Raw genomic sequence first — 72,089 nt, forward strand, 5'->3', positions numbered from 1 at the left:
CTCACAAAACTTTGTTAGCACAGCGGAAATAAATAAAAAGAGAACTGATGCAAGGAAGGAAATCAACCACCACTAACAAAACGATGTACGAGGTTCGGGGATAACTTGCCCCTACTCCTCGGCGTGTCCGTAAGGTGGACGATCCCTTGATCTTTCTGTAGATCACACCCCGGACAAAATCCGGCTAAGTATTTCTCCTTCTTGGTGGAGTAACCTCTCCACAAAAGTCACAGAATAGATTTGAAAATAAAGCACAATGACTTACAGAGTTCAGTGGCTAAAGGATTGAGCAAATGAACTTACAGCCACGAAGCAAAATGCAAAGACAGAAGGAAGCCAAGAGCTCAACAGCACAGCCTCTTGCTTGATCGACAGAGAGTTTTTCCCAAAACCTTAGCAAACCTGTCTTCTTCCTTCTTCTTATTCTGCTTTCTCATTGTCCCGAATCACTGTCACCTGTGTCGAATCACTGCAACCAACTCAGGCGTCGCCAATCACTCTTCCTTCTCATCTGGTTCTCTGAACTCACACCAATACCATCCATGGTCTTCACTGGTGTCTCTGAGCTCGAACCAATGAGCAAGAGTCCAACTGATGCCAACTGATCGTAGCTTGCACTACTTGCGGTGAAACACAGCATAAAGGGCACTTGTTCTTATTCTTGATGGAGCTTAATTTAAAATTAAGCACTGGCACAATACTTGCAACATAACTCAAAATCTCACGGTGAAGATTTGATCGATGAATCGATCGCGAGAAATAGTAGAAGACAAACGACATCGTTGTGGATCGGTCATCGACCGATCCATAGCTCTGGACCGATCGGGACTCATCACGATCGATGCGGAGACTCGATCGATGCGTGGACGATCAACTGTCGTGGATCGGTCCACGGCCGATCCCCTGATTCGAGTCTTCATCGCTATTCTTGATCGGTCACGGGCCGATCGGATATACGAAGTCTTCTATGTGGTAGCGGTCGGTCCGCAGTTGATCGGATAACCCGAAAGCTTCAGTATGGGTTCGATCGGTCCACGACCGATCGAACTATAGCGAGACCCATATCGACAGCTTCGGTACACACTGTTCCCTTGGATCGGTCAGCGGACCGATCCATACCTGTGTAGTTTTAGAGCCTCTCATCCCTAAACCCTAACGTCTTCCCGGTCCGGAGGATGAGCTACCAAGCCCTCTCGCCTAGTCCGGAGAGCGAGCCGAGCCCTCTCGACTTCGTCCGATCCGGAGAGCGAGCTCACAGGCCCTCTCGACCTAGTCAGGAGAATGAGCTGAGCCCTCTCCGACTTCGTGCGGTCCAGAGAGCCCTCTCGGACCTGGCCGGAGAACGAGGTGCCGAGCCCTCTCCGACTTCGTCCAGGGAGAAGGAGCTACCGAGCCCTCTCTAACCTAGTCAGGAGGCAGTGCAGCCCTCTCCGACTTCATCCGGTCCGGAGCGAGCTCAGGGCCCTCTCGGCCTGGTCAGAGAACGAGTTGCAGGCCTCTCCGACTTAAATGCGGTCCGGAGAGCGAGAGCCCTCTCTGACCTAGTCCAAAGAACGAGCTGTCGAGCTCTCTCTGACTTTGCGTGCCAAGTATCCGTACTTGGACTTTTCCTCTCCACATGATCAACCTTGATCATTAATCAGTTTGAGTTTAGTTAATATCTGATACAAACTTAAATCAGTGTCAACATCAAAACAACAGCCAGGTCAGACTGTATCAACAATCTCCCCCTTTTTGTTGTTTGACAACACGATTTAAGTTTAGATCAGAAATGTTCTTATTTCCCTAATTTTAGAGGAATCAAGATCCTCCCCCAAGAGCCAAACTTTCATTTATCTCTAAACTTAGTTATTCTCTCCCCCTTTGTCAAACACCGAAAAGGTACGAATTAGGTAAGAAAATGTTAAAGGACTCCCCCTTAACCCATACTGTCTTTTTCTTAATCCTCCTAGAATGCCCTCTAAGTGTATTATAAGACAGTAATAAAGGAATAAGAGACATACAGGACATGGCATATGAACAGCATGTTAATAACAAATAAGAAGTGAAACATAGAGAAAAATAAGAAAATGAGCAGCAAAAATATATGAAGTCGGCAAGTATCCAGGTCAGACATAAATATCCAACAAACAACATCAAAAACATAGACAGTCAAAATGACATCAAAGAACAATATGTATCAATCAGCCTCCTCATCATGAGGAGCATCAGTATCATCAATGGGAGGAATGGGTCCCTGAGGTGGCATGCCGCTGCTCGAGGATGGATAGCCAGGGAAATCCTGCGGAGGTGGGTATCTGGTCATCCAATCCATAATCGCCTGATGTGTTGCCAGCTGCTGACTGCGTAAATCATCATAGCGCTGGTCAATCTGGACGCGCAGCCCGTGAAGCTCAGCAACTAGCAGCTCATCGTGTCGATCAAAGCGACTCTCCAGCTCAGCGATCTGCCAGCGCAGATCAGGAGGAGCAGCAACAGGAGCAGCTGCAACCTGTCGTGGAGGTCCCCGTGGTAACTCACCTAGAGCTCTCCCATCCTTCCACCGAACATCCCCATTTTGTCCTATGATGTCAGACTTGGAAAATGCCCGTTTCCCAAGTCTGCAATCCTGCCTGACCATCTTGACTATTCTACCCTTGGAGACATCAATCTGAAGGGTCTCGAGCCAATCTGTAATTATATGCCCGTAAGGCATATAAACAGTGAAGCTGTTTGGCTCGCTATAGGAGATTATCGAAGAGTAGATGCTGGACATAATGTCAAAGTCGAGACGCCGACGCAATCCATAAAGCATCAGGCAATGATACGGTCGGATCTCAGACAATGGTTTAGATGTGATAGGCAGAAGGCAGTTCGTGATAATTTTAAAAAGAATGTAATCTTGAGCAGACAATCTCAAGGCTGCAAAAGTAGGAAAATCAACGTCTAACTCATCAAGGCCACCTGGTCTAAGATGTCTGAAGAAATACTCATAAATAGAGTCAGGTGTGACATCAAAAGGTGAAGGCAAGGGATCTGGTAAATCAGGATATATTGAAAAGACATTTCCGGAACATCTCCGACAACCTAGATAGTCAAAGAAAGCTGAAAAACTGAAATCAAGAGTCTGCTTAGCAACTTTTGTTTTATAACTTACATCAGTAGTTTGATGAAGATTATTATAAAACTCAGATACTAAGTCATAGTTGATATCTCGTTCCAAATAAACAAGTGAATCAAGTTTGTAGTAGGCGATGATTTCTGACACGGTTGGACAAAATTCGTCCATAAATTTACGATCCACAGACCTACAAGGGAGTAATTTAAAGGTTCTTTGTTTAAAGGCTTCCTCAAAATGATGGTTTGGAAATCTCCCGGAGACAGATGGTTGAGATCGGGAGGGAGCCTTAGACTTAGACTTCTCAGGTGTCTTAGAGGTCCCCCCACCTACTTGTTTCTTCCTAAGGTGTAACAATGGGATATAATGGGGCAAGTAAGTGAGCACCGAAGCCACCAACACCCGAAATAATAAGCACAGATATGGTGAGAAAAGAAACTGAAATGTCAAGTTCTAGAGAAGAAGGGAGTTACCTTGGTGCCATTGAACTTTTGGCTAGAGCTTCGGATGGCTAGAGCTTCGGCTAGGGTTCCGGCGTGCAAAGAGAAGAGAAGAGGTGAGGTGTAGGGAAGAGTCGGCTAGGGCTTTAGCGTGAAAGGGGAAAAGAAAGGATCGGGAAGATTTAAGGGAGATGGGTGTACAGGTGAGGAATCTCCTGATCGGTCCCTGGACCGATCCAGGGACACCCTGATCGGTCTATAGACCGATCAGGAGACGATCAGCAGTCGCTGATCGGTCCCTGGATCGATCAGGGAACCTTCTGATCGGTCTGTAGACCGATCAGAAGGCACTCAGTAGCCCTCTGCGTACCAAATTGACCTGATCGGTCCCCAGACCGATCAGGGAACTACCTGATCGGTCTGTAGACCGATCAGAAACTGATCAGTAGCGGGCTCTCCGTGCCAGGCTGACTTGATCGGTCCCCGGACCGATCAGATTACCCAGAAGGGTGGAGAGATCGGTCCGTAGACCGATCAGTGTCTGATACTTAATTTTTTTTTCAGTAATTTCAGTAACTGAAATTCGTAGAGATGTACGATAATTCGTAGAAGTGTTTCCAGAAGAACTTCCAAGTTCAGTACCTAGAACCTGGAGAATCTACAAGCATAACTATTTCCTAAAAATTATGGCCTGAAATTTTTTATAGCTCGAAAATTTCAGACATTTAGAAAACAGGCAAGTTAAGGCCTGATAACTGAAATTTTCGACTTGTTATGTTCAGTTTCAAGTTTGTCAAAATATAACCAACTTGCTATCATTCTTTCAAGGACTTGTCCTAGTTTCAATCAAAATCATGAAAAGCATCGTTCAAATGTATCAAATAGTCCATCAACCAAAGTTACATAATTTCTAGGTTAAGGTCCAACCAAGTTTCCTTGGTTGGAATATATGAGTAAGATCTAGGAACCAAATACACATGAATTATGTAATGGTCTTCCCCATACTCAATTTATGTCTCTTCAACCTAATTATTCAAGGGATGCATGATACATTTTGAATAATTCGGCTGATCCTAGCATCTCACCCCATTTCTAGCAAACAAAAATAATTTGTTAAACCTTATAGTTTGTGTAAGATGTTCCCAAGTTACCCAAATTAATTTCCCAATTTCTCTTGTTGTTTTCATTGTCCTTATTGATCATGATGAGGTCCTAATGGCCTATTGAGCCAAACACATTCCCAATTCTCTTCTCAAATGACTAAATTCATTTTCCGGAAGAGGTTTGGTGAAAATATCGGCTAGGTTTGACTTTGACTCAACATATGTGAGTGCAATGTCTCCTCTAGCTACGTGATCTCTAATGAAGTGATGACGCACTTCAATATGTTTGGTCCTTGAATGATGGACTGGATTTTTTGTTAGGTTTATTGTGCTGATGTTGTCACACAACACTTGTACCCCCTTATACGAAAGTCCATAATCTTCTAGAGTGTGGATCATCCACAACAATTGTGACACACTCTCTCCCATGGCAATGTATTCAGCCTCGGTTATGGAGAGAGCAATGCAATGTTGCTTCCGACTTGACCAACTAACCAATGATGAACCTAGAAATTGGCAACCCCCACTAGTGCTTTTCCTATCCAATTTGCACCCAGCATAATCGGAGTCGGTATAGCCTATCAAGTCAAAAGACTCTGTACGAGGGTACCATAGACCTACTCGAATTGTGCCCTTAAAGATATCTCAGAATCCTTTTAACTGCAATTAAATGAGATTCCTTGGCACATACTTGATATCTAGCGCACATGCCCACAGCAAAAAGTATGTCCGGTCGACTAGCTGTGAGATATAGAAGACTACCAATCATGCTTCTATATTGCGTCAGATCAACTGGTTTTCCATTCTCATCATTGTCAAGGCGAGTGTTAGTCGCCATTGGAGTGGATACTTCTTTAGAGTCACTCATTTTGAATTTCTTGAGCATCTCTTGAGTGTATTTTGTTTGATGGACATAAATGCCATCTCGAGTTTGTTTGATTTCAAGTCCAAGGAAGAATGTCAATTCTCCCACTAGACTCATCTCAAACTCACTTTCCATGTGAGTGATAAATTCATTCAAATAGCCCTTGTTATTTGAGCCACAAATTATGTCATCGACATACATCTGGGCTACAAATATGTTTTCACCATCTCTACGCAGAAATAGTGTTGGGTCTATTTGACCTCTTACAAAACCCTTTTCTAGTAAGTAAGTTGATAACCTTTCGTACCATGCTCGAGGTGCTTGTTTAAGCCCATAAAGAGCTTTCTTGAGCTTGTACACGTGGTTTGGAGCTTCGGTATTCACAAACCCCGGTGGTTGTTCAACATACACCTCTTCTTTAATGAAACCATTTAAGAAGGCCGATTTAACGTCCATTTGATAGAGCTTGAAGCCTCTATGTGCAGCAAAAGCTAGCATTAACCGAATGGACTCTAATCGAGCCACGGGAGCATAAGTCTCATTATAATCGAGGCCTTCGACTTGACTATAGCCCTTGGCTACAAGTCTTGCCTTGTTTCTTACTACTTCTCCCTTTTGGTTTAACTTATTTTTGAAGACCCATTTGGTTCCAATAATGGTGGTCTTCTTAGGTCTAGGAACTAAGTCCCACACTTGGCTCCTTTCAAATTGACCTAACTCATCTTGCATAGCTATGATCCAATCAGGATCGTGCAATGCCTCATCAACTAATTTTGGTTCGATTTCTGAGATTAAGGTGACCTCATTAGACTCATTTCTAAAGAATGACCTAGTCCTAACCCCTTGTTGAATGTCTCCCACAATCTGGTCTTGGGGATGACTAGATGCTATCCTAGATTGCCTTGGTGTTGGCGGTGCTTCATGAGTGATCTCACTAGACACAGGCAAGGACTCAGTATCAGGTAAAGGATCAGACTGAACCCTCTCTTGCCTTTGCTCATCGTTATCAGAGTCAACTTCGATTCTTTCTATGTTTTGATCATTTAAACTTAGATTTCTAAGTTCAAATTGAATTTCTCCTATATCCCTTGATTGATCATTTGATTTAGGGATTTCTTCAAATGCTACATCCGAGGACTCTTCAATCAATTTAGTCCTATTGTTGTAGACTCGATAGGCTTTGCTGGTGAGAGAGTACCCGACTAGTATCCCTTCGTCAGCCTTAGCCGTGAACTTTCCAAGATGATCCTTGGTGTTCAAGATAAATACCTTACAACCAAACACCCTAAGATGTTTAATTGTAGGGGGTTTCCCAAACCAGAGTTCATGGGGAGTCTTTCCTAAAAACCAATGTATCAAGACTCGGTTTTGCACATAGCTAGCGGTATTTACCGCTTCAGCCCATAAGTAGCTCGGTAGTGAGTACTCATTGAGCATGCTTGGTGCAGCCTCTTGCAAGACTCGGTTCTTTCTCTCCACAACCCCATTTTGTTGTGAGGTCCTTGGAGTAGAGAACTCATGCCTATATCCTTTTTCTTGACAAAATTCTAAAAATCTATGGTTTTGAAATTCTCCACCATGATCACTTCTAATTGTTTTAATTGTTGTTGATTTTTCATTTTCAGTTCTTCTACAAAAAGAAACAAAAACATCTATGGTTTGATCCTTATTTTTTAAAAAGAAAGTCCATGTATATCTAGTAAAATCATCAATGATCACTAAACAGTATCTACTCCTATTCAATGAAATAACATTACTGCAATCAAACAAATCCATATGCAATAAGTCTAAAGCAGTAGATGTACTTACAGCGCTTTTACCTTTATGAGTCGCTTTTGTTTGCTTACTCTTTTGACATGCATCATATAATTTTGTCTTTTGGTACTTGATGCTTGGTAAGTCTCGCACTAATCCTTTGTTGGCCAGCTTTCGAATATTCTTCATGTTTACGTGGGCCAACCTTCTATGCCACAGCCATGATTCTTCTTCTTTTAACATGAGACACTTAGCAAAGGCATTAGTAGCACTTTTAAAAGATACTTGATAAATGTTGTCTACCCTTGTGCCTACTAGTACCGTGTCAAGTGTGTCAATGTGTTTGACAAAACATTGACTTGAATGAAACTCAATTGTGTAATCCGTATCACACAATTGGCTGACACTTAGGAGATTAAAAGTCATCCCCTTGACTAGAAGGACATTTTTGATTTGAAGACATTCGGATATTTGAATATCTCCAACTCCTATAACCTTAAGGCTACCATTATTACCAAAGGACACATTACCTCTATTTTTATTTTGAAGGGTAGTGAAGAGTGACTTGTCCCCGGTCATGTGCTTGGAGCATCCACTATCAACAAACCAAGTTGATAGATGCTCCCCCCTTGACAAATGCCTACACGACACGAAAGATAGATGTTTTAGGTACCCATATCTTGGGACCTAATGCATCTACAATGAAAGACCTAGGAACCCATGCCTTGGTCACACCCTTCCTAGTCTCATGAACCCTAGAAGCATGTGATCTATGAAATTGGGTTCTAGACACTAAGGAAATGAAACTAGACTCCTTAGGTTGATATCCTAATCCAGCCTTGTTGTAGACCGCCCTTTGGGCATTTAGAATCATATCTAAGGTCTTAGAGCTAGTTGAGAATTTCTCAAGCATTTTCTTGAGTTTCTCAACTTCACTCTTTAAGGCTTTGTTTTCATCCTCAAGAAGCTCTTGATGAAGGTCATCAATCTCATCTTCCCTAAGAGTCTTCAAGTGTTCTACTTCTTCTTTTAATAATTTGATTTCAGTTTTTGATTTCTTAAGCAAGGTTGATAAATGTGCAATAGTTTTATAGCATTTTTCTAAATGTGGAGAAGTTACCTCTTCATCATTCGAAGATGATAAAGCCGCGACTGATGTATCACTTCCGGAATCTGATTCCTCCCTTGCCATGAGCGCTAATTGACGAGTGCTTTTCTCCTTCTCTTCCTCCGATGAGCTTGAGGAGGATTCATCCCAAGAAGCTTTGAGAGCTTTCTTCTTCTTGGCCCTTTCTTCCTTCTTCTTGAGTTTTGGACACTCGCTCCGATAGTGTCCTTTCTTGCTACACTCATAACATGTAACATTAGTCTTATCAACATTTTGATCAATAGACTTACCTTTCCCTTTGTATCTCCGGCTCCTTCTCATGATTCTTCTCACGAAATTGGCCATCTCGCTTGATGATGATTCACCTTCATCATCGGACTCGGAGGAGGATGAGGATGTAGGAATTTCTTTTTCCTTCTTCTTTTCTTTCTTCCTTCTTGTAGTTGGTTTAGGAACAAGTCTCTCTTGGCGATCCGAGAGTCTCGAGTTCCTTCTTGTAGCTCAATGAGTTTGTTCCACAAATCCTTTGCACTCACAAATGGACCTACCTTGACAAGTTGATCTTTGGCTATTCCACATTGTAGTGTGACCACCGTCTTGGCATCGGCTTGTCCTTTGCGAGTTTGCTCGGCGGACCATCTTGACGACTCTAGTTCCTTACCTTCTTCATCCTTCGGAGGTGTGAAACCTTCCTTGACCGAGAACCACATGGAGATGTCGGTCTTGAGATAATACTCCATACGGCTCTTCTAATATTGGAAGTCCGCTCCATCGAAGTAGGGTGGGCGATTGGTACTAAAACCTTCCTTCATAGCCATCTTCTTGCTCTTTAGGGTGTTAATCCGGATGAAGAGCGCCTCGCTCTGATACCACTTGTTAGGACCTTCGGATGGCTAGAGAGGGGGGTGTGAATAGCCTCCTCTAAAACTCAATCAATTTTCTCACAAAACTTTGTTAGCACAGCGGAAATAAATAAAAAGAGAACTGATGCAAGGAAGGAAATCAACCACCACTAACAAAACGATGTACGAGGTTCGGGGATAACTTGCCCCTACTCGTCGGCGTGTCCGTAAGGTGGACGATCCCTTGATCTTTTGGTAGATCATACCCCGGACAAAATCCGACTAAGTATTTCTCCTTCTTGGTGGAGTAACCTCTCCACAAAAGTCACAGAATAGATTTGAAAATAAAGCACAATGACTTACAGAGTTCAGTGGCTAAAGGATTGAGCAAATGAACTTACAGCCACGAAGCAAAATGCAAAGACAGAAGGAAGCCAAGAGCTCAACAGCACAGCCTCTTGCTTGATCGACAGAGAGTTTTTCCCAAAACCTTAGCAAACCTGTCTTCTTCCTTCTTCTTATTCTGCTTTCTCACTGTCCCGAATCACTGTCACCTGTGTCGAATCACTGCAACCAACTCAGGCGTCGCCAATCACTCTTCCTTCTCATCTGGTTCTCTGAACTCACACCAATACCATCCATGGTCTTCACTGGTGTCTCTGAGCTCGAACCAATTATTGGAACCCCAAGGTTGTTTTGGTGTGATCAACAAGTTAAGTTAGGTCCTGCGTTGTTTCTAACCTTGTGTCTAAGTGTGCAGGAGCTTAGGAGCACAGGTACTCGAGCGGAAGACGCAGCTAGCGAGAAGGACGGCACGTTGTGCGTCCGAGGGACGAGATGCTGCGGAAGAGTACACCGGCGGACGAGAAGGAAGTGCGCGCGGTGGTTCCGAGGTACGAAAGCCGGAGCGGAAGATTGCTCGGGGAGCAAGAGACGCAGCTAGCGCGAAGGTCGGCACGGGGTGCGACCGAGGGACGAAGTCTGCGGATGAGTACGCTGGTGGACGAGAAGGGACACGCGGTAATTCCGAGGGACGAGAAGCCGGAGGGAAGCACGCTCGAGAAGACCGGAAGATGGGTTCGGGTGAGCCCTATTCCGGATGTCAGAGATCACCCAAGCAAGCAGAGCCGGAGCAGAAAGACCCGGACCAGAGGCGAGCTGAACCAGAGAAGAGAGCACGGACCAAAAGTCAACTGGGTTGACTTTTGGCTCCGGGGCGCCCGGAGCTGTCCGGGGCGCCCGGAACCATCCGGGGCGCCCGGAAGGGACTTTTTCACAGGATCGAGCTTTGACTCGATCCAACCGTTGGGGGATAAATTTTATCCCCCCAGGGCGCCCGGAACCCATCCAGGCGCCCCGACCAAGGCTATAAATATAGCCTTGGTCCAGAAGCTTTTCAACAATCACGATCATTCTATTTCCAAACACTTGTATGCTTTAGTTGTAGTTAAGCTTCTGTTTTCTGTGCCTAAACGCTGTAAGAGGCTTCTCCGCCTGAAGGAGTTTTTGAGCTTAATCTTCCTTGGATTAACAACCACATCGGTTGTAACCAAGTAAACATCTGGTTCCTCGTTTTCTTCTTTTATGCTTTTATTTATCTGCTTAATTCATTTTACAAGTGTTAGCTTAATCGTTCGAGGAAGGGTTGTTTGTTTTTAATTGACAGGTTATTTACCAACCCCTCTAGCCGGCCCAACGGTCCTACAAGTGGTATCAGAGCCAAGTTCGCATCAGAAGGACTAACCGCCGTCTGACGCAACAAAAACGATGGTCGGAGCTAGCGACTACCCACCTGCACTCGAGGGGGAGTTTTCCATCTGGAAACAAAAAATGGAGGTATACCTTAACTCAGATTCTGGTATTTCTTTAATAATGAAATTGGTTATGAAGAACCAAAGAACACGAACGGAGAAAGACTCGATCTACGCCTCTGGAACGAAAGCAACGTGAGGAGTCTATGGCAAATGGGCGGGCAAAATATTATCTTCTGAATGTAATACCAAAGGAAGATTTCAAAAAGGTCGCAGATTATGAAAGCGCAAAAGAACTTTGGGAAAAGTTCTTGCAACTCTACGAAGAACCTTCAGAAGCTGACACCTCAATAGACACCGAGCCACCGACAGAATAGTCCGAAATCGAGGTAAGTACTACAACAGCCGAAGTACATCCCGAGATCGATGAAGGGGGAGAATCTTCGGAAGAAAGCAACTCGATAGGGGGAGAATCAATTACTGACAAGGTAAGTCAGGTATGGACTCGAACCTCTGATCAATTAAATGATTCAATCGAAAAATTGCCTGAAGAGTCTTTCGAATCAGAAATTGAATCATCGAAAGAATTTTTCGAATTAGAAAATCAATTGTCAAACTTGCCTTGCAAATTATTATTAAAAGAATTTTGCAAGTTAGAAATTTTGTCGAAAAACTTTTGTAAATTGCAAAATATTTTTTCAAAAGAATTATGCAAATTAGAAATGATATCAAAAACTTTCTTCGAATATTTTTTCGAATTACAAATTACTTTCTCCAAAGAGTTTTGCAATTCAGAAAATGAGTCATCGAAAAAGTGTTTCGGATTAAGAAATCTATTATTAATAAATTCCTGCAAATTAGAATTTTTATTAAAAAATTCTTGCAAATTATAAAATATTCTTTCAAACAAATTTTGCACATTGTCGAAAGAATCTTTTATAGCGTCGGAAAATTTTATCAAGTTAGAATCTATGCTATCGAAATATTTTTGTGAACTTGAAATTCAAAAAATAATAGAAATTAACATGATACAAATTGTTGCATGTTTAATATTTTTTGCTTTAAATCTGAAAAAGTATGACATAAGAATTTCTGATAAATTAAAATGGAAATTTAAACCTTCTGATTAAAGCATAAAATATATAAATAAATAAATGCATAGAAAATTTCTCTTTGTGTTATTAATTCTCTGAAATTTTCTTGCATAAAGCTTTCTGTTTAAAAACTTCTTAATCTTGATGTCGAATGACTTAGAAATTTGTCTTGACTTAGAAATATTTCCCTGAAAATTATTGAAATATAGTTTCAAAATTTTTTTTTAGTGTCAACCCTTAGATTTCGTTTGTACCCCATTTTTATTGTGATCAAAGGGGGAGAAGGGAAAGTATAAGTCTAGGGGGAGGTAGACAAAATTGAAAATTAAAATGTTTGAAATTTAATTTTTTCTATCATGTTGCATGTTATTGTAATAAACTGTTTAATTTCATATCTATTGTTGACCCTAGCTTAACTTGGGTTGATCACACCAAAAAGGGGGAGATTGTTGGAACCCCAAGGTTGTTTTGGTGTGATCAACAAGTTAAGTTAGGTCGTGCGTTATTTCTAACCTTGTGTCTAAGTGTGCAGGAGCTTAGGAGCACAGGTACTCGAGCGGAAGACGCAGCTAGCGAGAAGGACGGCACGTTGTGCGTTCGAGGGACGAGGCGTTGTGGACCGGCCGACGAGAAGGAAGTGCGCGGTGGTTCCGAGGGACAGCCGAGCGGAAGATTGCTCGGGAGCAAGAGACGCAGCTAGGAAGGCACGGGGTGCGACCGAGGGAAAGTGCGGATGAGTCTGTTGGTGGACGAGAAGGACACGCAGTAATTAGGGACGAGGCGGGAGGAAGCACGCTCGAGAAGACCGGAAGATGGGTTGGGTGAGCCCTATTCCGGATGTCGAGATCACCCAAGCAAGCGGGCCGGAGCGGAAGACCCGGACCAGAGGCGAGTGAACCGGAGAAGAGAGCACGGACCAAAAGTCAACTGGTTGACTTTTGGCTCGGCGCCCGGAACTATCCGGGGCACCCGGAGCTGTCCGGGCGCCTGGAACCATCCGGGACTTTCACAGGATCGAGCTTTGACTCGATCCAACCGTTGGGGGATAAATTTTATCCCCCCAGGGCGCCCGGAACCCATCCAGGCGCCCCGACCAAGGCTATAAATATAGCCTTGGTCCAGAAGCTTTTCAATAATCACGATCATTCTATTTCCAAACACTTGTATGCTTTAGTTGTAGTTAAGCTTCTGTTTTCTGTGCCTAAACGCTGTAAGAGGCTTCTCCGCCTGAAGGAGTTTTTGAGCTTAATCTTCCTTGGATTAACAACCACATCGGTTGTAACCAAGTAAACATCTGATGCCTCGTTTTCTTCTTTTATGCTTTTATTTATCTGCTTAATTCATTTTACAAGTGTTAGCTTAATCGTTCGAGGAAGGGTTGTTTGTTTTTAATTGACAGGTTATTTACCAACCCCTCTAGCTGGCCCAACGGTCCTACACCAATGAGCAAGAGTCCAACTGATCGCAGCCAGTGATCGTTGAAGCTCGAATTGCACTACTTGCAGTGAAACACAGCATAAAGGGCACTTGTTCTTATTCTTTTGATGGAGCTTAATTTGAAATTAAGCACTGGCACAATACCTGCAACCTGTAACTCAAAAATCTCACAGCAGAAGATTTGATCAGTGAATCAGAAATAGCAGAGAAATAACAGAAGACAAACGACATCGTTGTGGATCGGTCATCAGACCGATCCATAGCTCTCTGGACCGATCAGGACTCATCCTGATCGGTCTGTGAAGACTCTGATCGGTCTGTGGACCGATCAGCCTGTGCGTGGATCGGTCCACAGACCGATCCCCCTACGGTTCTGAGTCTTCGTCGCTTGTTACTGATCGGTCACCAGACTGATCAAATAGCCCACAGAAGTCTTCTATGTGGTAACTGATCGGTCCACAGATCGATCAGATAACCCACAGAAAGCTTCTGTGTGGTTTCTGATCGGTCCACAGATCGATCAAATGCCTAAGGTATCACTGGATCGGTCTGTCGACCGATCCAGTCAACCAAAGTATCACTGGATCGGTCAACAGACCGATCCAATGTCCCTGTGTTAGTTTTAGAGCCTCCCAGCCCTAAACCCTAACGTCTTCCTGGTCCAGAGGACGAGCTACCAAGCCCTCTCTCACCTAGTCCGGAGAACGAGCTATCGAGCCCTCTCCGACTTCGTCCGGTCTAGAGAACGAGCTACCGAGCCCTCTCTAACCTAGTCCGGAGAACGAGCTACCGAGCCCTCTCCGACTTCGTCTGGTCCAGAGAACGAGCTACCGAGCCCTCTCTGACCTAGTCCGGAGAATGAGCTGCTGAGCCCTCTCCGACTTCGTCTGGTCCAGAGAACGAGCTACCGAGCCCTCTCTGACATAGTCCGGAGAACGAGCTGCTGAGCCCTCTCCGACTTCATCCGGTCCAGAGAACGAGCTACCGATCCCTCTCTGACCTAGTCTGAAGAACGAGCTGTCAAGCCCTCTCCGACTTCGTCTGGTCCAGAGAACGAGCTACCGAGCCCTCTCTGACCTAGTCCGAAGAACGAGCTGTCGAGCTCTCTCTGACTTTGCGTGCCAAGTATCCGTACTTGGACTTTTCCTCTCCACATGATCAACCTTGATCATTAATCAGTCTGAGTTTAGTTAATATCTGATACAAACTTAAATCAGTGTCAACATCAAAACAACAGCCAGGTCAGACTGTATCAACACCTGCAAAGAGCTCTCTGCAACAACGTCTTTGTCTTCCCAGTTCCAGTTCTCGCGGCTCGCCTCCTTCCTATTCGGTAATCTATTGAATTGAGTTTACTAGTTTATTTTTCAATTTAAAGCTAGTTTCTAAAGCTAGATTACTAGTTTACTTAGTACCTCAGATCTCTCTCTAATTTCAATGCCTTGCAAAAGTAATAGTTCTAGCAAAGCATATGCAATGGATCACATTTATACTGAACACTTGCCTTTTGAACTGTATAAGAATCCAACGGAAACAAATGAAGTAATTCATTTGCAACTAGAGTAATAGTTCTATAATTTATCCAGTAAGGTTGTTGGATAAATCAAATTTATCCAGTAAGGTTGTTGGATAAATCAAATTTATCCAGCAAGTGAAATGATGGTGACCTAAGTACACCAAATAGCAATAGTTCTGTAATTGTTATTTGCAACTAGAGTGGTTAAAGAAATATGAACAAACAAAAATATCAAAATCAATATAATTATATTAAATATTATTTTCTTTGGTCTATCCCTCATACTTTAAACTACCATAAATTCTACTCAAATGAACTTGTTTGCTTATAGAATCTATTGATCACCATTAAATCTATCCAATTTTCTATTTTAAAAAAATACAATTTCATTAGGAATGCTGCATACAGGAAATGTAGCTTGCTTAAACACATACAGCTTAGTCAATCTATGATCTTTTCATTTGAGGAAAAGTATTATATTTATCTTCATGTGGCATCAAACAGAATTGACTTGAAATGACTACACAAAACATATTACATTGTGTCACTATTGCAAAATTTGATTGTTAGAAACTGTTAAACTCTGCACACACCACCACTGCTTAAAATATTGTATTCATGGTATGGTTTTTGAATACATTGAATCATATGTGTAGTACCTCAATTATATTAATTACATGCTTACTAAGTAATCAATCTTATGTTTATTAGGATACAATGTACTTGAACAAAGATTGGATGTACAATAGATTAGAAAATGGATTTATCCGAGATGAATATTTTGCTGGAGTTGAAGAGTTTGTGAATTTTGCGAAGAGTCATCCAGAATGTATGGATGGTGTCATGTTACGTTGTCTGTGTAATCATTCCAAATGTAAAAATAAAGCTTTCCATGATGAGGATACTGTCAAAGTACATCTATGTAAAAAAGGATTTGTTCCAAATTACTACAACTGGTACTGTCATGGAGAGCCTTATTTGTCTCACTATATTGGAACTTCGATTGCTTCATCATCAGACACAACTCCTTTAGGGGATCATCATATAATGAGAATGCAATGCAATCAATGGTTTATGACGTTATGAATGCTGTTGATCATTCAAATATAGATGATGTACCAACACATGAAGTTCAGCAAATGTATGACATGTTAAAGGCTAGTGAAAGAGATGTGTGGGAAGGGATTCCGTCTGGTCATTCTCAATTATCGGCTACTGTAATATTATTGAACATAAAGGCAAAACATCATTTTTCAGAAAGATATTACGATGACATCTGTCAATTGATGTCTAAGTTACTTCCTGCTGATAACATAATGCATGATAACTTCTACAATACAAAAAAATTAGTGAGAGGTTTAGGCTTGCCCATAAAGAAGATTGATTGTTGCATTAATAACTGCATGATATTTTGGAAAGAAGACAGTGAACTAATTGAATGCAGAATCTGTACTCACCCTCGTTATAAGCATAGTAGTCGAATACCAGGGAAGAAAATAAAAAGATTTCATGGAAAGTTATGTATTACTTCCCGTTAACTGCTAGACTTCAACGCTTGTACGCATCTACTGCGACAGTAAACTACATGAGGTGGCATCATGAGCATGTGCACGAAGAAGGTATAATGTGTCATCCTTGTGACTCGTCTGCATGGAAACATCTTGATACAACATTTTCTTCATTTGTAATGGAACCACGTAATGCGAGACTCGGACTTTCTGCAGATGGATTTCAACCATTTGGTCAGTCTGGACAGCAATATTTATCTTGGCCAGTTATAATAACACCTTACAACTTACCACCATAGATGTGTATGAAAGATGAATTTATGTTTCTTACTGTACTTATTCCAGGACCGACTAATCCAAAAGAGAATATTGATATTTTTTGTAACATCTAATTGCTGAGTTGAATGAATTATGGAATGTAGGGTCAGTGACTTATGATGTTGCAAGAAAAACCAATTTCAGATTGCATGCTGCATTATTATGGATGATCAGTGATTTTCCAGCATACTCAATATTGTCAGGATGGAGCATGGCTGGTAAATTAGCATGCCCACACTGCATGATAGAGTCTGATGCATTTTCATTACCCTATAGTGGGAAGGTATCTTGGTTTGATAATCATCATAAATTTTTACCAGTTGATCACCCTTTCAGGCGAAATAAGAAATTTTTTATTAGGAATGTTGTAGTCAAAAAACTTCCTCCAACAATCAAGTAAGGTGAAGAAATCCTTGACCAAATAGACAGCTATGATTTTCTACCAGTAGCAAAGACTAATTCTGATGAGATAAATAAATACATTGTTAGGCAGTGCAAGTGAGGTTGGAAGAAAAGGAGTATTTTTTGGGAGCTACCATATTGGAAGTATCTACTTATTCGACATAATTTAGATGTAATGCACGTTGAGAAAAATTTCTTTGATAATATTTTTAACATTGTGATGAATGTGCATGAAAACACTAAAGACACTGCAAAATCATGTGAGGAATTAAAAGAACTAGTTAGCATACCAGAGTTACATCAGGATGAAACAACTAATAAATTCCCAAAGGTTTGTTATACATTGGACAAAGACGCTAAACAAGTTTTATATAATTGGTTGAAAGAAATCAAATTCCCAGATGGGTATGCCTCGAATATGGCTCGATGCATGGATATGAATAGGTTAAAAATGTTTGGAATGAAGAGTCATGACTGTCATGTATTCATGCAAAGACTTATTCCAGTAGCTTTTCATGACTTATTTCCTCAAAATATTTGACAAGCACTCACAGAATTGAGTCTATATTTTAGAGATTTGACTGCGATGTGTATTATGATGGATGATATGCTTCGACTAGAAACAAACATTCCTCTCATACTATGTAAGCTTGAACGTATTTTTTCACCCAGTTTTTTTGATTCAATGGAACATCTACTAGTACATTTAGTGTACGAGGTACGAATAGCTGGTCCTGTCCAGTACAGATGGATGTATCCATTCGAACGGTTTTTAAGGAAATTAAAAAATAATGTTCGTAACAAAGCTAGAGTTGAGGGGTCAATTTGTAATGCTTATCTGGTTGAAGAAGCATCCTCATTCTGTTCCTATTATTTTGCTATAATGTAAAAACCAGACATCACAAGTGTCCTAGAAATTCAGATGATGCATAGCCTATAGACCCATCTATGCTTTCTATTTTCAAGTTTCTTGGCAAGCCAATGGGAGCATCTATTTCTAGATGGTTAACTCCACATGAATATCATGCTGCGAGGACATACATGCTCTTAAACTGTGATGAAGTCAAACCCTACATAAAGTAAGTTGACTTCTTGAATCAAACATTTCTCAAAAAATAAGTTGTTTCCCGATAGTGTAATTTTCTTAAAATTAACTTATTTTTCATCTTGTATGAACAACAACTACAAGTACAAAATCTATCAATTCGTGCAAGTGAGATAGCTGAAAAGTTAGAGACGAAATTTACATTATGGTTTCAAATCTATGTATGTTAGAGGATAATTTTAATTTCGTATATCCATATTAAATTATCAGAGGCTTATTTTATATTCTACTATTGTTATAGGTGTCCGATCGAAGAATATCTAATGTGTAAGATTCCAGGATAATCAATCTTGCATCTGGACCTCTCCGTAAGATAACAATGTACTCTAGCTACTATATATGTTAATGGTTTTAAATTTCACGTGACACAACGGGATTCACGTAGACTAACTTTCAATTCAGGTGTTTGTGTGAAAGGATCTATCAACAACAGTAATTCTGAGTTGGATTATTATAGGAGACTTGAAGAAATAATAGAAGTTGAATATCCTGCTTTACCCATCAAAAGATGTGTGTTATTTAAATGTTCTTGGTATGATCTGACTCCAAGAACAGGTACCAAAATACACCCAAACTACAATTTAGTTGAGGTAAATGCAAACAAAAGCTTCAACAAGTATGAACATTTCATTTTTGAGGTACAAGCGGGGCAGGTTTTCTATCTTGAATATCCCACGAAGAGGAGAAAAGCTAGTGAATGGTTAGCAGTTTGCCAAACAAAGCCACGCTCTACCATAGAAATGCCCAACTCTATCATGAATCAAAACCATGATGCATTTCAAAATGATACAATGGAGATATATTCAGTAGATTCTCAGCTTCAATCAACGTCTCAATTACTTGTAGATGTTAATGTACCTTATGAGGAGATAGATGATGGAGAAATATCCAGCAGTGAGGAGCTTATTGAACTAACAGAGTCTAGTGAGGAGGATCTACAAAATGTTAATGATTAAAATTGTTATATCTTCAGATTAAGCATTGTTAAGCTAAATTTTAGATCTAAATATTCATGGTTATATCACTTGTCTTACTCGATTATTCATTATTATTTTTTTGATAAAAACTAGTGTGTATGCGTATGTGTTATAATGTAATTCTACAGATATAGACATGTTTGACGCTGGTGGCCAGATTATTCTACGGATTATCGAGGGTTGATAAGTATTGGTGTTAATAGTGTATTTTTTTTTAACATATTTGTTTAATTTCATTTGTTAAATGCAGTTTTACCCCAAATGGTTTTAGAGTAGCTGTATACATCACCTCGAAATTTAAAGAGCGATTTAGCCCCGCTGGTACTACATGGAAGTGGGTAGACCCGGATATGAAGTAATTTTATTACGATGAGTTTTTGGTAAGCCATTTTAATTATCATGATTTTATTATGTTTTTTATAATAATTTGTGAACATATTATTGCAGAAAAGATATACTTGGGAGACAGGGCACGAGGCAGAATTTTATGCTACCTGGAACGCAGCTTGTGCCAAACTATACAAAGACATGTTATACAAAGCAAGACAAAAGGGAATAAAACCATCCTATGTACCTGAGAACATTTGGGATGCATGGCGAGCCATCTGGGCTGCAGATAGATGGCAGGAAAATGCAATGATAGCTTGAGCCAATAGAAAGAGTGAGTTGGCTGGCCTAGTACCGGAGCGACAAAACATACCGCTGGATCTCGATCGATCGTCGAGCATGCCTTAGACTTGGTGAGTTATCAATTTTAAAATTCTATAAGAGTTTTGTACCTATAACATACAGCTAGAAATATTTACATTCTTTAATATTCAGGAACATGATCTACAACGACTTCTTACTTGTTGAGAGATATTTACCAAGACACACAAGTCAAAAGATGGCAACTTTATAGATCATCGATCGTAGGCATTAGACATAAGAATCTACACTTGAATATATTTAACTATTAATAATGATTATCTATCAGTTTAGTAAATATCTAATAATACTTTTTTTTTTAATGTAAATAGGGAAAAATTGTTGTTAGGGTTGCACAGGCGTCTCAGCTTAGTTTAGAGGGAGGTGAGGGGCAGACTTTATCCACTGACCAGATAAATAAAATTTATTATGATGTGGTTGTTGGAAGGAAAAAGACCTCCACCCTCTATGGTCTTGGAGCCCAGGCAAGAGTTGTATATGATCAGGCGATGGCTCCTAGGGCCAGGGGTCGTCCCAGCACATCATCAAGTGCATTCGAATCATCTGCTAGAGTAGACGCCTTAGAGCAAGAAAACGCAGATTTGAAGACTCGACTATCGAGATTGGAGGCAGATTTTTTAGTAGAGCGACAATCCCGATTGGATCTTGAGAAAATTGGGCGGGATATGTAGGCCTTCTTGGATCAAATGAGTGCAACGCCGCATCATTTTGCCTTCAGGAGACTCAAGACCCTAATAATCCCCTTGATCCGTAGATTGTCATAGGTATCTTGATGTTTAACTTTTTAATTTTTTTTTGTTCAACATTGCCATAGTTATCAATTTTAAACTATTTCTAACATTGTATTATATCTTTTCAGGAACGTTGATATCTATACAACACTATCATCATATATCCAAACTAGCACTTAGGTATGTCAAATAAATTCATAATATTATATTTAATATGTTACTCATAATTGTGTATTAGTTTATTCTTTGTTTTATTAGCAATCTTTCATATTAACATTTTTGCAGGATTGATTACTACTCATTAGCTTAGGATTGGATTTTCTTTGCTAGAAGGTGTTGTATTGTGCTTTTAAATTTCAGATATTATAGTACTATACAATCAGTGTTTATGGTTGGAGATGTTTGGATATTTATCTTTGTTGTTTGATTGGATATTTAGTTTTAGTTTTGTACTTGGATTATTGTTATTGGAGATGTTGTAGGAGTGTATTGTGCTTGGATTGGATATTTGGTTTGATATTTACATTCATATATTATTTTGTATTGTTATTATCTAATTGTGTTGTTAGAAAACCATCGTATGTGATGGTTTAGATTGATATGAAATGTAAACAACGATGACTGCAGAAACAAAATGGTGCTGTTGAAATTTCCAGGTATTAGAGACGGAATATTAAAATTCCGTCTCTAATTAGAGACGGAATTTTAATATTTCGTCTCTAATTTCACCCTGGAAATTACTGTAATATCGATACCTAGCGACGGAACTTTAATTTTTCGTCGTTGAGTGACCTGAATTTGTCTGAAATGTTGATAGCTTACGACGGAATATAAAAAAATCCGTCTCTAATTGGAGACGGATTTTTAATCTAACTAGAGACGGGATTTCATGGTTAGCGACTGATGATTAAATTTCCGTCGCTAAATTTTAGAGACGGAATATATATCCCGTCGCTAAATTTTATATCCCACCGCTAAATTTTAGGGACAAAATTTAAAATTCCGTCTCTAAATACAGTCAGCAACAAAACTCGTATCGACATAGTGAATCCGTCGCTAATCCGTCACTAATCTAGTTTAGTGACGGAATAGCGACGGAAAATTCCATCTTTAATGCTGAATTTTTTTGTAGTGTACCAAGCCTTCAGTAATCTTTACCACTTTGACTTTATTAAAGAGAAAATTATGTTTTTAGTCCTGTAACTTATACTTTTTTCAATTTTAGTCCTGTTATGAGTCAATTTATATTTTTAGTCATTTAACTTGTAATATTTTTCAATTTCAGTCCTTTTTCTTCTAAAATTTAAATTTTTCAACGGAAAATGATGAGTTGTAAATTGAATTTGGGGATTTTGATTTTTATGACCCATGTACTTTTTATATTCCAACCACAAACTAGATATTTTCCGTTGAAAAATTTCAATTTTGGAGGAAAATGACTAAAATTGAAAAATATTACAAGTTACAGGACTAAGAATGTAAATTAACTCATAACAGGACTAAAATTGAAAAAGATACAAGTTACAGGACTGAAAATATAATTTTTTCTCCTTTGTTAAATATATTATCAATCAAATATTAAAACTACGAAGGTCGATTGCATCTGTATATAGATGCATTGGATTAGTGTAATTAAGGTGATGTTTTTTTTTAAGTGCAAACACCGATGACAACGGTGGCTCACAAAAGGATTTAGAGTTAATTTTAGGCTGCCGGCTGGTGGAAGAAGCTAATATCACACTGACGGTGGCTCACAAAAGTTCACCGGGAAGATCCCAACGAGGACACTCAATTGTGGTAAAAAGGCGAATACGTTCGCCCCCAGCGCCCTCGCCAATCCGTCCCAGGGCCAACACGGAGGAGGTAAATCACGGACGGCTACTAGCTTTTGGAATAGTGACTAGCACATAAGGGAGGTATTTACTTCGGCTTTACCGGAAAGATCCCAATGAGGACACTCAAGAGAGGATGCAACATGATACATTTAGAGGGTATTTGACTAAACTTATTAAAAACAGCTTATAAATTCATACAACTTATAAGTTGTTTTAGGAGCTTATAAGTTGTTAGGTCTTATTTTAAAAATAAGATGTTAAAGTGTTTGGATGAATTTATTACAATCAACTTAAAGGTATTGATATGTTTGGTATTATAAGATCTTTTTATTAAAAAAATTACCAAAAAGGGTATAATACTATTAATAGAGGGTTTTGAACTTTTTATTAATAGAGAGTTTTGGGCGAATTTCTATATCGGGAAAGAGAAAATTGAAAAGAGACATTGGTGGAGAAGATGATACAGTCCTGGAAGAGAAGTCGACGAAGATAGAAAGATATTAGGTTTATAAAAATTTATGGAGGATAAGATGAGGATTTATGAAATTATATAAAGATATTTTAGAGAAGAAAATTATTAAAATAAGATTTTTTTTTTTAAATAAGGGCTTCTATAATTTTTTAAAAACAACTTATAAGCTCTAAAACAACTTATTTTGATAGCTTATAAGTTACTTGAAAAAAAAATTACCAAACAAATTTAAAGAATTTATAAACTCCAAAACAATTTATAAGTTATTTTAGAGAACTTATAAGCTCAGCCAAACACCCTCTTAATCCATACTCATTATTAATCACAAGAGTTCACCGGGAAAAGGGTATCCAGTCTCTTAATACTAATTTATTATGGCTTTTTCTCCTATGAAACGTGATACATTTAGTACATATCTAGATTTTGCACTACAGGCAGATTCACGTGAACACAATGATTTTACATTGGAGGAGTCGATACTCGACGATCTGGGATTTTCTGCAGTTACACCGACTGCCAATCAAAAGGACCATTCACTGTCAATCTTGAACAGGTTAGTCCTTGTGGATCAAATATGTTTGGTGGATCTGTGACCATCAATTGTGATTTCTGTATGTCTTTCTTCAAGTGTGTGGATGATATCATTCTAATGTAATTAGGAATGTTTCAAGTCTTTTTCTTTTTATCATGGCTGTGAATTATTCATATGTGGCATGAAATTTCTCTGCTGGATTCTGAACAATATCATCAGTTAATTTTGAAATTTTAGTAAATTGAAACTAATCTTGCATAATACATCACCCAGTTCTGGGCTGAGCAGCCCAGTTGGCCTCGGCCCAGGCAAGAGAGAAATCCTAGAAGACCTTGATTCCTCACTAACCTAACTTGAGTAAGTAGAAAATTAAATAATTATTTGAAATATATTTATAAGAAAAAAAATCTAAAAAATCCTAGAATGATCGTCAATCTTAAAAGGTCTAGTAAGCTCGATCATTATTATTCGGTGAAATTAGAAAAATAAAATTTAATTTGATACGCATCTTCAATTGTAGAACTTAGAGCAAACAGAAGGAAACTTGCATACACATTTCTAGGGGTGATCGTGGATCGGATTGATTCGGTTATTGGGATAAAAAACTATCCGGTCCTACTAGATCGGATAATGTAATATCATGACCCTACATCCGACCCTATATCCGGCGGTTATTATGTATTAAATATCCGACGGGTTGTTAGTTATTTGGATATCCGATCCTATATCCAATGAAATATAAAATATAAATATAAAATAATAAAAAATAAAATATTTTAAAATGATAATAGACATTACTCATTACTAGTTGTAGTAGCTAATCGTCAATAGCTGCTACAACGTGTAACAACTTATCGGCAGTAGCTACTACAATGTGTAGCAGTTTATCCGCAGTAGATACTATAACGTGTAACAACTTATCGGCAGTAGTTGCTACAAGTAGGGGTGATCGCGGATCGGGTTGGTTCGGTTATTGGGATAAAAAACTATCCGGCCCTACTAGATCGAATAATGTAATATCATGACCTTACATCCAGCCCTATATCCGACGGATTTTCTTTTTTCGGTTCGGTTCGGTCGGTATAAGCGGGTTGGTCGGTTTGACGGGTTGACTGCTCACCCCTACACATTTCCTCGGCACAGGGAGTAAATAGTTACACTGGTTAATAGGTAATTTTGTCCCTTCTTCAATTCTGCCCTTTCCTTTCCTTATACATTCTTACAGAATCAACCCTACTTAAAAGAAATATATAATATACACCCTGCGGCTTAGTTAATAAGCTCTACAGCGGGTACATTGCTCCGCCTCCATCAGCAGGCGTAGAACTCGACCAACTCGTCCGGCGACTCGGGATGCGGCCCGGCGTTCTCCAGTGGCAAAAGGCGAAATTGCTCGCACGGCCCGGCGTTCTCCAGCATCGACGGCAGGTGTTCGAACAGCACCACCTCGCACCCGACCACCACCGTCTCTGCGTCGGCGTTGTCACTGCACCGCTCGACTAGTACCCGGAAGAGTGGGTGGCCAACGAGGTCGTCGCTCACGAGGTACTTCCGGCGCGACTTCCCGACGTACAGCGGGTGGAGCCCCGGCGGAACCCCGTCGCCGTGGAACGACGTGGAGTGTAGCCACCCCTCGCCGTCCTACTACCGGGAGGAGACCCCGCAGAGGCGGCGGCGGATGATGCGCCTGAGGTCCAAAGGTGCCTCCTTTCCTCTTTGTTTTTTCTTCTGTCAAATCCCCTCTTGTGGGTTTCCACTATTTCTTCGCTTGCGGCGGCGATTTAGGGTTACTTGGCGTCGGTTTCTTTGTCTTCTTCCTTGTAGATCGTAGTCCAAGATCAATTTTTTCTCCCCCTTTTTTACATCCCCGCAAATCAATGTGCATTAGGGTTTCCTTGGTCAAACTTCAACCATACTTTTCTTTTCTGAAAATGTGGGTTGTGTTGCGTCTGTAATCTTCCTTGTTGTTGAAAAAAGAAACTTTGCTAACAGATTCCACCTTTGTTAGCTTTATCTGCTAATAGCCATGAAAGGGATTGGAGTGAGTTGCATCATCTTTTTGCTTATTTCAATCAGATGCATCCATTGTGCATTTACTCCCGCAGATAACTACCTGATTGATTGTGGTTCCTTGACCAATACAACCATCTACAATCGAGTTTTCGTCGCCGATGTTTCCCTTTCTTCAACCTTGACTTCCTCCTCAAACAACCTGGTGAACAACTCCAGCTCGGTGCCTGCCTCCTCCTATGGCGCTGCCCTGTATCAAAATGCTCGTGTCTTCACAGTGACATCCTCCTACTCTTTCCAAATCAATGCCCATGGCCGCCATTTTGTTCGTCTGTACTTCTTCCCATCCGTTTACGGAAACTTTAATCTCACTTCGACATCCTTCGTCGTGTCTACACAAGATGTTGTCCTCCTCGACCATTTCCAGCCTCAGGCGAATTCTGCAGTTGTTGAGGAATTCTTGGTGAACATAACTAGCGATATGCTTATCCTTACATTTGCGCCAACAGGAAACAATTCCATTGCCTTTGTGAATGCTATAGAAGTCGTATCTGCTCCTGATACCTTAATTGCAGACACTGCTACCATTGTCAATCCTCCAGGTAAATACCAGGGCTTGTCAGACCAGTTGTTAGAGAAAATTTACAGGGTCAATATGGGCGGGCCACAGATTTCGCCAAATAATGATACTCTGTGGAGAAATTGGGAAACTGATCAGAAGTTTCTGCTTAACAGCGCACTTTCTCGATCAGTTAAGTTCCCAGGAAAAATCAGTCATGAGGAAGGAACTACTGAGGAGATCGCTCCTAATATAGTGTACTCAACAGCAACCGAGTTGGCCGCCGCCTCAAATACTTCAAATGCTCAATTCAATGTGACATGGCAGTTCAGTGTGGAAGCTAACTCGGCCTACCTGATAAGGTTTCATTTCTGTGATATTGTCAGCAAGGCAGCTGGAAACCTCTATTTTAATGTTTATGTCAATTCCTGGGCTGTAGCTAGTAATCTTGATCTCAGTAGCATTACGTTTGGGCAGTTAGCAACAGCAGTTTATATGGATTATGTTTTGGAGGCTAATGATGCATCAGAGAAGCTTGACATTAGCATTGGTCCTTCAGTTCTTAATGGTGTTTTGCCAGACGGCATACTCAATGGTCTCGAGATCATGAAGATCAATGGCTCTGGTGGTTCTCCAGTTACACCACCTAGTTCGAAGAAGAATCTTGTCATCATAGTGGCTCCAATATTTGGAGTAATTGCAGTAACCATTGTTGTTGTTGTTGCTCTTTGCTTAATCCTTAGAAAGAGGAAGCTTACAAAACAGTATTCAAAGTCTTGGGTGCCTTTCTCCATCGATGGCTTCACATCTCATAGCACTGGAAGTCGAACTTCCAATGGAACTGCATTTACACTTGGTCTGAATGGAAATTTTGGTTATCGTCTATCTTTTGCCATCCTGCAAGAAGCAACAAACAACTTCGATGAGAATTGGGTGATTGGTGTTGGAGGTTTTGGGAAGGTCTACAAAGGAGTGCTGAGTGATGACACAAAAGTAGCAGTGAAGAGGGGAAATCCGAAATCTCAACAAGGCATCAATGAGTTCCATACTGAGATTGAGTTGTTGTCTTGCCTGCGCCATCGTCATCTTGTTTCTCTTATCGGATACTGTGATGAGAGGAACGAGATGATTCTTGTTTATGAATACATGGAAAAGGGCACTCTCAAGAGCCATCTTTATGGCTCTGACATGCCTTCTCTTAGGTGGCAGCAAAGATTGGAAATTTGTATTGGAGCAGCTAGAGGATTGCACTATCTTCATACAGGGCAAGCGAAAGCCATCATCCATCGCGACGTTAAATCCGCAAATATTCTACTCGATGAGACTCTCTCGGCAAAGGTGGCTGACTTTGGGCTATCAAAGACTGGACCAGAGCTGGATCAGACCCATGTTAGTACTGCAGTAAAAGGAAGTTTCGGATATCTCGACCCTGAATATTTCAGAAGGCAACAGCTGACTGAGAAATCTGATGTGTATTCATTCGGAGTTGTTTTGCTAGAAGTGTTGTGTGCAAGACCAGTTATCGATCCGACCCTACCGAGAGAGATGGTGAACTTAGCAGACTGGGGAATGAAGTGGCAAAAGAGGGGAGAACTGGAGCACATTGTAGATTCTCGTATCATTGGATCAATTAGGCCTGAATCTTTGAAGAAGTTTGGGGTAACCATCGAGAAATGCCTAGCGGATTCAGGCATCGAGCGCCCCTCGATGGGAGATGTCCTCTGGAACTTGGAGTATGCTCTACAACTTCAAGGTGCATATGCTGGTATCTCGGAACTCAACAGTATCAAAAGGATCACTGAGCTTTCGCCGCAAGTTCAAAACATCAATGCCTTCGAGAGTGCACCAGCAGGGGAAGCTGCGACCTCACTGCTCAATGATCTTTCAGACGATTCCGTGAACAAAGTTTTCTCACAGTTGATCAAGTCCGAGGGAAGGTGAGTCAATCGATCTTATTTGAATTGGCTCCAGGGAAGTGGGAGGCCTGCAAAGGGTTGTTTATTTAGTATGTTTGCATAGCACAATACATTAAGGTTAATGATTGTATCATGGTTCTGTTTTCCTCTGATCTAACTAGTTTTTCAGATATTGATCAGTGCAATTTTTAATAAGAGTGTTTTTATTTTCTACTGGAACTTTATCAGGTTTAATATTTGGTGTAGAATTAGATTAGCTAATTTTTTCTCTGGAAATCATTTTTTTTCTAAAAAAAAATAAAAAGAATAAGAAACACGATAGTGATGATCCATTAGCCTTTTATAATTGCAAGGAAATAAAGTATCATTATTACCACTCCTGTTCGTCGTCCCCATTGAGGACCTTAATTCCTCACCTAACTTTGTGACAATAAATAGCAGAAAATTAAATAATTATTTGAATTAGATTTATAAGAAAAGAATCCTAAAAATTCTTAGAGTGACAAGCTTCATCATTATTATTCGGTGAAATTAAAAAAAAAATACAATTTAATTTGATACGCATCTGCAATTGAAGAAATTAGAGCAAGCAGGAAAAGGGGGCTTGCACAGGGACTAAATAGTAATTTACACTAGTTAATGGGTCCTTTTGTTCTTTCTCCAATTCTGTATTCTCTGCCCTTTCTTTTCTTTTTTTTTTACATTCTTACCGAATCAACCCTACATAAAATAAATATCTAATATATACCCTGCGGCTTAGTTTCGTTGAGCTCCACAGCGGTTACATTGCTCCGCCTCTATCAGCAGGCGTAGAACTCGACCAACTCGTCCAGCGACTCGGGCTGCGGCTCGGCGTTCTCCAGCATCCACAGCAGGTGTTCGAACATCACCACCTCGCACCCAACCACCACCGTCTCCGCATCAGCGCCGTCGCTGCACCGTTTGACGAGTACCCGGAAGAGTGGGTGGCAGACGAGGTCGTCTCTCACGAGGTACCTCCGGTGAGACTTCCCGACGTACACCGGGTGAAGCCCCGGCGGAACCGCGTCTCCGTGGAACGACGCGGAATGCAGCCACCCCTCGCCGTCCTGGGACCGGGAGGAAGCCCTGGCAGAGGCGGATGCGACGGAACTAGAGCGGGTGATATGGCCGGAGGAGTTCCAGCGCTTGATCATACACCTGAGCTTGCTCAGCTTCCCTCCCGCGCCCTTCGCCATGGGAGGAGGCGGGGGAAGGAAGGGGCGACTTAAAAAGGCGGCAGGGGTCGGAATGGGCCCCTCCCAAATATTTTTAAAATCGAACCGGTAAAATCAATTTTGCTCTCCGGTTTCGCGGTTCACCAGCTGAACCGGCCAATTCATTCCAAAGCCACGTCGCTAGCATAACAAATTGGTTTGTCCATCAAGTGTCGGAGATCACAGCACTAGAGCCGTCAATTTGGGTTGGGTCCGTCGGGTTGGCCCGCCCCGCCAAACAATTTAAGCGGGTTGGGTTGAAATTTTATCAACCCAAGTCCGCCGTGGGCCGACCCGCCTAGGCCCGCGACCCGCACGGGTCGGCCCGCTCGGGCTTGGGTTGGCCCGCGGGTTGAAAAACACATGTAAGTTAAGTTTTAAGCCAATTTATTGTCTTTCTTTATTATAATTTTGAAATAAAATAGTACTTTTCATCTAACATAAGTACTCATTTGTGTTCATTTATATTTAGAATACATGTTTATGTATACATTTAATTGTAGAAAACTTTTTCAAAGTAAAATATTGAAGATATGAAATATTTTTTAATTTTTTTAAAAATTTTTGATGGGCCCGCGGGTTGGCCCGCCAAACCCGCAACCCGCCTTAGAATGGGTTGGGTTGGAAATTTCCCAACCCACCAAGTTGACGGGTTAGCCCGCCCCGCCCCGCCAAATGATTAGCCCGCCACGGGCCGACCCGCCCCGCCACGGGTTGGCCCGTCTGACAGCTCTACACAGCACTCGTGGCTGTGCCCATGCGTATTCTCGGCTATTAATCTTTGGAATAATGATTAACACATGATAACAACATCTCATACGCTAGCCACTAAATCCATCCGAAAGAATATTATTTTTATGAATTTTAACTTATACATCAAGTTGGTATGGTATAATCAACTCCATCCTTCAAAAATATGTTAAAGAAGATTTATTTATTTATTTTATATACAAATCTTGACTATGATACGCTACGCGAAGCTACATTGTGATGGTGCAAGAGAGGCATAATATTGACAAGACAGTTTTCTAGTATCATTGACAAGTATAATTCTGGTTAAATTCTTATTACATTAAATAACATTAATGAAATCTTAATTATAGTTTTAGGTGAATTAAGTACATCTCGATGTGGGGCGTTCCTTGTTTCAACAGTTTAACCACATATTCAACAAAATAAATCTTAATGTGCTTGTCAATTTAAGAATAATAACGCATCAAAAGATGACTGCAACTTTAATGAATAGAGTGCATCAATTTAACATCAAGATTGAGAAGAATGTTTTGCTACTTTGAAATGGGAATTGTAGAAATATATGTTAAGAAGAAGCTTTCTTGATTGAACGCCAACTAATTAATGTTGATTGAAAGTAACAAAAGGAATGGACCAAAAGCTGAGCTCCCCAACCTCAAGGCATAGGAGATAAGAATAAGGACAACCACGCATTATTTCGTACCAAAGATAACAAATTGTACGGAAATTCATCAAAACATTGTATGAAAAATACAACTTATATTACTACAACCATGAGTCATCAGATATAGCAAGAACATCAGTGGTTGATCTATCCTTTGCTCCATTTCCATTCCAAAAAATGCTAACGAACACTAATTTAAGTATTTGACTGCATAAAGATAGTGTAGTATACTTTGAATATTCTTATACCTGATTGAAGCAGAGTTGCTCGAATATTACATAAGTAGATAGGTATGTTCCATTGCATTAGCTGTCGCGGTCCACAAATTCCATAAAGTCGCCAACCAAAACAAAGAAACTAATTAAGGATTGTTCTGGCAGGTAGAACTAATGCATGCACAAGAACTACTCTTTGAGTTGCTTCTGCAAGCGAATTCTAGCCTGTCATGGAAGAACAAATTCAATGTCATAAACAACCCATAATTTCTTAGGTGTGGCAAAGCTAGAGCAAGCACTCAGCGACGAACTGTGCCAATACTTTTGATGATTATGTTCCTGCTAACCCGTGACTTTCTTGTATAGCTGATATCTGGCTCTTTCATCCATTTAGATTTTAAAACCATCCTGTCTGGAATCAGAATACATCAAAGAAGTGGATTCCAGAAGGTCGGCCTCAAATATCTTAATAATTCTTTTTAGATCAGGCATGCATATATTATTGTGAGAAGATGGACAGAAGCATAGATAAAAAAGTTTTTGTCAAGATCAAAGAGATGTTTCTCTTCGTCAACTTATGGGCTGCATTTGATTCCTTGAGTGTAAAGACATGTACTTGAAATAACTAATTTAATCATCATGTCAAGTAAACAACCCAGGAAGAGTACATAAATTGGAATTACTGTAGATGAAGGAGAATCAGTGACGAGGATAGAACTTGTTTTATTATATGGTTAGACTTAAAGAAATAGAAAATAAATGCCCGTGGCTAGTCTGAAAAACTTGTCTGATGCACCCCTCTCTTTCTGCCAAGCTACTGTGGTAGATATATCAGTGTATGCCAAGGCATTTTGTTTACTGTGGGAAGTTTCTTATGCAATTGATTTAATTTTGGTCATTACAAAATTAAAATCTTATAGAAGCTACTGTGGTTCAAATGAATTCATAGGAGTTTGCCCCTAGGACAGATTTGTGGGCGACTTAGAAATATGAGAAATTTAAACATAAACCTAGTTTCTCTTCCATTTCCATTGTTTCCTTTTCTAGACATCACCCCACTCATTCTCTTCTTCTGAACTTTCCTCTTGCTGTTTCCCAAATAGTGTGAAATAAAGTTTACAAACCATTATTGCACATTTCAAAGGGTATCTTTACACAGAAATAATTGTATTAGCAAGTTTCTTCTCTATTTATCAAAAAACTTGCAATACAAACAGGAAGAAGAAGACATATACCTGACTTGATTTTCAGTATTATTGAACAATGATTTAGCCAATAGCTACTACTGTGGATAAAAAAGAACATCCACAAGTGCTCTAACTATCTCTGGTGTTTCTCCAGTTTGATGGCAGAGCTTGCTTAAATACAGCAGTTTTACATCATATTTCACACTCTTCAGTGAATTTGTAACTATTAGTAAGCTTCATCACCAAAGAAAGTTTTCTGCACTTACAATATCAATCCAATCCAATATTCTGCAGGTCCAATTTCCACCAGTCAGGTACTATGAAATCCAGCTAACTGCAACCTTCTTTGCATTCTTGATATCAACCTCCATTGCATCTCGAACTTTTGTTCTAGCATGCCACTTCTTTTCGATTGCATACAAATTTGACAGTAACACAAATGCTGAACTATCCATCTGCCCCAGCAATATCATCTTTGCTACTGAGGCCAAACCTAATTTAACATGTCCATGCACGATACAAAAGCTAATCAATGTCCGTAGCACTGTTGAACCAGGAGTAACTCCCATCTCATCAATGAAATTGATTGCATCCTTGAGCAGATCAGCACGTCCAAGAGCATCAACAACACAAGCGTGGTGTTCCATTTGTGGTATAATTCCATATTCATCTCTCATACTTGCAAAATATTGAAACACTTTGTCAAGGAGGCCACCATGGCTACAACCAGAGAGAACTGACAGAAATGTAATGCTGTCAGGCTCTATTCCATGACCAATCATTTTTTCATAAGCCTTTAGCATCTCTAGGACATTGCCATGTTGAGCATACCCTGAAAGCAAAGCATTCCAGAGAATAATGTCATGTTTAGATGCTGTACTGAAGTATCTTAGCGCACATCCAATGCTTCCACATTTGCAATACATGTCAATAAGTGCACTTCCAATGTATTTGTCTTCTTCCAGCCCAGTTTTTATAACAGCAGCATGAATTGATTTCCCAGCCAAAGCAGATGTTAGTTTTGTAGAGGCTGTGAGTGCACTGACAAGAGTGAAATGATTTGGTTTTATACCTGCATGCAACATTTGTTTAAGACACATAAACACTTTTTCCCTGCATCCAAGATTTTCGTATGCTGAAATGAGTGAAGTCCATGAAACAACATCATGTGTAGCCATCATTTCAAACAGCTTAACAGCCTCATTCAGTCTTCCACATTCAGAATAAAGAGAAATCAACACAGTCTGTACTGATAGATCAGTGTCATAGCCTGATTTAATCAAATAGGCATGAACTTGTTCACCTTGATCTATAGCTTGCAGATCAGAGCAACCTATTAGAACACTGATGCATGCAACTGAATCAGAGTTGATTCCTAGACTGTTCATCTGGTAGAATGTTTTGAGTGCTTCCATGGAAGAGCCACATTTGGCATATCCTGAAACCAATATAGTCCAAGAAGAAACATTAAAGTCTTCACCAATGAGCCGGAAGATCTTCAGAACCTCTGGCATTGACATGCACTTAGCATACATATCCATCAAAGCGTGACTGATGCAGTAGTTCAGCTCAAAACCATGTTTAATAACAACATCATGGACCTGAATACCCAGTGCCAGACATTCAGAAGAAGCTGCAACACTGAGAATGCAAGCTAGTAAAACATCATCCAACAACATGCCATTATGATAAATCTGGCAGAAAACATCCAATGCTCCTGAAAATTGTTCATGATCAGCGTACCCTTTTATCAAGCTGGTCCAAGATATCACATTCTGGCTCTTCGAGTATAATAACAAATCGTGTGCATCATATGTAAATCCACAATTAGAATACATCCTGACAAGGGAATTCTCTACAGCACCATCCTCGAATCCAATCTTAATTATCAGACCATGAACTTGAAGACCCAGCCTACGCAATTCAACCCCACTCAAAAGGTTAACAAAAGTAGCTCGATCAATCTGCAAGCGTTCAGCCAGGGCATAATGGCAAAACATTGTAAAAGCTTGTTGAAGATTCCCAGCTTTAGCAAGCAAACCAATGACAGAATTGACCAATACAATGTCCTTGCGCTCCACACCTTCAAAAATTGTCATCGTGTCACTCAAGAGTTTAAACTCAGCATAGAACTCGGCAAGACCATTCGCGACAAAAGCACTGTCCCCAAGACCAAATTTGACCACAACACAATGAACGGCACAGCCCGTTCCAAGATCGCAGCTTTTGAGAATTCCGACGAAGCTAAACTCATCAGGAACGACACCGCACCGAAACATATCTCTGAAGCGAGCCAAGGCATCGGATGTGAGGCCGGCGAGGAAGAAGCCATCAACGATGGTGTTCCAGGACACTACGTCCGGGTGAGACATTGCGTCGAACAAACGGAGGGCGTGCGGAAGGGAGTGGCACTTGCAGTACATGTTGGCCAGGTTGTTGAGGAGATAAAGGCGGGGCCTCGGAACGGTCCTGAGTATGCGACAGTGAACGGCTTTGCCATCGGAAACGGATCGAGCTCGGGCGGCGGCTCGCAGCAGCGCAGCGTAGTGCTTCTCCACGTCTACCTTTGCATCCGAGAGGTCGGTGGAACGCGGAACAGTGCCAAGTATTGGGCTCTTCGAATAGGAGAGCAGCCTCGGAGATGGGCAGAGAGCGGCAATGGCGGATTTGATGCGGACGCCCATCCATCTAATTAATTCGCGCGAAACAACTATTTTTTTAGAAGCAGCACCGCGATAAATATTGATAAAGTCGGAAAATTACAAATTTGAGTTTTTACCCGCTAGAAATAAATTACCAAAGAAGTCATATTTTAAGATGATTTTTGTAAACTAGAGGAGTATAAAGATGCAATAAAATGAATAAATATTTATCATGAATTTTATTAACAAAATCAAACTCGCACAGAGTGTCCCCGGGCTACGTTACAATAAAAGTCCTATGCCTAGATGTTTTGTATTTTTATATTTATTTTTAAAAACAAACTAATAAATTTGGAATTAAATACACTTAAAGATATTAAATTTTATAAAAAAAATAAATTTTAATTAAAATTAATAAAATTTTTAATAATGTTTAAAGATTAAATAATTTATATTTTGTTAATTAAAAAATCATTATCAAAACTTAATATATAATTCTATTAGTAATTTTATTTCTCAAAAATTGAAAAATTATATATATATATATATAGGGAAAAAATCATAAAAAAAAACTTAAGGATGAACATATAAATTAATAACTCATCATTTTCACTTTTGTGGTCTCATTACTATTGCCTAAGAGCTAAAGAGTTAAGATGGCCTTGAGCTAGGACGTATTTATAAGAATTCCTTCAAATGGGACGTGTAATTATAAGATGTTGGATTTTTGGGTCATCCACCATGAACACCTTCCGATTTATTTCGAGGATTATAGAAAAATTTTATAGGACAACATATATTATTCTTGGTTAGATGTTATCTAAATTTATGTATTTATTTATTTTTAAAAGAGCTTTGCGTAGCTTCATTTTCACTGCGTAACGCATCAATCCTGTTCTAATGCATGACATTGACAGTTTGACACAGACAAGATTTGGAAATAATTTTGATTGTTTTCTTCCAACTATATACCTCTCCCGAGGTGGATGGCCAGGGGGAATTATTCGGGAGTCATTTGCTGTTTATTAGCCACAATTCATATATACTCGCACATCATAGTTCAATTGACAAGGTATACAACAAGCAATGGTGCAATGCCATCCTTCCACATTCTTCAAAAATTTCCGTTCATTTATGTTTCGAGCAAAGATTATTAAAATACGCGCGCATCTTATCTTTTATTTCTTCAAATTCCGTTCTATGCCGCTACCAAAATCCTTCTCTTATGACGACCAGATTCGCGCAGACGACGATGATGAATAGCCTTCAACCTCTCCCTTGTGCTCAGCAATTCCATCTCTTTTCTCTCATCAATCAAAATTTGCTGGCCTCGACATTCTTCGCTGCAAAATCCCTGATCCCCCCTGCTTTTATTTATTGATTTTTTAGTTCGGCAACAATTAAACTAATCGAACAGAAAGAAGAAATCTGAAGAATTCGAAAGCTCAGATTCATAAAAGAGCTTGAGGAAATGATAGTCGAATACCTATACATATACACATCCTTATGAGGACTCAGCTCAGATTTGCACAGGAAGCAAGTTTTCAGAAAGCCCAACTGTGTGGCAGAGGAAGAAGCCCCGAGGCTGAGCAAATGATGAGGCGTGCAGGGCTTGAGGCAAGACTTGATCACGACGTTCGATTGGCGCACGGAATGCTGAATGAGAATCCGAAGCCCTTCGAGTCGCTCGATTGCTCCTCTCGAGCTGCGTTCGAGCTCTCCGACGGCCGCACTGGGCTTCGTGGCCTCCCAGCCTTCCTCCCCTACATGGAAGATGCTCTGAGTTCTCGGGAGCATCTTTGGATCAAGGGAGGGAGGGAGGGAGGAATTACGAGAGCGGAATTGTGGAGCAGTGGAATGGCAGGGTATTGAGTAGGAGGGAAAGAGTGATGGGTACTTAAAACTACTCTGTGGCCACAAGAGGACCCATCATTTGTTTCACATGACACATTGAAATCTTCATGTTGCTTGACAAGGCTATTCAGTCTTCCTGTTTTCAGCAAGGGCATGCATTGACGCAACCAAATTGGATTACCAAAACTTCTGATCGACATGTGAGAGATGGGCCGAGCTAATTAAATACTCGTAACGCTATATATATAGCAATATCATGTGAGTTTCAGGGGTGCTCTTGCTCGTTAAAATGATCAGGGTTTGTTAACTCTTCCATAATTTTCTTTACTGAGGTTCTCCCTCATAATAAACGAACATGGATATTGATTCATTCCGAACCCGGAAGGAGCTGGTACAAGTAGCTTTAAAAGATGATTGGGTATGATGAGGCTACGAAGCAAGCCAGAAAGCAGGAACAATGAATCAGCAATGTTGAGAGACCAAAAGTATCGAAGACGACATCTCATTTAAGGCCTTTGCGTTTGTCGCTTTCTAATCAATCTTTTCTGTTTTGTTTTGTTTTTTTCTTCCATTTCCCTTTACCCGAACGTATTAAAGAAAATGCAAGTAAAGAGAAGGAAACTTGCAGCATCTGTATCAGTTTATCCACTATTAATTGCTTCGATCATTCGACTGATCATGAAATTACTCTCGGCAAAACAAGCTACTGTAGGTCATGATGAAAATCAAACTGCCGTGAGCAGATCACTTGTATTTTATTATTAGCAAATTTATCTCGAAAAGAAGTGGTCCTGTTCAATCAAGCTGACAACAATGGCTTAAATGCTAAGTGGATCTCAAAAGTTAGTAGGTTTTGGAATATAATTCAGTACTGCTACCTAAACTGGTGAAATATTTTGTGCTTGGTAGCTGAACACTCCACGTGGAAAGGAAAAAGGAAGGACAACTCAAATGGTGCATCAACAGATGCTCTTCTATTGCCAAGTTGCCAACTAATATTAGAGAAGCTAACTATGCTTCAAAAAGGCTACATGGCTTGTTTCCGTTTTTCTGTGTACCCGAGTCCATTAGAATCCAATTCTTTGCTAGAAAGCACATAATGTCATTGGAGAGTTATTCGTAATTAGTATCTTATTTTATTTATCTCGTCTTGCCTAATGCCCAATGAAGGATAATTTTACTGAACTTACAATACTGTCGTACAGATGCTTTATTGCATTTTAATTATAAAGCAAGCTGTAGATGAAGTAATCATCTTCCTCCCTTGGTTGTATTTGGAATACTTGTCTTGATTAAGGAGATAAAGTCTTGTAGGAAGCTATTCGAATATAGCTTCTGCAGTTGCTTTCATTCTCCTCCACGGTTTGCTTGAGCCTCACACAAACAATAGGGTGGAAATAGCTTGTACTCAAGAAAAAAGATCTAATAGAGCTAAAATCTGCAAAGATTTCTTCTTGATTGATGGTGTCATTTATTTTCTCTTCAAAGGAACATTCTCATCAGCCTGTGACTTGCTGATCTTAAGTCATGACAGAAGCTAAAGATAACTACCTGTTTTAATTAAGAGAAATGATCTTCTGAGATCAGAATTTACCAGTTTTTTAAAAATATATATATATATATACACTAAGTTTGGATGATAGTGATTGATTAAGGTAAAATTCATGGGTTTGTCCCATGTTTGGTTCGATTTTAGATAAACCGATTCACTCCTTCCAAGAAAGGATAAAGTTGTGTTAAAGCTGTATAATTAAACCCACAAAAAAAACAATGACTAATAATCCACACTTTATATCACCTCTTTTATTCCCAAAATAACCTTTGCCCTACCCAAAATAAAAAATAAACCCATCACTTTCCTCTCCATCGTACAAAACATGCGCCGAACAAGCTTTCTCTCCTGCACGCGAAATCTGTAAAATTGAAAAGAAGTCGTCGGCCTAGTAGAAGATTCATACGTCCTCCCTTCTCGACGGTAAATCTTCATCTAAATCTGCGACTATGATATTTATTTTAATATGGTGTTGCAAAAACTGTATTGTTTCCGCACGACATTGATTTTGTTTCCGCACCTTTCTTCATTGTTATTAAACGTGCCATAATGTTTGGATGTTCGATCCTGCTCGTGCATTGTTCTTTCTTGTTCAAATCGAAAGCTTTCCTGAGGTTTATCATGGATTTTTAGGGAAAAAACGAAAGTCAAACCCAGGGCCGGACCTTTCACGAGGCGAGAGAGGCGACCGCCTCAGGCCCGGCCCAGGAAGGGGCCCAATTTTTTTTTTTTATTATTATATAAAAACACAAGGTAAAAGGCTACGCTAAAGTCTAAACCCTTTTCTGCTTTCTCTCGGCTCCGACTCCTCCGAGGCACGCCGCACGCACCCGCTGCAGAGAGCCAGAGAGGCAGAGCCCTTCGACTCTTCGAGGCGTCTGCGCGGGGCAATCTGAGGTTCACTTCCCACCGAGGATATTCCGCTCGGTGTCTCCAGCGGCAGGCAGCCAAAGATCTTATCCGTCGGATGCTTTACAAGGGCAATAGGGCATCTCCAGAAGGTTCTTCGCCGGCGCCGAGCAAGTCCTGAGTTAGTATCATCCAAACTTCCATCCCTGATCCCTCTTCCAGTCTTCCTCTTGCTCTCTTCCTCTCGCTTCTTTGTCTTTTTTTGAGATCAGTATTACTATTTTGCCGGCTGCCGAGTGCCGAGATCGACTTTTCACGATTTTTTTGGTCAAGAACTCAAGATTTCTCGAGCTTTTGATTCTTTTAACCTAGCTGTAGCTGACTAAATTTTATCAAGAAAACCAGTGTTTTTCCCCAATTTCTCAAATACAATCCTGATATCATGTCTAATAAAGATTCTTTTCACCAAGTTTTTTTTTAGAGAAAAAACCCCTGTAATTTCCCTCTCCCCTTTCTTACTTTTCTAATGATCTTCTAATTTCTAAAAACTTAAGGTAAAGACTTGGTTTTTATATCTCTAACGTTTGCTAATCCCTTCTGCAGGGCATCCCTAGACTCTAGAGAAGCGAGAAGGCATTTTAAGCCTATGCACATAGGCATAGCGTTGCATCGCACCAACACTGCTAACATCACATGATTTTTCTCCAGTGTTCAGACATTCAGTGTTCTTTCCAATTGCTCTTCTCCAATTCTCCGACATTCTTGAATCTTGATTCGTCAGCACTCAGCAGTAGGATTTGGACATTGGACAATTTGGTTAGATTTTATTTTTGTACATCATTGTCTAATATTAAGTTTAAATGTTTAATTTTAATCTTTCTTTAGACTTTCACTTCTTTACTTTTGTATTGGATAATTGGATGATATTTCTAATTTTTTTTATTAGTTCACAAACAAAGGTTAGTTAGGTCAATGGATGGTATTTCTTTTCTCCAGTGTTCTTTTATCAGTTTTTGATCTCTACTTTACTTTTTGTGCTATCATTTTCACATATTTTTTTTTCTTTTATCAATTCTAGTTTCAGTCTTGTTAATTCATAATTGAACCAGCAATTAGTTTACTTTGATGATTTTCTAGAAAAGGTTAAACTCCTTTTCATTTTTGATGATTTTCCATGCTACGTCTTTTACTTTGTTGTTTGTATAAATCACCTATTAGAAAATTAGTTAGGTGATCAAATCTTTTAAATCTGCAATTAGCTTATATAAATATATTATGTAAATTGTAAGATAATATGTTTTCTTATTCATTGAAAATTTGAAATTAGTCCAATAGTATTCTTATATACATTATCAGTTAATTGTAGCTGCCTCTTCTTATTAAATGTCGTTTGATTTAATCAATTTTTTATCAGAAAACTATCCAAAAAAATCTAACATAATATATTGTTACTCTTGAATGTAGACATGAATTATTGAGTTGATATTTAATTTTAATACCTTGCAGGTATAATAAAAGAATATTAAAAATGCCTCCTAAATATATGTCTGGAGCTCAAAAGAGAAAAATGAAACAAAAAGAGGAGGCATTAATTCAAAGTCAAGCTGGTGATATTAACAAATATTTTAGAAGAAGTAGCAGAATAGAAAGAGAGGAATTAGTGGATAATTTGGTGATTGAAGAACAAAGTCACAATGAAAATGAGGAATTGGTTGAGGCTGCCAATTTGATCGAGTCGAATGAAAACTTAGAAGAAGACTCTCAACATGAAAAATTAGATTCAACTCTGAATTTGCAGGATCCTGAAAATTGGAATAACATCAGTCAAAAATTGAGAGATTACTTAATAGAAATGGGTCCAAAAAGAGTGAATGATTTTTTGTTTCCTAAGGATAGTAACAATAGACATTTTGATTCATCGCATTATACACGGGTAATGACAAATGGACAAACAATAGATAGAAGATGGCTTGTATATTCTATTTCATTGGATAAAATATTTTGCTTCTGTTGCAAGTTGTTCAAGACTGAACAAATGATGAGTAGAATGGGGAATCTGGGTAATGATGGATACAAAGACTGGCGTAATATGCATAGAAGTCTTAAACAACATGAAGCTAGTAGAGATCATATGGATTGCATGATTGCTTGGGTTGAATCAGAAAAGAGGCTGAAAAAAAATCAAACAATTGATTACAGTATGCAACTTCAAATCAACAAAGAAAGACAACATTGGAGGCAAGTGTTAACAAGAATAATCTCCATTGTGAAAACACTTGCTAAAAATACTTTGGCCTTTCGAGGGGATGATGAGAAACTTTATGTCGAGAATAATGGGCTATTTTTGCAAATGATAGAAATGGTTGCTGAGTTTGATCCAGTGATGGAAGAGCATGTTCGGCGTTGTGAAGCAAGGGAATCTCAATATACATATTTTAGTCCCAAAATTCAGAATGAATTGATAGAAACTTTGGCAAATGAAGTGAAAAGGTCAATCATTGCAAAAGTTAAACATGCAAAATATTTTTCAGTAATACTTGATTGTACTCCAGATGCGAGTCATCAAGAACAAATGTCTCTAGTGCTACGATGCTTGGATGATTCAACAGACACACCAAAAGTAGAAGAATATTGGGTTGAGTTTTTGAAGGTGGATGACACATCAGGTCTTGGGTTATTAAGTGAACTTATGAATGCGTTAACTAGAGTTGGGCTTGACATTGATGACATAAGAGGACAGGGGTATGACAACGGATCTAACATGAGTGGAAGACACAAAGGTGTACAAAAAAGATTGCTTGAAATAAATCCTAGAGCTTTTTATACACCGTGTGGTTGTCATAGTCTTAATTTGGCCTTAGTTGATATGGTGGAATGTTGTCCTAAAGCCAAGTCTTTCTTTGGAGTGGTGCAACGCATCTACACATTGTTTTCTTCCTCTACAAAGAGATGGAAAATTTTTAAAGATAAGGTGCCTGGTTTGACTGTTAAGCCATTGTCACATACCCGTTGGGAAAGTCATGTCGAAAGTGTGAAAGCCATAAAAGAGCAAATTGTACATATAAGAGATGCTTTACTTGATTTGGCAGAAGTTGCTGAAGATTCTAAAACAAAGAGTGATGCTGAGACCTTAGCCCTATATGATCTTGAGAGTTTTGAGTTCTTGCTTGGAATAGTAATCTGGTATAACTTGTTACGAGCAATAAATACCGTGAGTAAGTTTATTCAATCTGAAGATATGGATATTGATATTGCAATCAATCTGTTACAAGGACTTGTTCAATTTCTTGATGAGTTTAGAGATGAAGGGTTTGCTAGTTCCATGAATGAAGCTAAACAAATGACAAGTGAAATGGGGATTGAACCTGCATTTCGAGAAAAACGCATCATTCGAAGAAAGAAACAATTTGATGAAAGTGACAATGATAATGTAACACGATCAGGTGAAGAGTCTTTTAGAGTTGAATATTTTCTATTTATAATTGATCAAGCTCGATCTTCTCTTCAAGTTCGATTTGAACAATTTAAACAATATCAAGAGATTTTTGGGTTTTTATTGAATTTGGAGAAGTTAAAGAATGAGCCTTTAACTAGCTTGATGAAGTCTTGTATGGAGCTTCAACAATTTTTGAGTCACGATGGACGTTCAGACATTAATGGTGATGAGTTGTATTCAGAGTTGATGGTCGTGAGGTGCTATTTAACAAATGAAAAAAGAGCAATTGATATGCTACAATGTCTGACAAAACTAAATGGTTTATTCCCAAATACTTATATTGCCTATAAGATTTTGTTAACCATACCAGTAACAGTTGCATCGGCAGAAAGAAGTTTCTCGAAGTTGAAGTTAATCAAGAATTATCTTCGATCAACAATGTCACAGGATAGACTAAATGGGCTAGCAATGTTATCGATTGAGAAAGAAATAGTCCGGCAATTAGATTATGCAGATTTGATAAATATTTTTGCCTCTAAAACAGCTAGACGAGTAGTGTTTATGTAATTATTTCAAATATTTGTTAACTTTTTATTGATGTAATATAGTATTTTTGGTTTATTTGTGTATTTTATGTATTTATTAGTTGCAAATTGAACATTACAATTATTTATCGATAAAAGGCCACTTTTTATTTTCGCTTCGGGCCCCGTCAAATACAGGTACGACTCTGGTCAAACCTAACAAAATCCTAGACATAAAAATCTCATTCACTTAATCCTGAGGTCATATTAAGAAATCTCATTCACTTAATCCTAAACATAAAAATCAAACCAAACATAACAAAATTTTATCACACATATTACACATCCTCATCTATCATTATTTTAGTCACACATTTACTTATCATTCAATAATCTCATCATTCGTACCAAACGTAGCCTAAAAGATTGTTACCTTCAGTAGTGGAAAAGCAAAATAAAAGATTTTTGGCAATTAATTGATGTGATGTGATGTGATGATGCCCTTTTAGCACTAAAACCCATCTTTCAAAAGAAGAACCACACAAAGTTGGACCAGCAAAAAGGAAATTCAGAAAAGATTAAATAAATGAAACCACACTTACACAACAATTTCAACCCATGATTTGAAAGGTAAAAGCGATGGAAACGTGATATAATGATAATTTTGTGACAGGATTTGCAAAACTGCTAGTTCTGAAGCATACTTGATCTGAGAGGAATTAAGATCACCACTGATTAACTTTATACTTATCCGTCTGGCCAGCCCTTATTTTGTCTGTGCTCTTCTCCTTTCCATCTTTGAAGACAACGTTACAACTTATTCTGTATACGATGCAGAATTCCAAATTTTGCACAGTGTGCATGATTTGGACCTTACTGAACACTGCCCAACTCCTGCTCAGTTGTCAGAAAGAAAAGAAAAAGGACGAGCAAACAATATGATGATCCAATCAAGCTTAAGATCAAGTTGTTGGAGTAGCTTTTCCACATGAATCAAGATTAGCTCACCTTAAATCCTTGAATGACACTACTGAATTAAGCTTGTACCTTAGTTTATTTTCGTGTTTCCTTCCTTTTGCTACATCCTACAAGTCTTAACCTCTTAAAATGATAATTTACTGCATCCGGATCCGGCCATGGTGGTTGCAACCATGTCAGTGTTTCATCAAGAAGAAATGACATCAAAAATGATCATTTCCAATCCGAGAGACATACTGGTGGTGAGAACAGGGTATTCATTTGATCCAACTGCTTCACAGCCATGCTACTTTTCAATATGCATTAGTTGTCTTGTTTTTCTTTCCCTCAAAAGTTGCCACTCATGCTTACCAAAATTTGAGGTCTAAGTGAGGCTTGAGGATAGCGAACTTTTTTTTATTTTGAACACCATGCCAGTTTGTCACTTTCATTCTGTCTATATTATCTCAAGCTTCATCTACTTATATATGATCTAAGATCAAATCTACTAGAAGTATAAGTTACAGCAACATTGTTCTAATTTACTAACAACATTTTCCCGTCAATTTCTGTCGTCAACATACAACGATAGTTTCGGGAGAGTATGGAGCAGTTTTCAGAAATAAAAGAACTTTATAAAAACTTTTTGCAACCAAACAAAGTCTTAGAAATTGAATGATTTAAGTTTGGTTAAGTTCTTAATTTTAAGTCACAATTCTTTACTTTTCAATATCTCAAAAATGTATCGTTCAAGGGTGTATGATGTTTTCTGATCAATACTAGTGATCCTGTCCAAGAGTCGAGGCAATAGATGCTGGGGACATGATGCTCCCGTTGACCGTTGGTGGATTCCTCATCAATGAAGCCCATAACCACAACAATGTCAGTGCCGAGCCGGGTAGGGGTTCTCCGACGATGGCCCTCTGACGCTTAAGTCAAACACCGGCGACGTAGAAGAAACGAGGAAGCAAAATGGCAGAGTAGCTATAGCTACAGTAGAGATTATGCATATCTCTGTCGAAGCTTGAGGGTCTTTATATAGGACTTTTGTGGAGTGTGTGCACACTTCTCAAGACACGGACGTTCCTCAAAACATACCCTGAAAAGTCGTGTCAGAAAAGTATCCCGACATCATATCTTAACGACCCGAGCATATCTCTGACAAGACAACAGAAGCTTCCGTTGTACTATCTTCTGCCTGACCATGCCACCAAATATACCGATTGTTGGCGGCACAGGTTCCCAAAAGGATATCCTTTGATCCTCCTTTTGTTTGTTACAAGCCGAGCAGAAGAACCGCCAACCCTCGGCCACCCGGGCGATCTTGTCCTCGGGCTGAGCGGAATGGCCGCTCAGCCAATATCTTGTCTGAATGTAGTCTGCTTAGTCGTCATTGTTTTGCCGATGTGAGTCCGAACGGGCTGGCAGCTCGACGCATACCTTGTCTGTTTGAGATTCGGAAGTTCGGTACATGACCGAGCTATGCTAACATCTGCTTCATGTAGGCTCAGCGATTCTCCCTCCCGATCGAAAAAAAGGGTTGCCCGATCGGATGATAATGTCAAACGTTGATCAATTTGACTTTGACTTCCACCATATCATTGACTATCCTGTGAAGGCATATAATCCAGACATGTAATGGCTACGTATATTTTTTTTTTCTTTCTCTTCCTTGCATTAGTGATAAGTTGTCCTAGGTTTAAGGGATAAATAGTAGAATTAGTCTTCCTAGTTTTAAGGGATAAGTTATTGGACTTAGCCTTAGTTTATGGTGTATATAAAGGGTTCTAGAGGTGTGTATTGATTCATTCATTTTTCAATCATCTTCATCACTGTAAGAAAGTAGTGTATCAGTTGTCTTCCTCCTCGGTCTACTTTTTTTGCATATTAGTGTGTGTCTTGGGTGTGCTATTCATTGATTCTAAGCCAACATCTGGTATCAGAGCTTTGGTAGTATAGAACACCCAAGAATCCATAATTCCACAAAAATGTCTTGCATCCCACAAGTTGCTGCGAAGGAGAACGGCGGAGTGTCATTTCCCTATCCGATGCTAAGCCCTCACAATTACACTGTGTGGGCAATAAAGACAGAGGCGATCCTTGATGCCCAGGGAGTCTGGGAGGTGGTGGAGCCGGTGGAAGGAGCCCAGGTGGATGCAAAGAAGGATAAAAAGGCACGTGCATACATCTTGTAGTGTGTCCCCGAATACATACTTCTCCAGATCGCAACAAAGAAGACGACGAAGGAAGTCTGGGACAGCCTCAAGACGAGGTACCTTGGAAGTGATCGAGTGAAGAAGGCACGCGTACAAACATTGAAGAGCGAGTTTGACGCCCTCCGGATGAAGGAGACCGACACGATTGATGAGTTTGCTGGCAAACTCAGCGCTATGAGCAGCAAGTTCTCCGCTCTTGGTGCCACGCTTGAAGATTCATCTTTGGTAAAGAAGTTACTCGACTCTGTCCCTGATAAGTTCTTCCCTATTGTTGCCGGTATTGAGTAGTTTCACGATCTTGAGACGATACAATTTGAGGAGACTATTGGGCGACTGAAGGCGTACGAGGAACGAACACTATGATTACGCAGCAACACCAACGGCACTGAAGGTGAGCTCCTACTAACTCATGTCGAATGGCAAATGCGACAGAAGGGAAGCAACGTGGACACTTCGTCAGGAGGAAAGGGGTGTGGGTCCAGCAGCCCTAGTCGTGGCAAATGGCGTGGACGAGGGCGAGGGCGAGGGCGCGGTCGTGGTCGTGGTATGCCGAGCCAAGATAGTGCAGGAGGCACTAGCAGCAACGACAGAGACACTCATAACAAGAGTCATATAAAGTGTTTCAATTGTGAGAAAATGGGGCATTATGCGTCCGAGTGTTACAACAAGCGTCGTGATGATGAGGCTCACCTCACTTGTGCCACCGATGAAGAGCCAACACTGATGATGACCGTGTCCCACGAGGAGTCTGATGCTAGGCATGAGCGGCAGGATACCATTCTGCTCAGTGAAGAGAGGTTGCTACCGGAGATGTATCACAGCGTTGAGAAAGGAGAAGATAAAGACGTCTGGTACCTTGACAACGGTGCCAGCAACCACATGATTGGCCATCACGAGAAGTTTAAAGAACTAGATGAAACCATCACCGGGAGGGTGAGGTTTGGCGATGGATCAACCATTGAGATCATGGGCAAGGGGACAATTGTGTTCGAATGCAAGAATGACGATCGGAAGGCTCTCCACGAGGTATACTACATTCCGAAACTTTGTAGTAATATCATAAGTCTTGGTCAATTGACAGAAGCTGGAAATGAAGTGCATATGAAAGGAGATACCATGAAGGTGATTGATAGGAGCGGGAAGCTCTTGATGCTGATAAAGCGAACACAAAATCGCTTGTACAAGATAACCTTAAAAATATTCAAGCAAGCATGTCTCCTAGCAAGACTAGAAGACCCAACCTGGCTAGGGCACATGCAAAGCAGCGAATCGGCAGTGCGCGGGACACTTTCCATGTGCAAGTCTACAAGAGGCAGACTTGGCATACATCCGAGTCGAGCATGCGCACAAGGCATGTCAAGCAGAGCGGCAGTGCAGGGCTGCCCAAGCCCAAGTCTTACAGGAGGAAGACTTGGCAAAGCAACAAGTGTGGCATGGGCGCAAGCCATACCAAGCAAAGGATTGGCAGTGCGTTGGGCATGTTCCAAGCCCAAGTGTGCAGGAGGCAAACTTGGCAGTGAAGCGGGCGTGGCAGGTATGCAACATATGCCAAGCAGCAAAGGTAGACAGATGGACTTGTCCGTTGTGCAAGCAGATGGACTTGCCCGTGGTGCCAAGAGAACTAACAGACGAGACTTATTCGTGGTGCCGAAGAGATCGAGTTGTGGGCCAAGCACTTGGTGTGCAAATAAACTTTGGCGCGGGCCAAAGAAGCGAAGTCATGGATAACGCGAACAGATGGACTTGTTCGTGGTGCAGACAGATGGACTGCCCATGGTGGCAAAGGTGGACAAATTGTGGTTGATTTCGTTAATACCAGAGAACAAAGATGGGCTGCCCATGATGCCATGCGACAACTACTCGGCTCTGTGACTTAGAACCATGTCAGGATTAGGAGGGGTAATGAAGGCATATAATCCGGACATGTAATGGCTACGTATATATTTTTTTTCTTTCTCTTCCTTGCATTAGTGATAAGCTGTCCTAGGTTTAAGGGATAAATAGTAGAATTAGTCTTCCTAGTTTTAAGGGATAAGTTATTGGACTTAGCCTTAGTTTATGGTGTATATAAAGGGTTCTAGAGGTGTGTATTGATTCATTCATTTTTCAATCATCTTCATCACTGTAAGAAAGTAGTGTATCAGTTGTCTTCCTCCTCGATCTATTTTTTTTTCATATTAATGTGTGTCTTAAGTGTGTTATTCATTGATTCTAAGCCAACATCCAGTTGCCTGAGTCCCTCCTTATCACCAAATCAACCAGAAAAAAAAAAAACTTTCTAGAATTGCATCTGTTTGTTTTCGCTTTACAAAGTTTCCTCCAACCTAATCAACTTCAACGTTCTCAAATTATTACCTTCAGTTCTATTATGAAAATTGATAAATAATCCCTGAAATAATTGGTACTTTCGTGCATGAACAGTGCATGGTACGAGTGCAACAGGAAGAGGATAATATAAAAAATTGAAGTGGAATTGACCTTGCAACTAATAATCTTATCTTCACATTAAACACGAGGATCGAATTTGTCAATCGAGTAATTAACCAATGCACGACATGGTTATCACTTAATTAATCGAATTGTAGACAAAAAAAACTAATTTGGGTCATGAAGAGCCAGCAGTTTCCTTAAGCTATATAAAGCCAAAGGTCGTCCTTTCCTCCTTGACTTCTCCTGATAGAATTGAAGAGGAATGACCCCTATGGCAATCACATTGTCTCACAGTAACATCATCATTCCAAGAAACCCAACTGAGAAGAGCAGGAGAGCTTGCTTGTGCCATAACAGCAAAATCATTCCTGCCGCATCAGTTTCGATTAACAAGTTGCCGAGAGGCATAAAGGTATGATATTTTCTTTTTGGAAAAAGTTTTGGATTTGAGAAAACAAGCAACATAGTTTTTGCTCAAGTTAATGTCATCTAGCTGTGATCAGGTTTTTGAGGATCAAGAAATGGGAGTGATATGCTTCAGATATGAAAATGGGGAAATAGTATGTGAAGGATTTGATGAAGGACCCCGGTTTGTTCGATCCGATTCTGTGCGAAAAAGATTGGGAAGAAGGTAGCGTTGACTTAAACAAAACTTGATTAAAACAGTAGAGAATGGGAAATCTATCTTGTTAATTATTCTATTTTTTTTTTCGTTTACAGGAATAAAGAGTTTCAGATCCCAAGCTTTCTGAAAATATATGACTCTGGATCATGACTTCTGATGGTGTATTGGAAAGACGGTTAGATAAGTAAATAATTAAGAGTCGAAGCTTTAGGAATTCACCTTGCTGTTGTAAATGCATGCAGTGAAGTATTGAATGTAAAATTTGGTCTCTGCTGTGAAAGTTCCAGGGTTGTAATCAGTGAACATACCAATTTAATTATATCGTGCATAGTTTGAGGTCGTCACTTTGTTTATGGATTTCCAGTTCCAATCTTGTTCTTTGAGTGTACGTACGTTGAATTGGCATGCTCTCTGATAGGTAAATGGACACGGATGCTTTCTCAAGGGCGTATTATTCCATGAAGGAAGATTTCTTGTAGAATTGGATTGTTTGCGGTTTGGGAGCATTCTAACTTTCACTAAAAAAAGCTGAGATTAATTTCACTCACTAAATTAAATACACTTAGCGACCAATTACGACCCAAACTTTCGGTCGCAATTGAAAGAAATTACTTTCGACTATAAAAATTAATTTCCATTATTAAAAATTAACTACAGAAATTAATTTCAATAGTTAATGTTAGTGATTAATCAAATCAATTTGACTTTGTATCAAAAGGTTGATATAAAATTAATTTTTATGTGTTTGTATCTTTTCTGATTATATCCATACCCTCAAACGACCTCGGGTTTGATGTTTGGTACATCAATCAATTTTGCCTAAAATTGACTAATTGATCAAATCACTTCAGATTGACATGAAACTATTTTCTATGTGTTCCCCTACCTTTTCTAATAATATTTATGCCCTCAAACATCAATTGAGCTCAATATATTGAGAGGAATAATTTTTTAAATATGAATATGTTTGAAAATTTTAATTCATGTTTAAAAAATTCGATTGATAAACCAAATGACCTTGGATTGAGATGAAACTAGATCTAATATGTCCATGCCCTCAAACTTTAATTTAACTTAATTAACATATTAAGAGCGATGATTTTTTAAACTTGAATTAAATTTTTTAAACATATTTATGTTTAAAAATCATTGCTCTCAATATATTATGTCAAATTGAAGTTTAAGTGCATGAATATAATAAGGAGAGGTAGATAAACACATATGAACTAGTTTCATATCAATCCGATGTCGTTTGATCCATCGGTCAGTTTTATCCAAAATTGGTTGATAAACCAAATGACTTCGAATTGACATAGAAACTATATTATATGTGTTCAACTAGTTCTCTTGATTATATTTATGCCTTCGAATATTAATTTGACCTAATATATTGATAGCAATGATTTTTTAAATATAAATATGTTTAAAAAAATTAATTTATGTTTAAAAAATCATTGCTCTCAATATTGAGTCAAATTGAGATATGAGGGCTTGAATGTAATCAAGAGAGGTAGACGAACACGTAGGAACTAGTTTCATATCGATCCAAGGTCATTTGGTCCATCAACCGATTTTGGGCAAAACCGGCTAATAAACCAAATGACCTCAGATTAACACAAACTAGATCTTATGTATTCATCTAGTTTTTCTGATAATATCCAGCTAGTTTTTCTGATAATGTCCATGCCTTCAAATATCAATTTGACTAAATATATTGAGAGCAATGATTTTTTAACATGAATATGTTTGAAAATTTTAATTCATGTTCAAACAATTCGGCTGATGGACCAGACGACCTCGAATTGATATACAACTAGATCTTATGTGCTCAACTAGTTCTCATGATAATATCCATGCTCTCAAATATTAATTCAACTCAATATATTGAGAGAAATAATTTTTTGAACATGAATATATTTGAAAATTTTAATTCGTATTAAAAAATCCAACTGATTGACCGAACGACCTTAGATTGACATGAATATATTTAATCCATCGGCCGTTTTGGGCAAAATCAGCTGATGGACCAAACAATATAAAACTAGATTTTATATGTTCATTTACCTCTCTTTATTATATTCATGCACTCAAACTTTAATTTAACCAAATATATTGAGAGCGATAATTTTTTGAACACGAATATGTTTGAAAATTTTAATTCATATTTAAAAAATTATTGCTCTCAATATATTGAATCAAATTAAAATTTGAGGGTATAAATATAATCCGAAAAACTAGTCGAATATATAGGATCTAGTTTCATATTAATTAAGTTTCATGTTAATATGAGGTCTCAATTCTTGAATCTCTTTACTCCTTAACGCTTGCACTTTAATATATGAAGAACTCATACAACCCTTGGACATAGGAGTAAACAACACACGATCAGTCAAATTGGATGGAAATGAGAATACCTTAGAAAGCTACATACTAAAAGAAAGAGCAATTTTACACAAATAAATGCAATTTGCAAGCATGAATATTTGGGAAAAAAGTGCTAACGAATGTTACTTATAATTATGAACTTGCAAAATGGGAGTATTAAGAATCAAAATGATGCCACAACCAATACCTTTAGTTTGAAAGTCTTTGTCTGTTTTAACAAATTCAGCAACCAAAGCTCTTGTAGCTACCCATTCATCTCTACTCAGATTTGTAGGAATGACATTTAAGATATTATTCAAAAGATATTCCTCAGAATATATAGCAGCTGTACGTAGAACCATTATGTCTATCCAATAGCTGCACAAAAGAAATTTGATAGCATGATCAGTTGCACTGGAGTTGAGCTGCTCGACTGGCAGTATGAGTTGCACTGGACATGTCAAGTAACCTTGGCAATGGGTAAGGTTAGCTAGTTGTGATAAGCCGACCAAGTCTAATAAATTGTTCGAATTGAGAAAATTGATCTAACCAAGTGAAATAATTGAATCAATTAGACCGACCTAACTGAATAGCTAGGCAAAGTCGATTATGTTAGGTAGGGCAAACAAATCAATCATGTTAAGTGATCTAACTATACGAGTGTCAAATGTTGAAAGTAGATTGAGCACCTTGAAACAAACCTAGGCGGACCATATAAGTCAAATTAGTCTAAAAACTAAACAAACAAAAGAATTAATGTTGGTGCAGGAGACACAAGAATCAAATTTAGGTTTTGATATTGCTAAAAGTTCAAAATTTAAGTTTTGCTTTGATCTAATATATTTACTAAGTATGTAGAATGAAGGTCTTGATAGGTCTAGAGGATTAGACACCAAACTGAAGTCCAGTTAGGTCAGGAGGACCAGATAACTGGTAAGAAGCCTAGAAAATCAAATAGAATCATATATCTGGCAGAAAGCTCAGTTGGATCAGTAAAACTAAACAACTAGCTGAAGTCCAGATATGACATCTGGTAAGAGGACCTAGAGATCATATATCAAGTGAAGTCATTCTGCAAATGATAAGTAAGGTAATCAACTGGAGAAGAGAGATCAGTGAGGACAAGTTCCAGTGAGACTGTAGGCGGTGATCCAACTTAAAAATCTAAATTAAGACTAAGACTAAATTCTGGTCTTTGTAAGACAGGATCTAATTCACAATATGCATTTGTGCTAACTCTGTTTTGTTGATAATTTTGGTTATTTGGACTAATATGTTTTGCAGGAGCTTGAATCAAAAAATCAAGCTCGAATAAACAATACTCCAGACGCTTTAAGTGAAAGAGGATGCCCTAAGTGAAGCATTAAGGTCGCCTCAGATGATTAGGGCGCCCTAGAGCAGATAAAATTCGAAGATGAACCTTCAGCATTGGAGGCATCTCGGGTTGTTGGAGGCACCTCTGGTTGAGGCATTGGAAGTGCCCCAAAGCAGTGAGGGCGCGCCCCCAAGAGGATAGATGTCGAAGTTCTTGAATTAGATCAACATTCATGGAAGCGCCCTAGATGAACCGAGGTGCCTCCAATGCACCATATAAGGAGTCTTCGACCACAACATCACGTCCAATTCATTACGAGCTTCAACTTGATTCTGCTACAATGTTTACACTCAACTGCTGTGCTACAACTCTATTATACTGTAGTCAAAACGACACTGACATCGAGCTTCGATCTATTGTAATGACCCGGCCCCTCGACCCCTTAGGCGACCCAACTGGCGGCCCATTCGACGGTCCCTTGGCGGTCCCTTGGGCGGCCCAACTGGCGGCCCATTTGGTGACCCCTTATGTCGTCGACCGACGACCCTCGACCGTGTTGGTTGCTACTCGGAAAACCTAGAGGTTCCACTGTACAAAATTTTGTACAAAGGTCTGAACCTTTTTCCTAGCTACCATGTGTTCTTTTAAATTAAATTTTGGATCGCCTGCGGAACTTAACACGTTTGATCCAAAACTTAATCTATTTGTTCTTTTAGGTTTTAACTTGGATCTCCTGCGGAACTTAACACGTTCGACCCAAGTCTCCTTAAGTTATTAATTCCATTAAATACTAATTTCCATAAAAGGTTCCCAGTACTGACGTGGCGAGGCACATGACCTTCTTGGATATGGGAGCAACCACCACCGACTAGACAAAACCTTTAATAGAAAGCTAATATTTAATTTCCTAAAATAACTTTACGTTAACCAAAGAGAACAATCAAATCACAAGGAAAAGAAAGAAAACAAAAGAACACAACATCGAAAAACATATTCGAAATACTAGATCATAAGCCTCTTGTATTTGGTATTATTTCCATAAATAACTAGCATGATGCGGAAATAAAAATTACTAATTATACCTTGTAGAAAAACCTCTTGATCTTCTACCGTATTCCTCTTCTAACCTCGGACGTTGTGTGGGCAACGATCTACCAAGATGAGAAACCACCAACCACCTTCTTCTCCTCCAAGCAAGGTTCGGCCACAAAGGAAGAACTTTACCAAAGAAGAAAATCAAAATACTAACCAAGCTCCAAGAGATGCTAATTTTCTCTCCTTCTTCTTCTTCTCCTCCAAGTAGTATCCGGCCACCACAAGAACTCCAAGAGAGATGAAGTATTCGGCCACCACAAGAGGAAGAGAGGGAGAGGATAGCAGGCCACAACACCAAGGAAAAAGGGAGAGAAAACAATAGAGGTTGTATCTCATGAAGGCACCCCTACCCCTTCTTTTATATTCCTTGGCCTAGGCAAATTAGGAAATTTAATTACAATAAATTTTCCTTAATTTCCTTGACTTGATTTAATTGAAAGAAATAAAATAAAATTTCCCAAATCAATTTCAAGTGGCCGGCCACATCATTGGAAAACAAAAGAGGACAAGTTTTAATCAACAATTAAAACTTCCTAATTTGTTTCCGGAAATTTTTAAAAAATAAAATTTCTCTTTAAAATCTCTTCATGGTTAATAAAAGGAAATATCTATAATTTTAATTTTATTAACATGTGAATAATTTTAAAGAGAAAATAAAACATCTCTCCAATCTACAAATAAGGAAAGAGATCTAATCTCTTTCTTTAATCTTTTGTAAATCTTTTACAAGAGAGATATTTTAATTCTAATTCTCTTTAAATTATATCTTCCACATTATAATAAAAATTAAAATTAAATTTCTTTTTTATTTTGGCCGGCCCTACTAGCTTGGGTTCAAGCTAGGGCCGGCCACCCAATAATATACCTAGGCCGGCCCTAGCTTGGTTCCCAAGCTAGCTTGGCCGGCCCCTTATTGGTGGGTATAGAAGGTGGATATAAGTGGGTATAGAACTCTATAAATAAAAGGCTACGATAGGGACCGAGAGGAGGAATTGGTTTTGGTCTCCCGATAAAATTAAGCATCCCGTGTTCGCCCCGAACACACAACTTAATTTTATCAATGATAATTCATTCCACTAGAGAACTATCATTGAACTACCGCACCAATCTCAAATTACATTTTTGGGCTCCTTCTTATTATGAGTGTGTTAGTCTCCCTGTGTTTAAGATATCGAATGTCCACTAATTAAGTGAGTTACTGACAACTCATTTAATTAATATCTAAGTCCAAGAGTAGTACCACTCAACCTTATTGTCATGTCAGACTAAGTCCACCTGCAGGGTTTAACATGACAATCTTTATGAGCTCCTCTTGAGGACATTATCGACCTAGTATCTCTAGGACACAGTTTCCTTTTATAATCAACAACACACACTATAAGTAATACCATTTCCCAACTTATCGGGTTTGTTGATTCAACGAACTAAATCTCACCCATTGATAAATTAAAGAAATAAATATCAAATATATGTGCTTGTTATTATATTAGGATTAAGAGCACACACTTCCATAATAACTGAGGTCTTTGTTCCTTTATAAAGTCAGTATAAAAGAAACGACCTCAAATGGTCTTACTCAATACACTCTGAGTGTACTAGTGTAATTATATAGTCAAGATAAACTAATACCTAATTACACTACGACCTTCTAATGGTTTGTTCCTTTTCCATTTTGGTCGTGAGCTACTGTTTATAATTTATAAGGTACTGATAACATCATCTTCTGTATGTGACACCACATACTATGTTATCTACAATATAAATTAAATGAACAACTACAAACAAATGTAGACAATTAGACCAAATGTGATTCTTTATTCATAATAAATGTTTACAAAGCTTAGGCTTTCAGTATACATTCCAACAATCTCCCACTTATACTAATGACTAAGCTGCCATATCTTCTACCATACATCTGATTCTCATTCCCTCCACATGCCGATCGAAAGCTTTGGCTTAGTGAAAGGTTATCCGCTGATGCAATCTTGGCGATGACAACTTCTCCTCGCTTCACGATATCTCGTATCAGGTGGTACTTGCGCTCTATATGTTTACTTGCCTTATGAGCTCGTGGTTCCTTCGAGTTTGCAACTGCACCACTATTATCACAATAAATTGTGATGATTTTGGGCAAACCAGGAATCACATCTAAGTCCATTAGAAAGCTCCTGAGCCATACTGCTTCTTTAGCTGCCTCAGAGGCTGCTACATATTCAGCTTCCATGGTTGAGTCCGAAACGCATTTCTGCTTAACACTCCTCCATGAAATGGCTCCACCTCCTAAAGTAAACACATAGCCTGATGTAGACTTACTGTTATCCCTATCTGATTGGAAATCTGAATCCGTGTAACCCACAGGGAGCAGATCGTCTGCTTGGTAAACTAGCATATAATCTCTAGTCCTTCTCAGGTACTTCAATATATGCTTTACCGCAGTCCAATGTCCTTGTCCAGGGTTACTCTGATATCTGCTGACCATGCCCACGGCAAAACAAATATCAGGTCTCGTACATAGCATTGCATACATTAGGCTTCCTACAGCCGAAGCAGAACTGCTTTCATGTCCTCTATCTCTTTTGATGTCTTTGGAGACATCTCTTTAGATAGAGCTACTCCATGTCTAAAAGGTAAGAAACCTTTCTTGGAATCCTGCATGCTAAAACGAGCAAGGATTGTATCTATATATGAAGCTTGGGATAGACACAACATTCTTTTCTTACGATCCCTTATAACTTTGATCCCAAGAATGTGTGCACATTCTCCTAAGTCCTTCATATCAAATTGTTTGGACAACCATACCCTTACGTCTGATAATACCTTGACATTGTTGCCAATTAACAAAATATCATCTACGTATAGTACAAGAAATACCACCACGTTTCCGTTACACTTCTTATATACACAAGACTCATCCGGACTTTGAATAAATCCATATGACTGGATTACTTCATTAAACCGGATGTTCCAAGACCTTGAAGCTTGCTTCAGTCCATAAATGGACCGATTGAGCTTGCACACTAGATGCTCTTTGCCTTTTTCAATGAACCCTTCTGGTTGCTTCATATGGATGTTCTCTTCAAGACTTCCATTAAGGAAAGCTGTCTTGACATCCATTTGCCAAATCTCATAATCCATATGAGCAGCAATGGATAAGAGTATCCGGATAGACTTAAGCATGGCTACCGGTGAAAAGGTCTCCTCATAATCGATTCTCTTTTTGTGTACCCTTTGCAACAAGCCTAGCTTTGAAGGTTTCTACCTTCCCGTCATCCCTCTTTTCCTTTTGTAGATCCACTTGCATCCAACGGATTTTACACCATCGTGGTTCTACAAGCTCCCAAACTTTATTAGAGTACATGGACTCTATTTCGAATTCATTGCCTTTGCCAAGATGTCGCATCTATATCTTGGAGTGCTTCATCATATGACCGGGGATCAGGTTCATGTTTACCAGGATCAAGTCCAAGACTCTCCCAAAAACATGAATCTTTCAGTCGCCTCACAACCCTCCCACTACGACGAGGCACTATCGTGGTTGTGTATCATGTGTGACACGTGTTGCGTCTCTTGTGGTACTTCATCTTGTCCTGTTGGTACTGAAGTAGACATGTCCTCTCTAAGTTCTTCTAAAACAACTTTACTCTGGGCTTGTGATCCATTATATAGTCTTCTTCTAAAAACGGGCATTGGTGCTAACAATGACCTTCGGTCTTAGGACTATAAAATAAACCACCTTTCGCTCCTTTGGGATATCCTACAAACACGCGAACTTCAGTACGAGATTCTAACTTATCAAGATCTGGTTTCAGCACATGTGCTGGACTACCCCAAATCCGAATATGTCTTAGACCGGGTTTTCGCCCATTCCACAATTCTATGGGAGTAGAAGAAACTGATTTAGAAGGTACTAAGTTCGGAACATCTGCTGTTTCCAGAGCATATCCCCAAACGAATTTGGTAATTCAATAACTCATCATCGATCTAACCATTTCCATAAGAGTCCTATTCCTTCGCTCGCTACACCATTCTGTGGGGTGTTCAGGTGCGATAATTGGGATTGAATCCCGACCTCGATAAGTAATTCCTAAACTCTCCTAAGAGGTATTCGTCACCACGATCGGATCAGTAGTGTCTTGATACTTTTACCTAGTCGCTTCTCCACATCGCCTTGTATTCTTTGAACTTATCAAAGCACTCGGACTTTCGGCGCATTAGGTAAATGTATCCATATCTTGAATAATCGCTCTATGAAAGAGACAAAATATTCAAAACCTCCTCTTGCCGACAGACATAGGACCACACAAATCGAGTGAACCAACTCTAACACTTCTTTGGCTCTATACCCCTTGGCCTTGAAGACCTCTTGGTCATTTTACCTTCAAGCAGATTCACAAGTTGAAAATTTTCCAACTCTAATGAACCCAAAGTCCATCGGCTATAAGCCTCTGAACTTAAGTTAATATGACCAAGCCTTAGATGCCAAAGATATGCTTGGTTCATTTCAAGGTTCTTTCTCTTATTAGAATTAGAAGATGAGTTATAAATTTCCATATTTTGCTTTGTGGAAGAAATTGGATTTAAAGTATACAAATTGCCAACTAATGCACCAGAACAGATAATCACTTTATTTCTTTTAATAACTACATCGTTACTGAAAGAAACTGAATATCCATCTAAAAACAGTTTAGAAACTGAAATTAAATTTTTCTAAAACTGGGTACATAAAGATAATTTCTTAAAACCAAATTCCTATTTCTACTAAAAGATAAGTAGACGTCTCCCACTGCAACAGCTGCCACCTTAGTAGCATTGCCCATGTAGACGGTAATTTCTCCTTCAGATAGTCGTCGGGTTTCTTGGAACCCCTGCAAGGAATTACAGACATGATCAGTGGCTCCTGTATCTACACACCAGGTGCTGGTAGATAACACCGCTAAACATGTTTCAACAACTAGAGTATGAGATATACCTTTGTTTTGGTTCCTACGAGGACAGTCTGCCTTCCAATGTCCTGCCTGCTTACAGATGAAGCACTTGCCCTTCGGCTTCTTCATTCCAGCTTTAAACTCTGAGATTTATTCACTTTCTTTCTGAACCAACTTGTTTCTTCTTCTTCTTTCCTTTCGGTTTAGAAGTAGAACCATTTTCAGCATAGTGAATTTGAGCATTGTGACGAAATAATCCTTCTCTGCTTGAAGTTCTGCCAGTGGTTCCGCTAATGAATAAACCCTCTTATTCATATTATAGTTCAGGCGAAACCGCTCAAAACTTCTAGGTAGCGTTTGGAGGATCATATCGATCCGGGTTTCCCATCAATTTCTCCTCCAAGGATCCGTATCTCGTTCGGATAAGCCATCATCTTTAGGATATGATCCCTCACGGAGTACCCTCTTGCATGGTGGCTGTCATTATCTTTCTCATGGCTTCTTGCCTAAAAGCCCTATCTTGATGACTAAAGAGTTCCTTGAGATTGTTCATAATATCATAGGCTGTTGGTAAATCTTGATCTTGATGTTGCAATACATTTGACATTGAAGCCAAAATGTAACACCGCGCCATTTCATCTGCTTTTACCCATTTCCTATGATATTCAATCTCCTCTTGGGTAGATTCACCAATGGGTGCATCAGGGCAAGGTTCAGTTAGTATAAACTTATAGCTTTCTTTTCCAATCTATGTAGTTTGGTCCAGTAAGTCTATTCTGTTGAAGTATGATGGACAGTGGGTTGAAAGACATCCTAAGAATCACAAATAACTTTGGTCAGAACTCTAAATTTAGAATAATATTGATTCCTCAAACAATACTATTTTAAATTAACCAACACCTCATAACACCGTGAATTTTGTATGCCACGTTAGTGTGGACGTATACAAATTCAACATTTGTAAAAGGAGGGTTTTAACCCATTAATTTTATTATCTTGTCAACCTAACTTTTTGACAAATAAAATTAATAGTTGGTATCATTTGGTCACACAAATAATAGCAGTGACTCCGTTAGGGAGGATACTATTAGATGTGTCTAAGTGTATACCATTACTTGACACTAAGTCCATTAATAAGATTATGCCCCTTCCGTTGGGGAAGATCACACGCTCTTAATTAACTTCCTATAGTCATCCAAAAATGGAAGTCTGTTCTAGTGATCCGCAAACAAGCTCATCCGTTATGGAGGAAGGCACTCAGAGCCAACGCGCAAGCTTGTTTGCATCACTTACAAACCAATAATGGAGACCATGGGATTTATTTAAAAATCCCTCTCCCACTTAGTTATTTATAAATGAGGAATTTTAACTATGCTAGCCTACTTAAACTTGTAAACTAACATGCACACACAGCACAATATAAAAGCAATAAATAGAAAATTTAATTTTCAACTATTATGGCTTTTATCTCTAATTGTCCTCCGTGTGTTGTCATCCCAAGCTGCTGCCAAATTTGGCCACCGCCACCGGGTCTAGCTGTCGCATCCATCTTGCTCCTAGTTCCGCTGCGCCTCTGGTCCTTAGAAGGTTCCACGCTTTGCAAGATTCGATCCGCGACATAAATAGAATTTTATATTTTTGATCCTATATTCCATAAAAGGAATGTACATGTATCTAGATCAAAAATAAAATCCTAATAAAACTAAATATAGCTCCTGCTGTATTTTAATACAATCATGCACACACATATAAATTGCCCTTGACATGTCCAAGGGTCCAATCACACACATAATTAACTAAAAGCCATAATAGTTGGATCCTGCATCCACAAAGTTAGCACATCCTACTATCATCCTGCCTAAATTATGTATGACATGTGCATAATTAAACTAAATACCAAATACACAGAGGCAAAACCCTAGCTCTGATACCAATTGTTAGTTGCTACTAGGAAAACCTAGAGGTTCCACTGTACAAAATTTTGTACAAAGGTCTGAACCTTTTTCCTAGCTACCATGTGTTCTTTTAAATTAAATTTTGGATCGCCTGCGGAACTTAACACGTTTGATCCAAAACTTAATCTATTTGTTCTTTTAGGTTTTAACTTGGATCTCCTGCGGAACTTAACACGTTCGACCCAAGTCTCCTTAAGTTATTAATTCCATTAAATACTAATTTCCATAAAAGGTTCCCAGTACTGACGTGGCGAGGCACATGGCCTTCTTGGATATGGGAGCAACCACCACCGACTAGACAAAACCTTTAATAGAAAGCTAATATTTAATTTCCTAAAATAACTTTACGTTAACCAAAGAGAACAATCAAATCACAAGGAAAAGAAAGAAAACAAAAGAACACAACATCGAAAAATATATTCGAAATACTAGATCATAAGCCTCTTGTATTTGGTATTATTTCCATAAATAACTAGCATGATGCGGAAATAAAATTACTAATTATACCTTGTAGAAAACCTCTTGATCTTCTACCGTATTCCTCTTCTAACCTCGGACGTTGTGGGCAACGATCTACCAAGATGAGAAACCACCAACCACCTTCTCCTCCAAGCAAGGTTCGGCCACAAAGGAAGAACTTTACCAAAGAAGAAAATCAAAATACTAACCAAGCTCCAAGAGATGCTAATTTTCTCTCCTTCTTCTTCTTCTCCTCCAAGTAGTATCCGGCCACCACAAGAACTCCAAGAGAGATGAAGTATTCGGCCACCACAAGAGGAAGAGAGGGAGAGGGTAATGGCCGGCCACAACACCAAGGAAAAAGGGAGAGAAAACAATAGAGGTTGTATCTCATGAAGGCACCCCTACCCCTTCTTTTATATTCCTTGGCCTAGGCAAATTAGGAAATTTAATTACAATAAATTTTCCTTAATTTCCTTGACTTGATTTAATTGAAAGAAATAAAATAAAATTTCCCAAATCAATTTCAAGTGGCCGGCCACATCATTGGAAAACAAAAGAGGACAAGTTTTAATCAACAATTAAAACTTCCTAATTTGTTTCCGGAAATTTTAAAAAATAAAATTTCTCTTTAAAATCTCTTCATGGTTAATAAAAGGAAATATCTATAATTTTAATTTTATTAACATGTGAATAATTTTAAAGAGAAAATAAAACATCTCTCCAATCTACAAATAAGGAAAGAGATCTAATCTCTTTCTTTAATCTTTTGTAAATCTTTTACAAGAGAGATATTTTAATTCTAATTCTCTTTAAATTATATCTTCCACATTATAATAAAAATTAAAATTAAATTTCTTTTTTAATTTATTTTGGCCGGCCCTACTAGCTTGGGTTCAAGCTAGGGCCGACCACCCAATAATATACCTAGGCCGGCCCTAGCTTGGTTCCCAAGCTAGCTTGGCCGGCCCCTTATTGGTGGGTATAGAAGGTGGATATAGGTGGGTATAGAACTCTATAAATAAGAGGCTACGATAGGGACCGAGAGGAGGAATTGGTTTTGGTCTCCCGATAAAATTAAGCATCCCGTGTTCGCCCCGAACACACAACTTAATTTTATCAATGATAATTCATTCCACTAGAGAACTATCATTGAACTACCGCACCAATCCCAAATTACATTTTTGGGCTCCTTCTTATTATGAGTGTGTTAGTCTCCCTGTGTTTAAGATATCGAATGTCCACTAATTAAGTGAGTTACTGACAACTCATTTAATTAATATCTAAGTCCAAGAGTAGTACCACTCAACCTTATTGTCATGTCGGACTAAGTCCACCTGCAGGGTTTAACATGACAATCTTTATGAGCTCCTCTTGAGGACATTATCAACCTAGTATCTCTAGGACACAGTTTCCTTTTATAATCAACAACACACACTATAAGTAATACCATTTCCCAACTTATCGGGTTTGTTGATTCAACGAACTAAATCTCACCCATTGATAAATTAAAGAAATAAATATCAAATATATGTGCTTGTTATTATATTAGGATTAAGAGCACACACTTCCATAATAACTGAGGTCTTTGTTCCTTTATAAAGTCAGTATAAAAGAAACGACCTCAAATGGTCCTACTCAATACACTCTGAGTGTACTAGTGTAATTATATAGTCAAGATAAACTAATACCTAATTACACTACGACCTTCTAATGGTTTGTTCCTTTTCCATTTTGGTCGTGAGCTACTGTTTATAATTTATAAGGTACTGATAACATCATCTTCTGTATGTGACACCACATACTATGTTATCTACAATATAAATTAAATGAACAACTACAAACAAATGTAGACAATTAGACCAAATGTGATTCTTTATTCATAATAAATGTTTACAAAGCTTAGGCTTTCAGTATACATTCCAACAGACCGTGTCGTTACTCACTAGGTCTTCCCACCCCTGGCCAGTGCATTTTTGTCTTCCCCAGGATTCGAACTCTAGACCTCAAGGCTAAGTACTAGAGTTTATGAATCCTGGTAGCCAAGTTTATGAAAATAAAGACTTGTCCTGAGGGTTGGTTGCAATGAGCTTTTAGTGAAAATACCTTCCAGTTTGAATTTTCACCTAAGTACACCAATCTTATTCACATAGGTTTGAAGTGAACTCAGTCTTGAACTTAAACCTTTTATATGTGAAAATTAATTGGTAACAACTCATCACGGGTGATGGTTGAATCCTTCTGGGTTGGCACATTACGGCCATGCCACCGAATCTTGTTTCATAAGTGCTAAGGAGAGTTGCCTAGACCCCCCACACCGCGGCCCCACAGTTACACTTACATATGTGAGTTCTCCAAGGATGTACTGCGAGCATCCTGTCGTTAAGACCTTGAACTCATTAAGAGCTCCTAAGCTCATCCTTACTAGCAGTCAAGCATCTATCCAGGGAAGAGACTATGAGATTACATCTCAATCAATTTGATGCTTACGGTTCACCCTTATAACTTGTTTATACCACATTGAACCTACTTCTTGGGATCTCCAATCAGATAGGTTGGGTTGTTGCTATAGATGGAACCAGGATAGGCCTCAGTCCCATTCCCTTACTCGATCTCTTGATTTTCTCAGAATCAAATCCTTTAGTGAGTGGATCAACAATATTGTCCTTTGAACTTACAAAGTCCAATGACACCACTCCAAGAGACACTAACTCACGAATAGACTTTAATCTTATTCGTACATGTCTCTTCTATTTCTGGTTATACTTGGAGCTTCTAATCTGAACTATTGTTGTTTGATTATCACAGTGTACTGAAATAAAAGGTATTGACTTTATCATCAAGGGAATTTCAGAAAGAAGACACTTAAGCTAATCAGCTTCAGTTACTGTGGTATCCAAAGCACACAATTTTGCCTTAGATGTAGAATGGGTTATAATCATCTGTTTAACAGACCTCCAAGTAACTGCACCGCCTCCAAGTGTAAAGACATAACCAGTAACGCCTTTACACTCAGCAGTGTCGACTATCCAACTAGCATCACTGTATCCCTCCAGGACTGCAGGGAATCTCTCATACCATAAGCCCAAGGATATAGTGTCTCTTAGGTATCTGAGTACTCTATCTAATGCATCCCAATGCGTTCTGTCCGGACAGCTGGTAAACCTGCTCAATTTCGTTATAGCAAAAGAAATATCAGGTCTAGAACAATTTGCTAAATACATTAGACTACCTATTATTTGTGAGTATCTTAATTGAGATACTGCCACACCACTCTTATTCTTGTGGAGAGTTTTTGAAGGATCATAGGGTGTGACGACAGATTTAACTTGGCTATAGCCATATTTCTCTAATACTCTCTCAACATAGAGTGACTGAGAAATTGTTATTCCATTAGTTGAACGAGTCAACTTCAACCCTAAAATCATGTCAGCACAACCTATATCCTTCATATCAAACTTACCACTTAAGAGGGCCTTAGTCTCATTAATAATAGAAAGGTTAGAACCAAAAAGTAGAATATCATCTACATATAAACATAAGATAATACAATTATTACCTTTCATTTTAGCATACACACATTTATCAGAGTCATTCATTTCAAAGCCAAACAATAGCATAACTCTATCAAATTTTTCGTGCCACTGTTTTGGGGCTTGCTTCAAACCATAAAGAGATTTGACTAACCTACAGACTTTATTCTCATTTCCAGAAACTACATGTCCCTCAAGCTGATCCATATATATCTCTTCTTCAAGATCTCCATTAAGGAATGCCATTTTGACATCCATTTGATGAACCTCAAGATGATATATGGATGCCAATGCTATTAACACTCGGATTGTAGTAATTCTGGTAATAGGAGAATAAGTGTCAAAATAGTCAATCCTTTGTTTCTGTTTGAATCCCTTAGAAACTAGGCGGGCTTTGAATTTATCTACTAACTCATCAGATTTTAGTTTTCTCTTAAACACCTATTTACATCCTATAGTGGTACACACAGGAGGTAAATCTACCAACTCCCAAGTGACATTAGAGATAATAGAGTCCATTTCACTTTTAATGGCCTCTTTCCAGTGCTTAGCTTCAGGAGAAGCCATAACATCTCTATATGTCACAGGGTCACCTTCTATATTATAGGTGATCCGGCGGTAAGAACAGGGGACCCCCGTTCTGGGGAGTCAACGCCACGTGGAAGTCAAAGGGCCCGGTGGTCGATAGGAGAAGATTGGACCGAACAGACGCCCGGGAAAAGGTTGGATCGATAGGCTGACCGGAGAAGGGTGGACCGACCGCTCGGCCGGCCGACCGGTGTCTAACCGATGGCAAAAGGCACCCTGGCAGGAGTCAAGGTTCCGACGCTCATTGAACAAGATCGCAGAGCCGAGCGAATTGCACGCTCGGCCGAAGACATAAGGTGACACACTGTTAACAGTCTCCACAAAGCACATTATCTAGAATTTCCTAAGTAGACCACTATATACGTCCGGCCGGACATAAGGCGGTGGCTGGCCAGTCGGACGCCCGGCAGGGAGTAAGGGGAAAAGGACAAGGGACATCTGCTGACAACGGCCATACTCCAAATCTTACGACAGGGGGTTCCGCTGTCCCATCGAAGACGTGCTTGGACTGTAGCAGTATGGGGTCAGGTAAGCTCGCTGACAGGCCCTTACTGGGGTATGGGCTGATGACACGTATTTGCCTAGGTATGTGTGCCTGAGCTCCTTCCCAGCTCTATATAAGGAGCTTTGCACTTCACCAGAGGTACGCATTCTACGATTTTTGGAGCCACTTCTTCATCGTTCGCTTGCCTGACTTGAGTGTCGGAGGGTTGTCGCCGGGAACCCCTTCCCAGCCCGACTTCTGTGCAGGTTCACCGGAGGTCTGTGCGGACGGCCAGAGATATACGTCAGCAGTTGGAGAGCGCCACGTGCCCAGTGTCCGTTGATTCAGCGTTCGGACAGGATCAATTTGGCGCCGTCTGTGGGAATGCTCCTGTAGCCGATCGGAAGCAATGGACGAAGCTGGACGACAGCACTCGGTGATGCTCTCCACAAAGGAGCTTGATGCTTTGATCGAGACAAGAGCCGCCAAGCTTATGGAACAGAGACAAAAGTCGCAAGCCGAGCGGGCTGAGCAGCAAGCAACATCCGCATCAGGCGGCCGAGCGGAAGCACCGTAGGCCACAGTTGCATTCCATCGAGCCCTATTCCGCACTCCTCCTGAAGCCGCAGCCACTAATCGTGATCGAGGATCATCTTCAGATAAAGTGCCCAGACAAGATATCAAAAAAGGGAAAGCCCCCCGAGCGGACGCCTCGCCCGAGCGGATCAACCGTCAATTTTCAGAGGTTATTCTACGAGACCCTCTGCCCAAGCACTATGTGCCCCCAGCGATCGGTGAATACAACGGAACCACCGATCTGGATGATCATTTAGGTAAGTTCGACAACATGGCTACTCTTCATCAGTACACAGATGGAGTGAAGTGTCGAGTTTTTCTTACCACCCTCTCGGGATCGGCTCAACGGTGGTTTCGGAGACTGTCGGACGGATTTATCTCAAGTTTCAAAGACTTTCGAACGACTTTCCTCCACCACTTCGCAAGCAGTCGGCGCTATCAAAAGACTAGTGTCAGTCTGTTTACCATCAAACAAGAGGCCCGCGAATCGCTCCGAGCCTCTATCCAGCGGTTCAATAGGGTGGCCATGGATATTCCAACGGCCACCTCGGAAACCATGATGAATGCCTTCACACAAGGCTTGGTGGATGGCGACTTCTTCCGATCGCTCATTCGGAAACCGCCCCGAGACTACGAGCATATGCTACACCGGGCCAACGAATACATCAACGTGGAGGAAGCCCAAGCGGCCCGAAGAAAGGAAGCCCCAACCGAGCGGGCTCCCCATGCCGAGCAGAAGCCCCACATTGCCCTTCAGCCGCCCAGAGGACCGAGGGCCGAAGCGATCCGCTCCCCCCAGGCTAGATCCCATGTACAAGAGGTCACTGCCGAGCGGCCCAAATCAAAAAGGAAGGTATGGACCCCTATGTTCTGTTCTTTCCACTGGACGAATACACACAACACCAGAGATTGTCGGTGTCTTCCCTTGATCGCTCATCCCATTCCCCGGAGTGGCGGCCGTCGATCGCCATCAGCCGACAGGCGACAGAGGCTTCGTGAAGCCGATCGGACGATAGTCGACAAGTGACCACAACCGACTCCCGAGCGACATCACACTCCGAGGCGTGAGAATCCCCGGATGTCTAGGGAGCGGCCTAGACCGTCCACTCGGGAAGAAGAGAATAGAAACAACTCTTCCCGAGGCGAAATCAACATTATAGCTGGTGGGTCGACCGGAGGAGACTCCAACCGAGCAAGGAAGGTGAGCGTCCGACAACTCCAGATCCATGCAGTTGGCTGCAGCCAGGAGAGGGCGAGCGGACCCGAGATTAGCTCCGGACCCAAGGACTTGGAAGGAGTTGAAGTGCCCCACGACGACGCTCTGCTCATCAAAGCGGTAATAGCCAATTATACTATTCACCGCGTCTTTATTGACACAGGAAGCTCGGTCAATATCATATTCAAAAAGGCCTTCGACTAACTACAAATTGATCGGGCCGAGCTGCTGCCCATGACGACCCCCCTCTACGGGTTTACGGGCAACGAAATTCAGCCGGTCGGACAAATCCGACTGGCTATCTCGCTGGGAGAGGAGCCGCTCAGAAGGACGCGGACCGCAAACTTCGTCGTGGTGGACTCCCCGTCGGCATACAACATCATATTGGGGCGACCGACTCTCAGTGAATTCCGAGCGGCCGTCTCCACCTTCCACCAGAAGATCAAGTTCCCCGTCGAGGACAAAGTGGGAGAAGTACGAGGAGATCAACTAGCAGCTCGGCGATGCTACGTCAAGATGGTCCGAGCAGAAGCCAATGTCGCTCGGAAGACGCCCCGGATCGAGGTGAACGCTATCACTGAAAAGCCACCCCCCCCTTTGATTTATGAAGAAAAAGAGGAAGTGCAGATTCACCCGACCCGATCGGAGGCCACAACGTTCATTGCATCTGATCTGGAGGCGAGCCAGAAAGAGGAAGTGATCCAATGCCTCCAGAGAAACCATGATGTCTTCGTCTGGTCGACGCATGAGTTGCCCGAAATTTCACCAAGTATAGCACAGCACGAACTCCATGTCCGACCGGATGCTCGGCCGGCAAAGCAGAGAAAGAGGGATTTCAGCGCCGAACAGAATGTCATCATCCGAGCGGAGGTGGAGAAACCCCTGGAGGCCGACCATATACGCGAGGTCCAGTTCCCGAGTTGGCTGGCAAACGTGGTATTAGTCTCCAAGCCGGGCAACAAATGGAGAGTGTGCATCAATTTCCTGGATCTTAACAAGGCGTGCCCAAAAGATTTTTATCCTCTGCCCCGGATCGATCAGCTGGTGGGTTCTATGGCCGGCTGCGAGTTGATATGCATGCTCGACGCATATCAAGGCTACCATCAAGTGCCGCTCGCCCGAGAAGATCAAGAAAAAGTCAGCTTCGTTACAGCCGATGGCACCTATTGCTATAATGTGATGCCGTTCGGATTAAAGAACGCGGGAGCCACTTATCAGCGCTTGATGAACAAAGTGTTCAAGGAGCAAATCGAGCGAAATCTGGAAGTATATGTGGATGACATCCTTATCAAGTCCATCCGAGCGGCCGACCTCTTTAAAGATATGGAGGAGACTTTTCGAACGCTGCGGAGATACGGAGTTAAGCTAAACCCTCAAAAGTGCCTGTTCGGAGTAAAATGTGGGCGTTTCTTGGGTTACATAGTGACCGAGCGGGGTATCGAGGTCAATCCCAGCAAAGTGAAAGCGTTACAAGATATGCCGCCCCCAAGAAATCTAAGGGAAGTGCAGCGCTTGACCGGGCGGATAACAGCATTGTCCAGATTCATCTCAAAGACCGCCGATCGAAGCCTGCCTTTTTTCAAAATCTTGCGCAAGGCCACTAAGTTTCACTGGGATGGAGAATGCGATCGAGCGTTCGAAGATCTGAAGACATACTTAAACTCCCTGCCCGTGCTCGCCAAGCCAGCTGTGGGTGAACCACTTTGTATCTATTTATCTTCAACTGAGCAAGCAGTCGGCTCGGCACTAGTGAGGGCGAGCGGAGAAGAACCTGTATATTTTCTGAGTCATATTTTAAAAGATGCTGAATCCCGCTACACTAGGCTCGAGAAGCTGGCGTTCGCTTTGGTCCTCGCGGCTCGGCGTCTCCGTCCTTATTTCTTGGCTCATACTATCATCATCCGGACGAACAACCCATTGAGGAGAGTGCTGTTGAACCCAGAAGCGTCCGGCCGGCTCATCAAATGGACCATGGAGTTGAGCGAATTTGACATTCAATACTAGCCCCGTTCGACGATAAAGGCGCAGTCCTTGGCGGATTTTGTCACCAAAGTACAAAGGCCAGAACCCGAAGCCATGTGGAAAATATTCGTGGACGGTTCATCCACTCGGCTCGGAAGCGGGATTGGCATATTATTACTCTCTCCTCAAGAAGAAAGGATGCATTTGTCCATCCGGCTGGATTATAGAGCTACAAATAACGAAACAGAGTATGAGGCTCTTATAGCCGGCTTACAGGCCGCCCGGCATGTAGGGGCCGGACGGGTGACGCTACATTCAGACTCCCAATTGGCCGCTCAACAACTCTCAGGCTCTTTTGAGATCAACAACGCTCGGCTCAAGCTCTACGCTCAAGCCTTCGAGAAACTCAAGGCGGACTTCAGAGAGGTTATTATTCAGAAGATACCCCGAGCGTAGAACCAAGCGGCCGATGAGTTAGCCAAACTCGCCAGCTGAATAACGCCGGTCGCCATCCAGCAGCCAATTGAACAAGTATCTTTGGTGGCTCACGTCGACCGGATGGAGGGCCTTTCATTTCCGAGCGACTGGCGGACACCCATCACAGAGTTTCTCCGCTCGGGTGTTACACCGTCCGATCGGGATGAGGCTCAGCTATTAAGGAGGAGAGCCGGTCGGTTCACGCTCATTGGAGACCAACTATACAAGAAGGCTTTCTCCCGTCCGCTGTTGAAATGCGTAAGCTCGGAAGACGCGGCGTACATCCTCCAAGAAGTGCATCAAGGATCGTGCGGAGGGCATCCGGGCGGACGATCGCTGGCTAAGAAGATCCTGCTGGCCGGATACTTCTGGCCAACCTTACAAGAAGACGCCGCTCGGACCGTGTCGACGTGCCTTTCTTGCCAAAAGTATCATAACTTCTCTCACCGACCGGCGGAAGAAATGAAGGCATCTACAGTTGCCTGTCCATTCGACCAATGGGGAATGGATATTGTGGGTCCATTTCCTATGGCGACCGGGCAGCGGAAATTTCTACTAGTGGCTGTCGATTATTTTTCCAAATGGGTGGAGGCCGAGCCGCTAGCCAAGATCACCGAGCAGATGGTCAAGAAGTTTATCTGGCAACATATCATCTGCCGGTTCGGCATCCCCCGCCGGCTTGTTTCAGACAACGGGCGACAATTCACAGGAAAGTTGCTCGAAGATTGGTGCCAAAGCTATGGCATCGAGCAACACTTCACGTCCGTGGCGTATCCCCAAAGTAATGGTCAAGCCAAAGTAGCCAATCGGGAAATTCTTCGTATTCTGCGCGCTCGGCTCGACCATTTGGGAGGAAGCTGGGTAGATGAAGTGTCAGGCGTCCTATGGGCCATCCGAACAACCCCAAAGGAAGGAACGGGCGTCACGCCTTTCCATCTGGTGTATGACGGCGAAGCGGTTATTCCTGTTGAAGTCAGCGTCGAGTCCGTCCGGATCCAGAATTATGATGATGATAACGCCGAGCGGAGGAACATGGAGCTGGATTTGGTCGAAGAAGAACGAGCCAAGGCGTCCGTCCGGTTGATGGCGTACCGGCAAAGAATGAAACAGAATTACAACCGGCGCGTGATTCCTAGAGCATTCCAAGTTGGCGACCTTGTCTGGAAGAAAGTAAAGTCATTCGGCGACGTCGGCAAACTGGAGGCTCCCTGGGCAGGCCCTTTCAAAATCATTGAGAAGCTCCGCTCGGGCGCTTATTATTTGGAGGATGAAGACGGGTGGCAGCTGGATCGGCCATGGAGCGCGAATCATCTCCAGCCGTACCGAGCTGGGTAAGAGGTGCGCTGATGTAATTTTGCGTACGTTTTGGTCGCCTATGTACTTGTAATACAGGCAGCAAAAATGATAAAAAGGATTACAAATAGCTTCGCCGCACGGCAGTGTTCAAATTAGCCTTACAGGCCGTCGAGCTCCGACGTTAAAAATCGAGAGACGAGCCGGCGTCTATAAATCATCCGAGCGGAAGACCGTCGAGCTCTGACGTTAAAAATCGAGAGACAAGCCGGCGTCTATAAATCATCCGAGCGGAAGACCGTCGAGCTCCGACGTTAAAAATCGAGAGACGAGCCGGTGTCTATAAATCATCCGAGCGGAAGACCGTCGAGCTCTGACGTTAAAACTCGAGAGACGAGCCGGCGTCTATAAATCATCCGAGTGGAAGACCGTCAAGCTCCGACGTTAGAAATCGAGAGACGAGCCGGCGTCTATAAACCCTCTGAGCGGAAGACCGTCGAACTCCGACGTTAAAAATCAAGAGACGAGCCGGCGTCTATAAACCCTCCGAGCGGATGAGGGCAATAAAAATGACTGCAAGTGTCCAAGAAACTCGCCGTGAATATCGTTCGACCGTCTCTACGTTCC

At 40.4% G+C, this 72,089-nt stretch overlaps 6 protein-coding genes across 7 annotated transcripts; 2 read left to right on the forward strand and 4 right to left on the reverse strand.

The window, feature by feature from the left end:
- Positions 1 to 24,907: 24,907 nt before the first annotated feature.
- On the reverse strand, positions 24,908 to 25,237 carry LOC122028898 (auxin-responsive protein SAUR77-like; the record flags this gene model as incomplete). Its single annotated transcript, XM_042587870.1, has 1 exon — positions 24,908 to 25,237. A coding segment is annotated over one exon (330 nt), but the record flags the coding sequence as incomplete, so codon positions are not given.
- On the forward strand, positions 24,930 to 28,294 carry LOC122028897 (receptor-like protein kinase HERK 1). The gene is made up of 2 exons (XM_042587869.1): positions 24,930 to 25,296; positions 26,116 to 28,294. Exons 1-2 carry the CDS (start codon positions 25,275 to 25,277, stop codon positions 28,104 to 28,106), a joined length of 2,013 nt encoding a protein of 670 aa, XP_042443803.1. The 5' UTR covers positions 24,930 to 25,274; the 3' UTR covers positions 28,107 to 28,294.
- Positions 28,295 to 28,628: 334 nt separating this feature from the next.
- LOC122030178 (auxin-responsive protein SAUR78-like) lies at positions 28,629 to 29,298 on the reverse strand. The gene has a single exon (XM_042589346.1). The coding sequence runs from the start codon at positions 29,296 to 29,298 to the stop codon at positions 28,882 to 28,884; it is 417 nt and encodes a 138-aa protein (XP_042445280.1). The 3' UTR covers positions 28,629 to 28,881.
- A 1,596-nt stretch (positions 29,299 to 30,894) lies between these two features.
- On the reverse strand, positions 30,895 to 34,850 carry LOC122028648 (pentatricopeptide repeat-containing protein At4g13650-like). The gene is made up of 2 exons (XM_042587492.1): positions 32,184 to 34,850; positions 30,895 to 31,173 (listed from the first exon to the last, which is right to left on the reverse strand). The coding sequence occupies exon 1, from the start codon at positions 34,817 to 34,819 to the stop codon at positions 32,453 to 32,455; it is 2,367 nt and encodes a 788-aa protein (XP_042443426.1). The 5' UTR covers positions 34,820 to 34,850; the 3' UTR covers positions 30,895 to 31,173; positions 32,184 to 32,452.
- An 899-nt stretch (positions 34,851 to 35,749) lies between these two features.
- On the reverse strand, positions 35,750 to 36,830 carry LOC122030037 (FCS-Like Zinc finger 17-like). 2 transcript variants are annotated; one of them, XM_042589185.1, is made up of 2 exons: positions 36,264 to 36,830; positions 35,750 to 36,141 (listed from the first exon to the last, which is right to left on the reverse strand). In XM_042589185.1, the coding sequence occupies exons 1-2, from the start codon at positions 36,572 to 36,574 to the stop codon at positions 35,976 to 35,978; spliced, it is 477 nt and encodes a 158-aa protein (XP_042445119.1). In that variant the 5' UTR covers positions 36,575 to 36,830; the 3' UTR covers positions 35,750 to 35,975. The 2 variants fall into 2 exon arrangements, with proteins under 2 accessions (XP_042445119.1, XP_042445118.1); XM_042589184.1 differs by having other exon boundaries at positions 35,750 to 36,144.
- Positions 36,831 to 48,788: 11,958 nt separating this feature from the next.
- On the forward strand, positions 48,789 to 49,564 carry LOC122030046. Its single transcript, XM_042589197.1, has 3 exons — positions 48,789 to 49,007; positions 49,099 to 49,226; positions 49,316 to 49,564. Exons 1-3 carry the CDS (start codon positions 48,858 to 48,860, stop codon positions 49,368 to 49,370), a joined length of 333 nt encoding a protein of 110 aa, XP_042445131.1. The 5' UTR covers positions 48,789 to 48,857; the 3' UTR covers positions 49,371 to 49,564.
- Positions 49,565 to 72,089: the final 22,525 nt, after the last annotated feature.

Source organism: Zingiber officinale, chromosome 10B (assembly GCF_018446385.1).
Source record: "Zingiber officinale cultivar Zhangliang chromosome 10B, Zo_v1.1, whole genome shotgun sequence".
Classification (NCBI taxonomy): Eukaryota; Viridiplantae; Streptophyta; class Magnoliopsida; order Zingiberales; family Zingiberaceae; genus Zingiber; species Zingiber officinale.

Coding starts and splice junctions, on each gene's coding strand:
- LOC122028897 (XM_042587869.1), top strand. CDS start 25,275: ATGATGCGCCTGAGGTCCAAAG. Junction 25,297..26,115: donor GATGCGCCTGAGGTCCAAAG/GTGCCTCCTTTC, acceptor TTGCGCCAACAG/GAAACAATTCCATTGCCTTT.
- LOC122030178 (XM_042589346.1), bottom strand. CDS start 29,298: ATGGCGAAGGGCGCGGGAGGGAAGCTGAGCAAGCTCAGGTGTATGATC.
- LOC122028648 (XM_042587492.1), bottom strand. CDS start 34,819: ATGGGCGTCCGCATCAAATCCGCCATTGCCGCTCTCTGCCCATCTCCG.
- LOC122030037 (XM_042589184.1), bottom strand. CDS start 36,574: ATGCTCCCGAGAACTCAGAGCATCTTCCATGTAGGGGAGGAAGGCTGG. Junction 36,145..36,263: donor AAGGATGTGTATATGTATAG/GTATTCGACTAT, acceptor AATAAATAAAAG/CAGGGGGGATCAGGGATTTT.
- LOC122030046 (XM_042589197.1), top strand. CDS start 48,858: ATGACCCCTATGGCAATCACATTGTCTCACAGTAACATCATCATTCCA. Junction 49,008..49,098: donor AGTTGCCGAGAGGCATAAAG/GTATGATATTTT, acceptor AGCTGTGATCAG/GTTTTTGAGGATCAAGAAAT. Junction 49,227..49,315: donor CGAAAAAGATTGGGAAGAAG/GTAGCGTTGACT, acceptor TTTCGTTTACAG/GAATAAAGAGTTTCAGATCC.